General features: G+C 39.3%; 1 protein-coding gene across 1 annotated transcript; it reads left to right on the top strand.

The window, feature by feature from the left end:
- The first annotated feature begins 25,430 nt into the window (after positions 1–25,430).
- On the top strand, positions 25,431–54,339 carry RAB1A (RAB1A, member RAS oncogene family). Its single transcript, XM_005893555.3, has 6 exons — positions 25,431–25,670; positions 41,343–41,415; positions 47,558–47,653; positions 51,656–51,751; positions 53,053–53,184; positions 53,520–54,339. Exons 1-6 carry the CDS (start codon positions 25,648–25,650, stop codon positions 53,715–53,717), a joined length of 618 nt encoding a protein of 205 aa, XP_005893617.1. The 5' UTR covers positions 25,431–25,647; the 3' UTR covers positions 53,718–54,339.
- The last annotated feature ends 722 nt before the right edge of the window (positions 54,340–55,061 follow it).

The raw sequence follows: 55,061 nt of genomic DNA on the forward strand, positions 1-55,061 counted from the left end.
TGAAGGGCTTCCGCGGTGGCTCAGTGATAAAGAATCCACCTGCCAATGCAGGAAACGCAGGAGATGTGGTTTCGATCCCCAGGTTGGTAAGATCCCCTGGAGAAGGAAATGGCCACCCACTCCAGTATTCTTGCCTGGAAAATCCCATGGACAGAGGAGCCTGGCAGGTTACAGTCCATCGGTCACAAAAGAGTCAGACATGACTTAGTGACTAAACAACATTTATTGTGAAAACGGACAGTGGTAGATTTGCTGTCTAAGACAGAGCCTTGTAGGCCTGTGCTATTCAAGGTGGGATCCACTGACCAAGACCAGTTGGCTAACTGTTACTTGTCCATGACAACATAAGCATGGGAATTGAGAGTAAGCATCTAGGAAGTTTCACAGAAATCTAAGCATGTGATTGTTCTTTCTAGTACTTTATTTTCATTTCATTTGGCAAGGGTGTCAATAGATGTTGGATCGGAAATGAAAAAAAGCTGGTTCTTCAGTGAAGATAGTTTGAGAATGCCGCTGTAGGGATTCTTTCAGCAACTGGGCTATCTTCTCCAGAGATGATTGGATTCATCTATTTTTCTTAGGCTGCAGAATAATCCTGTTCTGTTCTTTTGAGCTGCTCTACTTGAAAATGTGAAGTTGCACATTTTCACCTGCAAAGACCAGCTCTTTGATGGAGAATGAGTTTCCATTCCTTCTGCTTTTCTAGCCCCCTTAATTGTTTCCCTGTAGGAGTCACTTCATTTCATATCTTATGCAATACAAAAAGGTGCCCTTTGTAAAATGTCTGTGATACGCTGGCTGGGTCCCTATGTTTAAGGGGTGTTGAGGAATATCTCCTCTCTCTGGTGCCTCCACATTCCTTCATCAAATTCCAGGAGGAGCTGTATGTTATTATCATTCTTGTATCAGAGATGAGTGAGCCTAGCTGAGATGTGCAGTAGTCTGTAATGAGAGATGAGATCACCCTCTCACATTCCGTCATGGATTGTAAAGGAGGCTGTGCTGATTTAGCCCTCCTCCTGGCCTCCTTGTTATCCTTTCAGCCCACACGCCCTTCCCCACCCTGAGAAGTCTTTCAAGGCTCCAGGGCTCCTCTGACTAGTGACACAGCATCTGATCAAAACTGATAGCTTTAGAGACCCTTTCGTAGACCTGTATCTACTTTTTTGGAGAGGTATATGTGTATTGGGGGTTAGGAGGAAAATGGATAATTTTTTAAATAAAAACTTTCAAACCTAGAATTAACAAATGATAATTATATCTTTCTTCAAGGTATTTTTTTATTTGTATTTAAAAGACTAACATTAATTTCTCTGCAGTCTAAATCTTCTTCCTTTCCTTCTGATATGTATTTATTATCATTAAGTTGGCAGGTTATCAGAAAAGCAGAGACACTTTCTGTCTCTGTTTTTCTAATTTTCTATTTTATTTATTTTAATAAGTACCTATATACACCTTATAGTTCTCTGTTGCTGCATTACAAGTCACCCCTAAACTTAGTGGACTAAAGTAACAACAATAATTGTATTATTATCTCTCACAGGTCTGAGGGTTGACTGGACTCTGCTGGGCAGTTCTCTCGTAAGGTTACAGTCAGATGGCAGCTGGGACTGGAGTCATATTGAAGGCTTTCTCACTTACAGATCTGGTGGCTGTGCTGACTGTTGGCTAAGACATCATCTAAGGCTATCAGCTAGAACGCCTACATGCAGCTTCTTCATGTAGCCTGGGCTTCTTCACAGCATGGTGGCTAGATTCCAAGAGGACCAAGTAGAAGTTGTATCACTTCTTTTGACCTGTGTTTGGAAGCACATGGCATTATTTCTGCCTATCCAGATTCAAGAAGAGAAAACACAGACACTCCCTTTTTTTGATGGGAAGAGTGTAAATGTCACAATGTAAGATGAGAAATCTTGCTGTGGCCATCTTGGAAAATACAACCCACTGCAAGTACTTATTATGTGCCAGGAACTATTCTAAGTGTATTACGAACAGTACCTATCCACAGTCAAGATGTGATACCATTTTGTATGCTTTTAATCCTTTTATAAGTGGCAGCATATGTTATACATCATTTTTGTAAACTTTTTGCTCAGCTTTATAGTTTTGAGCTCTATGTAGCTGATACATGAGGGCTAATTCATTTCTTTTCATTGTTATTTTGTATAGTATTGCAGGACTATATCACAATTTCTGCATTCCTCATGCCCATATATCTTCATTTTTTTAACTGAAATCATATAGTATGTATTACTTTGTGACATCTGTTTTTAATTTATCTTATTTGGCTGCACTGGGTCTTAGCTGCAGCATGTGGGATCTTGTTCCCTGACCAGGAATCGAACCCAGGCCCCCTCCATTGAGGGCACAGTCTTAGCCACTGGACGACCAGGGAAGTCCCTGTGACATCCTTCTTTAAAAAACTATAATAAGTGGTCAGCACTTTCCCAGGCCACCACATACTCCACTAACACAAAGATTTTAATGGCTACATTTTATCCATCTATCATGTGGATGGAACATAATCTTGGACTACACCATTAGAGTTAAACTTTTAGATTGTAATTTCTTCCCTGTTATAAAGCCACCAAAACCATCCATTTATATATTTGTGTACATTTTTATTGTTTCCCTAGGGAAATTTCTTATATGAGCAGATAAAGAGTATAAACAATTTTGAGGCTTTCAACACATATTGCCAATCTTGGATACACTTTTGTTTATTTTTACATTACAGTCAATACCAGAAACACCTATGTATTCCCTACTTAAGTAAAACTGTGCCAACAGTTGAAAACACTTGTATGTAGATCTCATTCCATCCTCCTCCTGTTTCCAGAGGGCCTCACTATGCCAAATTTGGTATTTGTTATTCACACATATTTTTATATTTATATAAAAAAATAAACTACATATATAAAGATGCTTTCCATGTTTTTATATTTTAATATAAACAAAATCATACCATATGTATCCTTCTGCCACTTTGCTCAACATTACATTTGTCAGATGTATCTGTATCAATACATGTAACTCAGGTTCCTTGACTTTTACTCCTGTGTAGTATTCCATTGAATGGATATATCCTTCAACTGATTTACCCAATAGCAATTTGCCACACTTAGCACTGTCAGATTTCCTAGTCGGATGGGTGTGAAGTAGAATTTCACTGAGCGTATCACATTTTAAAAAGCCTCTGAAAACTGGTCTTAAATCTGGTGAAAAGTGTGGAGGCTGATGAAAATTGTGAAACAATAATCATGTTAAGAAATAGCTGAAGACACTTCCCTGGTGGTCCAGTGGTTAAGAATCTCCCTTGCAATGCAGGGGATCTGGGTTCCATCCCTGGTCGGAGAACGACAATCCTACATGCCTTAGAGCAACTAAGCCCACGCACTACAATTAAGGAGTCCATGGGCCTCAATGAAAGATCCCACGTGTTGTAGAAAGATTATGTGCTGCGATTAAGACCTGACACAGCCAAATAAATAAATAAATATTTTTAAAAAAGAGTAACTGAAGACAATAAGGCTATTTAGACAAATCAGAAAACCAAAAGAGTTATGATGACAGTTCTCAAATATAGGAAAAGCAGTGGTATGGAAGAGATCTTGAGTTATTTGTCATTCCAGAGAACAGATTTACTTAAGGACTCCATTTCCCCAACATGGTCAAGCAGAGGTGAATGGCCAGCTTTCAGGGATGCAGGGAGCCCTGGGACTCTGGGAGGGAGTCCAGTGATGCCCCTAGAGATGTTGGCAAGCTGCTCATTTTGGGGAACAGAGTTCTTAGCTTTTAGTCTCAAAAAGGTATAACCTAGATGAGATAAGCTGGCTTAAGATCCACCCCAAGGACCATCTAACAAGTTTTGGGGTTTTGTCTTACTAGTGGTTTGCCTTGGAAATGGACAGAGATCGTTCTGTCGTTTTTGAGATTGCATCCAAGTACTGCATTTTGGACTCTTTTGTTGACCATCATGGCTACTCCATTTCTTCTAAGGGATTCCTGCCCACGGTAGTAGATATAATGGTCATCTGAGTTAAATTCACCCATTCCAGTCCATTTTAGTTCATTGATTCTTAAATGTCAATGTTCAATCTTGCCATCTCCTGTTTGACCACTTCCAATTTGCCTTGATTCATAGACCTAACATTCCAGGTTCCTATGCAATACTGCTCTTCACAGCATCAGACCTTGCTTCTATCACCAGTCACATCCACAACTGGGTATTGTTTTTGGTTTAGTTCCATCCTTTCATTCTTTCTGGAGTTATTTCTCCACTGATCTCCAGTAGCATATTGGGCACCTACCAACCTGGGGAGTTCCTCTTTCAGTATCCTATCATTTTGCCTTTTCATACCATTCATGGGGTTCTCAAGGCAAGAATACTGAAGTGGTTTGCCATTCCTTTCTCCAGTGGACCACATTCTGTCAGACCTTTCCACCATGACCCGCCCGTCTTGGGTGGCCCCACAGGGCATGGCTTAGTTTCATTGAGTTAGACCAGGCTGTGGTCTGTGTGATCAGATTGACTATTTTTCTGTGATTATGGTTTCAGTGTGTCTGCCCTCTGATGCCCTCTGGCAACACCTACCATCTTACTTGGATTTCTCTTACCTTGGACATGGGGTATCTCTTCATGGCTGCTCCAGCAAAGCGCAGCTGCTGCTCCTTACCTTGGGTGAGGGGTATCTCCTCATGGCCGCCCCTCCTGACCTTGAACGTGGAGTAGCTCCTCTCGCCCCTCCTGCGCCCATGCAGCCGTCGCTCCTTGGACGTGGGGTTGCTCCTCTAGGCCGCCGCCCTGACCTCGGGCGAGTGGTGGCTCTTCTCAATCATCGAAAAAGCAAGAGAGTTCCAGAAAAACATCTATTTCTGCTTTATTGACTATACCAAAGCCTTTGACTGTGTGCATCATAACAAACTGTGGAAAATTCTGAAAGAGATGGGAATACCAGAACACCTGACCTGCCTCTTGAGAAACCTATATGCAGGTCAGGAAGCAACAGTTAGAACTGGACATGGAAAAACAGACTGGTTCCAAATAAGAAAAGGAGTACATCAAGGCTGTATATTGTCATCTGCTTATTTAACTTCTATGCAGAGTACATCATGAGAAACACTGGGCTGGAAGAAACACAAGCTGGAATCAAGATTGCTGGGAGAAATATCAATAACCTCAGATATGCAGATGACACCACCCTTATGGCAGAAAGTGAAAAGAAGCTAAAGAGCCTCTTGATGAAAGTGAAAGAGGAGAATGAAAAGGTTGACTTAAAGCTCAACATTCGGAAAACAAAGATCAGGGCATCTGGTCCCATCACTTCATGGGAAATAGATGGGGAAACAGTGTCAGATTTGATTTTTCTGGGCTCCAAAATCACTGCAGATGGTGACTGCAGCCATGAAATTAAAAGATGCTTACTCCTTGGAAGGAAAGTTATTACCAACCTAGATAGCATATTCAAAAGCAGAGACAGTAGTTTGCCAACAAAGGTCCATCTAGTCAAGGCTATGGTTTATCCAGAAGTCATGTATGGATGTGAGAGTTGGACTGTGAAGAAAGCTGAGCGCCAAAGAATTGATGTTTTTGAACTGTGGTGTTGGAGAAGACTCTTGAGAGTCCCTTGGACTGCAAGGAGATCCAACCAGTCCATCCTAAAGGAGATCAGTCCTGGGTGTTCATTGGAAGGACTGATGCTGAAGCTGAAACTCCAGTACTTTGGCCACCTCATGCGAAGAGTTGACTTATTGGAAAAGACTCTGATGCTGGGAGGGATTGGGGGCAGGAGGAGAAGGGGACGACAGAGGATGAGATGGCTGGATGGCATCACTGACTCGATGGACGTGAGTCTGAGTGAACTCCGGGAGTTGGTGATGGACAGGGAGGCCTGGCGTGCTGCGATTCATGGGGTCGCAAAGAGTCGGACATGACTGAGCGACTGAACTGAACTTACTAGTGGAAGATGCTGAGTGGTTACTGATGGGGATAGTAGAGGGGATGGAGACCAGGGCAGGGGACGGATTGTTGAGGGAGATTAGGAATAGTCAGTGAGGTAGGAATGGTTTGGGAGAGAGAATAGACACATCTAATGGGAACTTTTTGTTGTTTTTCTCCATCTCTCCATGAAAATGTCAGTGAAATCTAAATGAATCAACAACGAATCAACAGTGCTTTGGGAGCAATTTTTTGGGGGTATATGGTCCAATCTACTTTATAGCAGCCTGCTGCTGCTAAGTCACTTCAGTTGTGTCCAACTCTGTGCAACCCCATAGACAGCACCCCACCAGGCTCCCTCGTCCCTGGGAGTCTCCAGGCAAGAACACTGGAGTGGGTTGCCATTTCCTTCTCCAATGCATGAAAGTGAAAAGTGAAAGAGAAGTCGCTCAGTTGTGTCCGACTCTTCACGACCCTATGGACTGCAGCCCACCAGGCTCCTCCATCCATGGGATATTCCAGGCAAGAGTACTGGAGTGGGGTGCCATGGCCTTCTCCTTATAGCAGCCTAGAAGCCATCATCGAACTTCCTCACCTTCCTACGAATCGACCTAGACATCTACCTGCCTCTCTCCATCCCTACCACTCCACCAAAAGAGGTGTTCCCCAAGACTGTGCCCTTCACCTGTACCCTGGATTTTCCTACTCCTGTCATTTCCAGGACCTCTTCTATCAATAAACCCCTTTCCAATTTTTCCCCCTCTACTGACATCTTTAAAAATAGTTTCTCTTCAATCTTTTTTTTTAATTTTATTTATTTTTTACTATGCTGGGTCTTCATTCCTGCACATGCTTTTCTGTAGTTGCAGCAAGCAGGGGCCACTCTCCATTGAGGTGCATGGGCTCTTCGTTGTGGTGGCTTCTCTTGTAGCAGAACACTGACTCTAGAGTGAGTGGGCTTCGTAGGTGCAGACTCAATAGTTGTGTTGCATGGACTTAGTTGCTCTGCGGCATGTGGGCTCTTCCTGGATCAGGGATCAACCCCATGTCTTCTGCACTGGCAGGAGGGTTTCTTTACCCTGAGCCACAAGGGAAGCCCTCCTCTTCAATCTTAAAAAAAAATATTTCCTCAATATTTCCTCCATCATAGACTTTCCCCTTCACAGCCAAACTTCCTGAAAAAGTCGTCTCTCTCTGCACCTCCCACTTTGCTATTCTTTTCCTTGTTGATTCCTTTGAGCATTAAACACTATGAACCGGACCATTCTTCTCTTTTTTTAAATTCAGATATAATTCATCCATTTAAAGTGTACAATTCAGTGGTTTTTAGTATGTACGTGCATGCTAAATTGCTTCAGTCATGTCCAGCTCTTTGCAACCCTGTGGACTGTAGCCCACTAGGCTTCTCTGTTCATGGGATTCTCCAGGCAAGAAGAGTGGAGTGGGTTTCCATGCCCTCCTCCAGGGGATTTGTAGTATACTCACAAATGTATCGGAGAAGGCAATGGCACCCCACTCCAGTACTTTTGCCTGGAAAATCCCATGGATGGAGGAGCCTGGTGGGCTGCAGTCCATGGGGTCACTAAGAGTCGCACACAACTGAGCAACTTCACTTTGACTTTTCACCTTCATGCATTGGAGAAGGAAACGGCAACCCACTCCAGTGTTCTTGCCTGGAGAATCCCAGGGACGGGGGAGCCTGGTGGGCTGCCGTCTAAGGGGTCGCACAGAGTCGGACACGACTGAGGTGACTTAGCAGCAGCACAAATGTATACAAATATGTATGATGAAAGTCAGGTTTTCATCACCTGACAAAGAAACCTAATACCCTTCATCTGTCACTCCCCTTTTTCTCGATCTTCCACCCCCATCCCTAGGCAATCATTAATCTACTTTCTATCTTTTTACTTTTCATATGAAAGGAATCACATAATATGTGGACTTGTGATTGGCTTCCTTCACTTAGCATGGTGGTTGCAAGATTCATCAAAGTTACAGCATGTATTAGTACTTCATTTCTTTTTATTAATGAATAATATTCCATTAAAAGAGAAGAGTGAAAAAGTTGGCTTAAATCTCAACATTCAGAAAACTAAGATCATGGCATCCGGTCCCATCACTTCATGGGAAATAGATGACGAAACAGTGGAAACAGTGTCAGACTTTATTTTTGGGGCTCCAAAATCACTGCAGATGGTGATTGCAGCCATGAAATTAAAAGACACTACTCCTTGGAAGGAAAGTTATGACCAACCTAGATAGCATATTCAAAAGCAGAGACATTACTTTGCCAACAAAGGTCCGTCTAGTCAAGGCTATGGTTTTTCCAGTGGTCATGTATGGATGTGAGAGTTGGACTGTGAAGAAGGCTGAGTGCTGAAGAATTGATGCTTTTGAACTGTGGTGTTGGAGAATACTCTTGAGAGTCCCTTGGACTACAAGGAGATCCAACCAGTTCATCCTAAAGGAGATCAGTCCTGGGTGTTCATTCGAAGGACTGATGCTGAAGCTGAAACTCCAATACTTTGGCCACCTCATGCGAAGAATTGACTCATTGGAAAAGACTCTGATGCTGGGAGGGATTGGGGGCAGCAGGAGAAGGGGACGACAGAGGATGAGATGGCTGGATGGCATCACTGACTCGATGGACTTGAGTCTGAGTGAACTCTGGGAGTTCGTGATGGACAGGGAGGCCTGGCGCGCTGAGATTCATGGGGTCGCAAAAAGTCAGACACGACTGAGCGACTGAACTGAACTGAACTGAACACATTTGTTTATCCATTCATGAATTGATGGGCATTTGGGTTGTGTACACCTTTTAGCTATTATGAATAATGCTGCTCTAAATGCCTGGCGTGCTGCGGTTCATGGGGTCGCAAAGTCAGATGAGACTGAGCGACTGAACTGAACTGAACTGAAATATTTATGTATGGTACAAGTTTTTGCGTGGGCATATGTTTTCATTTCTCTCAGGTATACATCTAGGAGTAGAACATTTGGACCATATAGTAACTGTATGCTTAATCATTTGAAGAACTGACATGCTGTTTTCCAAAGCAGCCACATCATTTTACATTCCCACCAACACTGTATGAGAGTTCTGATTTCTTGACATCCTGTCAATGCTTGTTATTATCTGACTTTTTCATCTAGCCATCCCAGTGGGTGTGAAGTGGTTTCCATTGTGACACACCATTATTTGTGAATATAACCGATTACCTTGGCTTCCACGAAGCTACACTCTTAGGATAAAAATATAAGTTTCAAAAAAGGTTAAAAACATGACTTACACAGATCTAAAATGAAAATATATAAAAAAGGAATCAATTCGTTAATTAATGAGGAAACCAGTAACGTGGAAGAGTTGGCACAAACAGCATTTTAAGAAAGCAGAGTCTATATAATCTTTTTTAAAAAAAAGAATTTTAGAATAACATTGCTAGGTTAAAGACAAAATTGGTTAATGTAAATGCCCTACAAAGTAATAAACCATAACTTTTGAGATTGCCAGGTGTTGTGCTGAAGTTGGGTCATATCAGCTGATTGTTAAATATTCAAGAATTTTGTAAGCCAATCCCTCTTCCCTCAGCCAGTTTACCAGTGTATCATTTCTACTGGAAAGAAATTATTCAAATCTCTACCAGAGATAATCAACATATTAGCAAGTAACTTAACAAAGTCTCAGTCATTCCTTAATTAATAATAAAGAGCAAAGCCAAACATAGGAGTAAAACCTCCTCAAAAATTGAGTAATTCTTGGGTAGATCTGTTAAATAGTGCTTCACCGTAACACTGATAGAACGTGTGAGGACTTCCCTGGCGGTCCCATGTTTACGACTTCAAGTTTCCAGTTCAGGGGATACAGGTTTGATCCAGGATTGGGGAACTAAGATCCCACATGCTGCGTGGCATGGCTGGGGTGGGGGTAGTATTAACACATTAAAAATAGAGAAAGAACACACAGTCACCCTCTTCACCTTACTTCCAAAGTCTTGGACAATTTTTTTAGGATATTAATTTTCCTCCAACGTGTTTAACTCCTCCTTTTCAATCTTCTCTGTGGGCATCTCTTCCTCTGGTGGTAGTTTAGTTGTCCGCTTGTGTCCGACTCTTTGCGACCGCATGGACTGTAGTCCACCAGGCTCCTCTGTTCATGGGAATCTCCAAGCAAGAATGCTGGAGTAGATTGCCATTCCCTTCTCCATTCTCTTCCTCTATTTTTCCTTAAATAATGGTGTTCTTTCAGGTTTTATCTTCAGGGATTGTCCTCAGCTCTCTTTTCACTCTTCTCAGTCTTCGTTGCCTAAGTAAGTGAAAGTGAAGTGAAGTTGCTCAGTTGTGTCCGACTCTTCGAGACCCCATGGACTGCAGCCTTCCAGGCTCCTCCGTCCATGGGATTTTCCAGGCAAGAGTACTGGAGTGGGGTGCCATTGCCTTCTCCAAGCCTAATTAAGTACCACTCATCTTTTAACCTGCTGCTCTGTGATAAACCTTCCCCAGCTCCCCAGGCAAGATTAGTTTTCTCTCTTTGACAGCACTTACCACAATTCTAATAAACAATTAATTGTGTAATTATTTGTTTAATGTCTGCCTCTTCCACTAGAACATAAGCTCCAATACAGCAGGGAACATTATCTTTTCTAGTTCCCAAACCCTCATAGCCTCAGTAATTATTTATTGAATAAATGAATGAGTGAGTTCAGGAATGTTTAGATGTAGGTGTTTAGATGATGTCACCATCCCCTTTCATGGCCTCAGCTTTCAGTGCATTGGTAACTGAAAAAGAATGTGTCTTTTCAATTCTATTTCTGATTTGAAACTGAATGAAAAAGTGACATTCAGGGAAAGTCTCCTGTCATATTCTAAGGCAAGTGAATTCCATATAGATATTTTGAAAATGTCAAATGTCAACGAAAGGGGCACACAATTCAGCGATTGATCTAGGAACTAGCATTTGATGGTGCACAAAATGCAAGGAGATAATTCTCCATGTGTTGCTCATATTTCTTCATGTCTTGTGAGCAAAGGCACCAACAGGCTTTTGTTCCACACTATATTTTCGAGCATAATATAGCCTGGGAAGCTGGAGATAGGAACAAAAGTTTTGTTTGCTGTGCAGTATGATAAAGACAATATCTTCCTCTGGGGCAAAGCTTGGGCAATGGGTTTGCTTGCTGTCCATTATCCAAAACTGGAGTTTCCTAAAGCTTGAGGCTCCTCTCCTGGAACGTGACTCACAGCATGTTGAGGCGTCACCTGGCCCTTGCTATGTCACCTGTAGGAACTGGAGTCAGAGAAACGATGTAAGAAAATGATAGTTCTCTGGCTACTGCTCTTGCTCTGAGGGATAAACTGGCCTTTGTCACTAACCCAGGAGATTTGTTTTTGGTCAGCCTCCACAAAACTGTGGCAAGACTAACTTGTTCACTTGCAAGTAGGATAGAATCTTAGTCACCGTTCTTAACACAAGCAGCTGCTTATAAACATTCATATTAATTGATGACCAAGAAGAAACGTTTTAAGCATTTTACATCCTAATATGATTGGTTGTCATTTATATATAGATATATTACAGTGGTTTTTTGTTTGGTTGGTTTTTTTGGCTGCACTGTACAGCCTGCAGGCTCTTAGTTCCCCAACCAGGGATTTAACTCATGCTCCCTGCAGTGGAAGCTCGGATTCTTAACCTTTGGGCCATCAGGGAGTCCCAGCAGTGTTTTAGTTTTGACTTAAAGATTGATCCCCTGGAGAAGGGAAAGGCTACCCACTCCAGTATTGTTGCCTGGAGAATCCCAGGGACAGAAGAGCCTGGTGGGCTGCAGTCCATGGGGTTGCAAAGAGTTGGACACGACTGAACAACTAACACTCACTTTCACTTTGGAAGATTGATCAGGAATTTGGGATTGATACATAACTGATTATACTTTTTCCCCCTTTAAATAGTCTAAATCAGGCTCCCAGTTGAGATTTTTACAAAGAGTTTATACTTTTTAGAAGAGTTTTTCTGTTATGAACTGGGAGCTGCCTGTGTGTTTCTCTGTACTGACAGGTATGTGGTTTTGGAAGTATCTTAATTCATTCTCTCAAGTGTTTAGCATTGCCAACAACCACCTCAGAGGCAAGAGCAATACATGTTATTCTTTTGCACCCTCTCCTCCTTCTTACAAGGCTTGGCGCAAGCTCCTGTCAGAATATCATCACTATTCCAATATGGTAGATTGACTTTCCAAAGATTGCTGCAGTGAGATCTCCCACCCCACCCTCTTGCTCTTGTGCAGTGGGACCTTGTCCCTCCCTCATCGAGAGATGCAGTCTGATGTCCACACTGCTATATTTAAAATGGGTAACCAACAAGGTCCTACAGTATAGCACAGGGAACTCTGTTCAATGTTATGGGGCAGGCTGGATGGAAGAGGAGCTTGGAGGAGAATGGTTATATGCATATATGTATACATATGCTGAGTCCCTTTGCTGTCCACCTGAAACGATCACAACATTGTTCATCAGCTATACTCCAATATAAAATAACAAGTTTTTAAAAAACAAACAGAAGAAAGAAATGGAACCTGTTTCTCCATCTCCTAGAATCTAGGAAGGCCCTGTTACTTCTCTGACCAGTAGAACATGGCAGAAGTAACGCTGGGGAAGTTTCACCCAATCTCCTTTCCTGGCCCAACAGTTCTGTTCCTGTCTCTTGGAACGTTGTTCCTGGTCTGCTTCCTCTCATAACTCAGCTTTCATTTTGTGAGAAGCCCAGACCATATGGAGAAGTCCCAAGTAGGTACTCCAGATGGCAGCCTCAGCTGTGCTGCTGACCAAAGTTCATCATTAACCACCAGCCAGGTAAATGAGCCATCTGAGTTGTCTAACCTAGCTGAGTCCTCAGATGACTGTGGTCCCAGTTGACCTACAGCTGCAACTGACTCAGAGATACCAAGCAAGAAGTGCTGATCTGAACTCAGTCAGCCCAGAAGACCACAAAAGATAATAATAAATTGTTTGGAGGTAGCTTGTTACACAGACAGAGAGAACTGGAACAAAGAGGCCCCTGAATAGAGAATGTCATTTGAGCACGTAGTTCTAGCGTTGCCATTGCTCTCATCCTCAATTGCTTAGAATCTTTAAAAACAGGAAGCAGGTTTTACTCAAGATCTAGCAGAGCAGCTGGTATCTAGCAGACATTATCAAAGTATTTTTAATACTGAATTAGTGGATAATTGGATATAAAGCAAAAACCACTGTAAAGGTCTTAATCCTGGATTTTTAAAAAAAGAAATGTTGATTTAACTCATTTACAAATCAAGCACTCAGGAATTACTCCTTAATTTAAATTTATTTGCCTTCCTGGGCATGGCCTGATCTCCAGACCAGCATCAAGACAACCTGTTTGATCACAAGTTTGAGTTCATGTAGGAGGATGTTCTAGAACTGGTTTTGCTATTGTTGGGCAACAATTTTAACCTGATGTTCTAGTAAGCTAGCATGAAGGCACATTCATTACCCCTTTTAAAGCTTTGAGAATCTTAGATTGAGGTTCTGGGGATGCTGTCTTTGGATCTAAAGGCATAAAGTGTTTTTTTCTTTAAGAAAAAAGAAATCACTCTGAAGTATAGCAGTGAGCAGCAATCTCCTCCCCACCCAACCCCCAGGCGAGTTAGCTTACCATGTGCCAATGTCCTCTTAACCTTGTGCTCCAGCCCTGCTGATCTCTCGACAACTCCTTAAATACACCATGTTCCTTCCTGTCACTGGACCTTTGCACATGCTATCTTAGCCGCCCACCCCTGCCTCTTCATTTCTTCCTGTAGCCAAACTCATCATTTTGCATCAGTTCAAACACAAGTTCCTCAAAGATGCTTTTGCTGACCTCTGCAGAGTAAGTGAGGAGCCTCAGTTACATGTTCCCCTAGCACCCTATGTTTGTCCAGCATGTTTTGTAATTATAATTATATAATTAATTTATAATTATTTGTGTAACCACTTTATTTCTCTGAAGATGCATATTTTTCACGTTTAAAAGGCCATCTACATAGTTTACTCTATACATTAACATGACTTTACTGTTCTACTGCTGTCATCAACATAATTTTACTATTCTAGGAAACTTTTGATCAAGAAGATAAAAGTTACAAATGACTTTATTGTTGAGTCCAGGGCCTTTTTGAAAGACCCATCATAAGCTCTTTGAAATAAAGCCTCAAATGACAATTTATGCTCCAAGACTCTTGGAGGCCATTGTCTCAATTTCTTTATTTATTTAGTTATTTTTGGCTGTGCTGGGTCTTTGTTGCTTCACATGGGTCTTCTCTAGTTGCAGTGGGCAGAGGCTACTCTCTAGTTGTGGTGTGTCAGTTGCTATTGCTTTTCTTGTGGAGCACGGGCTCTAGGTACTTGGACTCAGTAATTTTGGTTCCCAGGCACCAGAGCGTGGGTTCAGTAGTTGTGGTACAAGGGCTCAGCTGCTCCACGGCACGTGGAATCTTCCTAGATCAGGGATCAAACCCCTGTCCCCTGCATCGGCAGGTGGACTCTTTACCACTGGACCACCAGGAAAGTCCTATTGCCTCAATTTCTGTATATACCAATCCAGACTATTTTATCGTGATCCTTATCCAGTGCTAACCATGACTTCCCTTGCCCCTCAGTGAAAGACCCACCCTGAACCAGACTTTTAAAGCTCAATAGATAGCCCAATTTGCCCTTACTCCTCTTTGAGATGCTACAAAGTCTATCTAGATAGTGTCCTTTACTTTAGTAAGAAATAAACTGAGTTTTGTCATAGCAACTCGTTGCCTTGGTGACGTTGGCAGGGAGGTATTTTTGATGCTAACATCCAATCAATGTACATATTTAGCACTTTTTTTCCCCTTGAAAATCTGCTATTAAATCCATGATGGAAATCAATGATGCCTTAGCTTTGAGGAAATACAGTCGTTGACTTATAGATTTCTCATGAGAATTTACATTCTTTATAAGGGCATAGACCTGGTCAGTTTTGTTCTTTGGTTTATCTCTGTGTCAGAGCAGAATAGATATTTAAGTACACACTGCTATATTTAAAATGGATAACCAACAAGGACCTACTATATAGCACATGGAACTCTGCTCAATGTTATGTGGCAGCCTGGATGGACGGGGGTTGGGGGGAGGATGGATACATGTATTTGTATGGCTGAGTCCCTTCCCTGTTCACCTGAAACTATCACAACATTGTTTATTAATTGGCTATTCCCCAATATAGCTGATGGAGAAGAGTCATGAGAGTCCCTTGGACAGCAAGGAGATCAAACCAGTCAATCCTAAAGGAAATCAACCCTGAATATTCATTGGAAGGACTGATGCTGAAACTCCAGTACTTTGCCCGCCTGATGTGAGCCGAGTCATTGGTAAAGACTCTGATGCTGGGAAAGATTGAAGGCAAAAGGAGAAGAGGGTGGCAGAGGATGAGATGGTTGGATAGCATCACCAACTCAATAGACATGAACTTGGGCAAACTCTGAGAAATGGTGCGGAACAGGGAGGCCTGGCATGCTTCAGTCCATGGAGTCACAAAGAGTTGGACACAACTTAGGAACTGAACACCAATAATATCCCAATACAAAATAAAAGTTTACAAAATAGGTGCTTAACATGCAACTGTTGAATAAATGAGTGGATCAAAGAATAGATGAGAGACCAAGAGGGCAAAGGCAGCTCTTACTGATGAAACTTCCTGGCTAAGAGTCTTGTGGCAAAGTGACCCAGAAAAGATAACTCCACTTTCTCATCCTTCCTCTCTAACCCAATTCCAGACACCATCATGCAATTACACAGGACTTCGCCTGAAGTGCTGATGGTGACCTCATGGTGTCTTAACAGCTGCTTATCTGCTAGGTCATCATTTTTATTTGTTCAGCTACTTATGTAATAATGCCATTAGAGGAAACAGAAGTTGTCCACTCAGGGTGCCATTGTTTGAAAAGTAAGTTATAAAAATGAGTTCCTTGCACATAATAATGTCATGTGGCTTGGCTAATTGAAGAATGACTGGGAACAGAATATGGCATCCCAAAATATGCCACTTGGCATAAGGATATTTCTGAACTGAAGGCAATAGAAAAGAAGCAGATTAAAAAAAAACCAAAAACTTCTTTACCCTCTCATAGTTGCCTAAAAGCAGAACATAAATTTGTAAAGCTGTACCACTCTCTCCTCTCTACCTGGAATGATAGAAGTTAATCATCAGAGACAATTCTAGACCCTTATCAGCCCAGACATGGCACCAGAGGAGACTAAATAACAAACATTGCTAATTAGTGCTTTTCTTACACTATATGTATACTGCCCATATATACACCTTTCCACAATTTGCCACGGGTAGAAACTCAAAGTCCTTTCCCTTCCTCTTAAAACTTCTCTAAAAGTTTATTATTCTTTTGTTAAAATGCTAACGCTGTGTGAGTTACCATCTCTGAGTACGCCCATGTGTATGTACAATAAACATGTTAATAAACTTGTTTGTTTTTCTCTTGTTAATCTTTTATATGTCTAATTTATGGGGCACTGGCTAATGAACCTAAAAAGATATTTTTTGCTTTACAAGAGCATCAGCTGAAACTCGACTGATCCCGTGCAGAAGGTTATGCTGCTATGCCCAAAGGTGGTGCCATGGCAGCAGCACTGGGACACGTCCCATAAGATGAGCCATTGCTGAGATTTGTCATCCAGTGTTGTAGTTGATAAAAGCCCGACACTGTCATATTCACATTAGAGAGTAAGTGACCAGAAGACCATGATTTGCTTTTCTATAGATCTAGAAACTTCACTGTACATTTACTCAGCAATTAAACCATCTTGGGCTTCCCTTGTGGCACAGCTGGTAAAGAATCCACCTGCAATGCAGGAGACCTGGGTTTGGTCCCTGGGTTGGGACGATCCCCTGGAGAAGGGAAAGGCCACCCACTCCAGTATTCTGGCCTGGAGAATTCCATGGACTGTAGTCCATGGAGTCGAAAAGAGTTGGACATGACTGAGCGACTTTCACTTTAAAACATCTTAGGCACTGTGGAAAGTGCTTTGAGAGATATGAATATTTTTTGAAGGACACATTAAACACCTTTGTCCTGAATACATTCTTTTATGGAGAAAGATGAGCAATACCTGTGTTAAGTATAATTGACCATTTGTTAAAATATAGCTATTGATTTTACAAACAAGTCAAACACTAGGTATTTATAGAAAATATGTTACAGACTAAGCCCTGGAGATGCAAAGAAGTTTTACAGTCCTCAAGAAGCATACATGGAAGGGAAAGTAACAAAATACCCAGGCCAACAGAATTGTAAAGGGCTCAGTGCTGTTGGTAGTGGAAGCTCAGAGGACAGAGAGATCATTTCCCACTGGATGGTCAAGAGGGACTTCCTGGAGAGAAAGGGGACTTTAAATTGCATCATTAGAATGGGTATGACACAGAGGAATGGGGAAAGGAGGTGTACCTCTGGGCTAGATGCTAGAGAGGGAAACTTCCAGAGGGAGTTGACATTTTTGAGGTCTCCTCCATGGCAGGCACTTTCACAAACATTGCCTTCATTTAATCACCTCAAAAAACGTGGAGGACAGTGATGGCAATGAGGTCTCTGCTCTCAAAGGTACAAGTTTTATGCTTAAAACAATTAGAAAACAATAGAAGCTGTTAGAGAAGAAAATACTAGACTGAATATAATCAAGTGTAGTTCAGCTCTCAATTTGTTAATGGATTTCTGGGATAGATTGAGGCTTCCCTGATGGCTCAGATGGTGAAGAATCTGCCTGCAATGCAGGAGACCCGGGTTCGATCCCTGGATCAGGAAGATTCCCTGGAGAAGGGAATGGCTACCCACTCTGGTATTCTTGCCTGAAGAATTCCATGGACAGAGGAGCCTGGTGGACTACAGTCCACAGGGTCCCAAAGAGTTGGACATGAGTGACTAACACTAACACTTTTCTGGTTTTAGTAACTGAGTCCAGAAGCCGGCCTGATTGAGATCAGGTCAGTACCTGAGAACGGGGGAAGGTCAGGCTGTTGGAGGTATGCTCTATTGGAGGTCCAGGTTGACTAGCTGAGAGCCCTTTGTCATCCTGCACCTTGCATATCTGGTATTGTTCTGAGAACTATTTAGGGAACTTTCAATCTGATTTTCTTCAACACACCTCTGGCTTGCCCTACTGTTTGCTGAACACTGTGATGGCCTTGGCAGCACAGAAATATTGCAAATTGGAGACAACTTCACAGGAGGTAGAAGTCAAGGAACTAGGCATTCAGAGAGAGTTCTTTTGAGAGGGTCAAAGGCCTGGAGTTTGATATCCATGGCAGCCATAGTACACTGTAGCCAATCTCTTCCTTTGCCCTTTCTTCCTGCCGACCATGCCTGGGTAGAAAAGAGTTTCTTATCTGTTATGCTTCAGGGCATTGTACCTCTTTCTGGGAAGATGGACTGAACTTTATTTTCGGCTGAAGAAAAAAGCAAAAAAAGATTTAAGTAATCCTAGATGATTCTAAGGGCTTCCCTGATGGCTCAGTGGTAAAGAATCTGCCTGCCAAGCAGGAGACATGGGTTCTATCCCTGGGTCAGGAAGATCCCTTAGAAAAGAAAATAGCAACCGGCTCCAGCATTCTTGTCTAGAAAGTTCCATGGACAGAGGAGCCTGGCGGGCTACAGTTCATGGGGTTGCAAAGAGTCAAACATGGCTGAGCAACTAAACAGCCGCAGCAGCACTTACTAATAAGGCAATGCTTTCCTGAGGACCCAATCAATGAATATGTTGGATATTTATTAGGTATAAAGTACCATGCTACGTGCTGGTGGGAAGGGATAGAGTTTGACAAGGCGTGGTCCGTCCTCTCATGGAGCTCATAGTCTAGCTGGAAAAACAAAACATATACATGAAATATTATAACTAATGATATGTATTGCTGTGCAATAGAACTTTCCATGAGGATGGAAATGTTCTACAATGTCCATTGTCTAATAAAGTAGGCATTAGTCACATGCAGCTGTCGAGCATCTGAAATGTAGATAGGGCAACTGAAATGAATTTTTAACTTACTTAATCTTTTAAAATTAAATTAAATTAAATTATTTTTAGTTGCACCGGGTCTTCATTGCTGTATGCAGGCTTTCTCTAGTTGCAGTGAGAAGGCGCTTCTCATTGCAGTGACTTCTCTTTCCAAGCACAGACTCTAGGCGAGAGGACTCAGTAGTTGCTGCTCATGGGCTCTACAGCATGGGCTCAGTAGTTGTGATGCACAGGCTTAGTTGCTCTGTGGCATGTGGAATCTTCCTGAATCAGGGATTGAACCCATGTCCCCTGTATTGGCAGGCAAAGTCTCATCTACTGTGCCACCTGGGTGGTTCAGCTGGAAAAGAATCTGCCTTCCAGGCAGGAGACCCTGGTTTGATTCCTAGGCTGGGAAGTTCCCCTGGAGAAAGGATAGGCTACCCACTCCAGTATTCTTGGGCTTCCCTGTGTGGCTAAGATGGTAAAGAATCCGCCTGCAATGTGGGAGATCTGGGTTCGATCCCTGGGTTGGGAAGATCCCCTGGAGAAGGGCTTGGCACCCCACTCCAATATTCTTGGCTGGAAAATCCCCATAGACAGAGGGGCCTGGCAGGTTACAGTCTGTGGGGCTGGGCACAACTAAGCGACTAAGCACAACACAGCACAGTGCCACCAGGGAAGTCCTTACTTTTTTTTAAAGTATATTTATTTATTTATTTGGCTGTGCTGGGTCTTAGTGGCATGATCCTTGATCTTTGTCGGTGCGTACAAGATCTGTAGTTGTGGCATGTGGGATTTAGTTCCCCGAGCAGAGATTGAACCTGGGTCCTCCTGCATCAGGAGCACACAGTCTTAGATACTCGATCAACAAGGAAGTTCCAACTTACTTTTAATTATTTTAAATAACCATATGTGGATCATGGCTTCTGAATTGGACAGCTTTGTAGGAGGCATTATGAAAGCACTAAAAAAAGGAGCTGAGGTAAACAAGAGGGCAAAGGTTAACCCCCTTTAGGTTGATGTGGACAGGAAAGGCTGCCAGGAAGGGGTGTGGTTATAGTTGGGACCTAGGAATGTATAGAATTCCAATACGAGAATAAGAAGTTATTAGGTTGGTGCAAAAGTGATTGTGATTTTTGCATTGTTGAAATTAGCTATTTGATATTGGGTTACATTCTTAAATAAATGTGGTTACATCATTTTAACATGCATTTTTTACTTTATGTTTTTTGCTAATGATGTATTCCTTTCTGTTTATTGTATATGTCTTTTTACACTGTGGAAATGCTAGACAAAAACCAAATACGAGTGATTTTTTTATTTGAGTTCAAAATGGGTTGTAAAGCAGTGGAGATAACTTGCAACATCAACAACGCATTTGGCCCAGGAACTGCTAATGAACATTCAGTGCAGTGGTGGCTCAAGAAGTTTTGCAAAGGAGACAAGAATCTTGAAGATGAGAAGCAAAGTAGCCGGCCATCGGAAGGCGACAACAACCAATTGAGAGTAATCACTGAAGCTGATCCTCTTACAACTACAGGAGAAGCTGCTGAAGAACTCAAGTTCGACTATTCTGTGGCCATTTGGCATTTGAAGCAAATTGGAAAGGTGAAAAAACTCATTAAGTAGATGCCTCATGAACTGACCGCAAATTAAGAAAAAAAATCATCATTTTGAAGTGTCATCTTCTTTTATTCTACACAATAACAATGAACCATTTCTTGATTGGATTGTGACATGCAATGAAAAGTGGATTTTCCACAACAGCCAGTGATGACCAGCTAAGTGGCTGGACTGAAAAAAAAGCTTCAGAGCACTTTTCAAAGCCAAACTTACACCAAAAAGTTTGGTGGTCTGCTGCCCATCAGACAAGGATACTAGAGTGGGTAGCCAGTCCCTTCTTCAGGGAATCTTCCTGATCCAGGGCTCGAACCTGTGTCTCCTGCATTGCCGGCAGATTCTTTCCCATCTGCTGTGTGTGTGTGTGCGGTTTTCAGAAGGGGGACAATTCCTGGTAGTTCTAGTACTTCCACACCAGGGCAACTTTAACCCTGACCTGCCTGTCTTCCTCCTTCTCAACACTACTCCAAGCCCCTCTTCCCCTGTTCTCTGACTTGGTTGGGACCTTGTTCCCAAGCTGGCAGTTAAACTGGATATCTCTGGGCCACTTTAAGCCCCTCATGTCCCTTCACACCTTCAGATTCTATCTTCTCCTCTCTGAAATTGCCCCTCCCTTCTGTTTTATAGAACATACCATCACTCTCTTTTAAAAATTTATTTTATTGAAATATAGTTGATTTACAATGCTGTGTTAATTTCTGCTGCATAGCAAAATTCAGATATACAATGATTCAGATATATATACATATGTATCTTTCATATTATTTTCCATGGTGGTTTGTTACAGGATAGTGAATATAGTTCCCTGTGCTATATGGTAGGACAATTCTATATAGAATAGTTTGCATCTGCTAATCCCAAGTCCCCAAATCCATCCTCCCCTACTCCCGACCCCTGTTGGCAACCACAAGTCTGTATGTCTGAGTCTGTTTCTATTGTAAAGAACACAACATCTCTTGCCTAAATGAATCTACCTTTTAACTAATCTTCCTACCTTTAGTCTCCATGGAACTCCAGAATGCTCCCTTTAGAATACTGAGGTAGTCTCCTTACTTTCCTTCTTGGACACTTTCTTGGTTCTCCATTGCCTAGTGAAGAAGATTGAAACTCTTTAGCAGGTATTTGGAGCTCCCCACCATCTCACTTTAATCTAAATATCGCCTATCTCATCTCCCATGGAATCTGTGACTACCATTCCCTAAACACATGGGTGTTTTCACGTTTCCAGGCTTGTGCTCACTTTCTTTTGTCATTCTCCCTCTCCCCCATCTCTGCCAATAATTAAAATTTTATTCTTTTTCAAGACTTAATTCAAATATCACCTCCTTCATGAAAGCATTCCCAATAGTTTGAGTTGAAATTATTTCCCTCCTCTGTACTTCCATCCCATATCATTTTTGAAGGTCAGGTTTGTAATCTGGGTATAATTTATACACTATCAAATTTACCCCTTTTAGGTGTATAGTTCTACAAGTTTTGACACGGCATATATAGTTGAGTAACTAACCGTCCCCACAATGAAGCAATAGAGTCTTTCCATCAAAGCCCAAAGTTCCCTTGTGTCTCCTTGTGAACAATTCCCTCATCCCATTCCCAGTTTTTGGCAGTCACTGTTCTGATTTCTGTCCCTATACACATTGTATCATTTAAATTTATTTTTGTATTTCCCTCTCTAAGCCTTGTTTGTATACACATCTTTCTCTCAATAGGTTGTTATCTCACAGACAGAGAACTGTAATCATTCACTTTTGTATTCCTTATAGTTCCAAGCATATTTATTACAAGGCAGGTCATAAATATTTAATAAAAGAAAAAGGGAAGAATAGGAAAAGAAAGGAAGGGAAAAAGGAAGAAAGAACAGAACGAGCCAAATAGCAAATGGATATACAGCCCTAGGAGAGTTAACAATAGGGGCAATCAACAGGGCTCATGCTAGTTTAATGAATTATTGAGCTATTAATCTGAACTATAAAAGTAACTACTCTTAAGCACCTCATATAAAATATATCGGGACTCCCTTGGTGGTCCAATGGCTAAGAATCAGCCTTGCAATGCAGGGGACGTGGGTTCAACACCCAGTCAGGGAACTAAGATCCCATGTGCCACAAGGTAACTAAGCTCAGTGCTGCCACTACTGAGTGCACATGCTCTGGAGCCTACGTGCCACAGCTAGAGAAGCCTGCATGCCGCGGATAAGAACCGATGCATCCAAAAATAAACCAATCAACTACTAAAATAAAATATATTAAGGTTTGAATCAGCAAAACTGACACTTTTGGGGGAAGGAAGTCAATGTAAATGACATACAAGGTGTAGTATGGGTTTGCCTTGTAGCTCAGTTGGTAAAGAACCTGCCTACAATGAAGGAGATCCAGGTTTGATTCCTGGTTCTTCCTCTGGAAGATCCCCTGGAGGAGGAAATGGCAACCCACTTCAGTATTCTTGCCTGGAGAATCCCATGGACAGAGGAGCCTGGCAGGCTATAGTCCATGGGGTTGCAAGAGTCAGACTCGACTTAGCAAGTAAACCACCATCGTGGGCTGGGAAACGTCTAGGCACCACTGCCTCTAAGCTCCTTGCATTCTATTAATACATCACAACTAGGATATAAAGCATTCTGTCTTTGGTATACAGCTGCTAAGTTGCTTCAGTCGTGTCCAACTCTGTGCGACCCCAGAGACGGCAGCCCACCAGGCTCCCCCGTCCCTGGGATTCTCCAGGCAGGAACACTGGAGTGGGTTGCCATTTCCTTCTTCAATGCATGAAAGTGAAAAGTGAAAGTGAAGTCGCTCAGTCGTTCCCGACTTTTAGCGACCCCATGGACTGCAGCCTACCAGGTTCCTCTGTCCATGGATTTTCCAGGCAAGAGTACTAGAGTGGGGTGCCATTGCCTTCTCCGTGGTATACAGCAGGTACATTTAAAACTTTCGGGGAGAAAGGTCGTTACTATTTACCAAGTATCCTCAAAGTCACTGTACTATATACTTTATAATGTTTTAATTCTCACAACTACTCTCTCACTTAGGTTAAAGGTGATTGGTTATTTGTTAGGAAAGGACATAAATAATTAAAGAAAGTATAGCCAGGTGGCTCAGTGGTAAAGAATCAGGAGATGTGGGTTTGATCCCTGGGTCTGGAAGATCGCCTGGAACAGAAATCCGCAACCCACTTCAGTATTCTTGCCTGTGAAATCCTATGGACAGAGGAGCTTGGTGGGTTCCACAGGGTCTAAATAACAACAATATTATGGGTATACCTTCAAGGACAGGAACAGGTTAAATTTTTTATCCTTGGCTCAAGATGAATTCTTCAGAGGTTTTCTGAGTTTTTCTTCTGTGCAATCACAATAAGCAGGAAGAGATGAGAGTCTAGGATAAAATACACTTTTTGATGACTATCATTGATCCATTCAGGGTATTTTCCTGATGTGTTGATCACATTCGTTTCAGAAGCCAACATGATAAAGAGGAATTCTAGCCTACAGTTTGATGAGGTGGTCAACTAAAGCACATGTGTTGTATTTGTGTGCTAACGGGGTACAGTGGGTAAATAGAAACAAAAACTGCTTTCCTTCCATATTTTGATGTTATGGGAATTTAAAGTGATCTTGCAAAGTCTTTGAAGATAATTTTCTTGGTTCTAAGAACAAGTTGGAAGATAAACTTTGACCAGTGTATTATACCATGCCCTTTGTAATTAACTCAAGATAAAATGTTAAAGTTCAGTGGAGATTTAAATTCCTGAGCTGATTAAAAAGAGCTGTTAATATGTTTTTTTTGAAGTGTGTTCATGTTACTTCTGGAGTTTCCAGGCATTATACAGTAATGATCTGCACTATCGCTTATTACTTTCCAATCTTGTAGAATGGCTCAGAATTAAATAGCAACTAAAAATAAGTACATTTCAACTCGAAGGCTGGAACCAGGGCAGGAAGATTACTAATTTTTGTTTGGCTCAGGCTTGTGTCCTGTCCACGCAATGGGGAGGCACTGAAAGGTGTGGGGTTAGAGATGGAAATGTTTCAGGAAGATAAATCTGGATGTGACTGCAAATGGCTTGGGGCGGAGTAGAGGCAGAAGCAGATAGTCCACTCGTAGACTGCTGCAATATCCAGGCTGAGGTGATCAGAGCAGGGCTGGAAAGGGAATAGTAAGAAATAAAAAAATAAAATGGTCGTGCCAACACTGGTCGATGACCAGACCTAATGGCGTTCGTGTTTTCCAGAGACCCAAAGTTTTCCGCAGAGGCCCCTCGATCTTCTTCCATCTTTAGAGCGGACATCCTGGGACCAGCGGGGAAGCTCAAGCCTGAAGCAGGTCAGACCAGCAAAAGGCACACAAGAGCCGAGATCCCCTAGTTCCCCTTCCCTCCGCCTAGGCTCTCAGGGTCCCTCGGGCTCCGACCCCTCTCTCCCCAGCCCGCAGGGTCCCGGGATCCCCACCCCCTTCTTCCGCCAGCAGCCGGCACCGCCCTCTGTCCCTCCCCTCCCCCTCCCCCGTGGGGCGCTGACTCGCCCGGCTGCCACGTCTCACTGATGACATCACCAGGGCCGCTCGGCCTTAGCCAATCCGCTAGGGGGAGTCCGAGCGAAGTCCTAGCCAGCGAGTCAGCGGGGAGGGGAGCAGGGAGGGGCGGAGCGCGGGGGGGTTGAGAGAGGGGGGAATGGGCCGAGCGACAGCCCCTCAAGTACGCGTGCGCCAGAAGCGCGGGGCTTGGTGGGAAGCTGAGTCCAGGTCTTGGCCCTGTACCGTGGTTCCCCAGGGCCCGCAGCCGCGCTCGCAACTCTCTTTCCCGGCATGCCATGCGGTGCGGCCGCCCTTTGGGCTGTGTAAAGGCCCCTCGGTCTAAGGCTTTCCTATTTCCTGGTTCGCCGGCGGCCATTTTGGGTGGAAGCAATAGCTGAGTGGTGGCGGCTGCTGATTGTGTTCTAAGGGGACGGAGTGGGGTAAAGACGTTTGCTCTCCTGGAACAGCCTATCTCATTCCTCTCCTTCGACTACCCGTGGCGCGGAGAGTCAGGGCGGCGGCTGCAGCAGCAAGGGCGGCGGTGGCGGCGGCGGCAGCTGCAGTGACATGTCCAGCATGAATCCCGAATAGTGAGTGCAGGGGAGCACCGGTCGGCTGGGTCCCTGGGCCACCTTGGGAAGGCTTAGAGGGGGCGAGGAGGGCGGAGGAATGGGCCTCGGCCTCGGCGAGGTAAGGGTGACGGGTCAGGAGAGGTTGGCGGCTGGGAGTCGGGCCCCATTGTCTGACGGAGGAGGGGCGGTCGAGGGGAGGGGTCGGGCCGGAGGGGTGAGCCGCCTGGGCCTGGACCCGGTTTGTTTTGTAGTACTGGCCCGACTGCCGGGCCGGTGTGTAGGGGCAGTCCGCGAAGAGGGTTGGGGCGTCCGGGAGTCGGTGGTGGGGCCGTGGGAAGGGGTAGCTTTTCTTGGAAGCAGTGACTTTTCAAGGAGGGCCAGTTTTTTAAGGAGTGGGGATGAGGTGAGACAACTCTCTTAGAGGGCATTGTCAGACCCTACGCCCGCGCTCTGCGGAGCTGTCAGAACCCTCGGGGTGGAAACCAGCTTTACTTGTAAATCTTGAGCTTGTTGGCTATTTCTTCCACCCTCCTCTCCAGGTTGCAGGTAATATGGATGCTTTTCAGGGCTGCATGAGATTGCGGGGAATAAATAGATGGTGAGAATCGATTTAAAAATTTTAGTTCTGTTTTTTAGTTATTTCCTGGAGTTCTTTACGAACTCAGCGGGCCCATTGCCTTCCTGAAAAACCTGGGCGTTCGTGAGAATTTTTTTAGAGGACACCGAAGTCCTTTTGCCTTGTGTAGGTCAAGGGAAAAACAAAACACTAGCACCAAACCTAGGGACATCTTTGTGATATTACCAAATAAAAGCAAGGCTTTGCCGTAAAGTTGCAAGAAAAACGAATGGGCCCTTTGATAGATCTGTATGTTTTGAATTACCTACTTGAAGGCTTGCAGATAGGGAATGAGGTTCTGTGACGTGTCATGAAAAGTTAATGCATTTCTTTTTCTTGCTTCCTCAAGAAGTCACCACAGCAGATGTGACACACCTGTCACCTTTCATGGGAACCGGTGTTTCTTTCCTTAGGAAGACTTTGTTGGGCTCTCCTTAATGGCCCTTAAAAACATCCTTCTACAGTTTGCATTTTGAAATTAGTGAATAATTGAAGGAGATTTAATTGGTATTCCTCCTCTGTGTCAGAAGGATTTGGGGGGAGATGGGGAATTTTTTAAAGCAGAGATCAGTCTTTGACCTAAATGTTGAGTTTATTTGCTGTTTTGGTCAATTACTGCTAAATATTTCCCCTAAAAGGTACACCCATGGGTTTAGCTGACTGTCATGTGTGTGTCACATGGCTCTTGCAAAATGCATTCTGACTTCAACTTTTGTAATACTGTGGTTTGACGCCGAAATGTCCCTTTCTGTTATAAACAGAAGCTGTAGTACTTTATTAAAATTTTATATACTTTAAGAAGTTGAAGATAGTGTTCTAATAGTGTCCTGTTTGCTATGCTGGCAGTTTTTTATCAAGGGCTGCAAGGACAAAGTTGGTTTTGCATAGTTGGACAGAGTTGAACTTGAGGCCTCTAATTTAGAAGTTGTCCTGGCAACAGTAAAGTACATGGATTTTCCATTTTATAGAGGTTTGTCTTATGTTTAGGGAGTTTCTTAAATTTGCTACATGTATAGAGTCTGAATTTATTTCTCCTTTTGTGAAATAGGACAACTGTTTATTCCTATCGGGGTTATGTATATGTAAAAGGATTTGGTAAACTTGTAAGAGCAGGGTACATCATTGTGTAAGGCTTTCCAGTCACAGTAAAATTTAGGAATATAACCTTTATCTTCAAGGAATTTATAATGGAATACAAAAAAAATAGATATTATATATGTTAAATACCAGTAGATACGGCAAGTTCCAGATGTGTGACATGGATTGGAGCCACAAGATTTTAAAAGTAGTTATGGGGTTGTGGTTGCCTGGTATGGTTCAGAAAGACCTTATAGAGAATAAACCAGTAAGGGAATTATTAGCATTTGATTTGGAGAAGCAGAGGGAGTGAGAACGATTGTTCAGGAGGGAAGAAGAAAGAAGAATGGTTAATAAATGACAGGGATAGTAATTCTTAAGTAGAGTGTCAAACCATCCTTTATTTTGAGGGTTCTAGATTAATGACCTCAACAGAATCAATCCCAGAAATCATTTTTATATTTTTATGGCATGGAGTGTGCCAGTACCTGGGCTACTGTATTTATATTCTAGGCTGTCTCTTAAGTAAAATGACCTAGTAGCTTGGGAAAACCTTTGGAAAAGCACTAGTGAAAAGTACTTAAGGTGAGAAGAGGTGGTATTTTATTATGAATGGTCACAAGGACAACCAGCAAGCAGATTTTTAGAATCTGACTTCAGCAATTTCTTCTTGTCTTTAATCAAGTTTATTAGCATCATTAAAGTAATTAGAGAAAAATTGGGAACTAGAGAAAAGAAGGAAATTCTTAGAGTTTAATCACCCAGACACAAGCCCAATTGCTTTAAAACCGTGTTCTAAACTTTAAAATCAAAGGTTTTTTTTTTTTATTAAGTTAAAATTTTTTTTTTTATTAAGCTAAAACTTGTAATGGATGAGTGCCTTTTATGATTCCACAGTGTTACCCTAATAGCTAACATTTATGGCCACTTATTATATGCCAGCTACAATATAGTGCATTATATAATACACATGTATTATAGTGTACACTTTATATGCTAATTTGAAACAATAGAATACAAGGGAATATTTACAGGTGCACCCCAGATGTTCCTTGCTTTGGTTTGTCATATTCTTCTTACCCCTTATAGAAACTTTTAAAATCTGTTGTATGGGTGCTGCTGAATTTGGTAATGAAAATGCGTTCTTGACAAAAGTTTGGTTCTCTCAGAATGAACAAGATTTTAGATTTGTGTAGGTTGACACGATTACCTGTTGGTAGCTTTATTACTAAATGCTTTTATTTTATTATCTTTAAGTTGTAAGTTTTTGGTTTGGGAGTGAAGAGAATAAGAAATATGTCCATTAATGATTAAATCTGAAGCTTTTTCTTTGACTACTTTCCATGTTATTTGGCTGATTTGGGAGAAATGGTCCTGGGTTATCTTTATTAGCAGAAATTAAGGGTAATGACTGACTCATTTGAACTTCAAATACTACAAACAAAACCAAAATGCAACCAGAGTGGAGTCTGAGCAGTGGAAAAAGTAGATGGAAAGCATCAAAGCTCTTTTTTTTTTCTTCTGGAGATTTGAAGAAAGATTTTAATTTTCCTGAGCTAGGAGGTGAAGCAGGCAGTGATTATTTCAGCACACTGGTTAAGAAATGCTTAACATTATTCTCATACCAGAGGCATTTTTCCTAATCCACTAGCTTCTGTTGGATTTTTTTTTTAGCGTCAAAATCATTTTGGCTGCTTCATCTATAAGGAGTATGTTAAGAATTGAAATACGTGTACCTCTCTCAACCAGTTAACTCCAGTCAGAAGACCTATATGTAGTAGTGTCTTTGGATTGGCTAGTTTTTTTTGTTTTAAGATCACATTTTTTTTTGACAAGTATATACCACTTTATATATTTTTGGCTGCTCTTAGTCTTTGTTGTTGCACGAGGGCTTTCTCTAGTTGCTGCGAGTGGCGGCTACTCTAGTTTGGGTGCTCTTGCTTCTCATTGTGGTGGCTTCTCTTGTTGCAGAGTTGTGGCACAGGGACTCATTCGTTGTGGCTCATGGGCCCTAGAGCGTGCAGGCCTCAGTCCAGAGGGCTCGGTTGCTCCACCATATGTGGAATCTTCCTGGAGCAGGGATGGAACCCATGTTTTCTGCATTGGCAGGTGGATTCTTATCCACTGCGCCACCAGGATAGTCCCTAGATCAACTAGTTCATTGCAGAAAAATTTATAAAAGAAAAAAAATTTTTTAAACCTTGTTTTTTTACATTTTAACATAATTATGGCATACGTTTTAATCAGTCTCCTAAACTTTGTTTTCTGTCATGGTAGATTCAAGGAACATTTGACTTTTTTTTTTTTTTTTTTGCCAGTGCTATGCTTTGAATAAGTCTATCTTTTAATTTAAGGATTTGAAAGTAAAAACAAGTTAAATCAGTTCTATTATCTGGCTAACAGTGTAATTTCATTAATAAATACATCATTATTGCCTTTTACATAATTTTTAGTTAGAATTTTTTTATTAGAAGAGAAGCAGAAACCAACTAAAAATAGGTTTTATTTTTGTTGGTTGCTTTGATGACTTTTTGATGGTGTTAGTAGTGATTTGGGAAATTCAAAGAAGTTTAAAGTATTCTCACTGTCCAGAATATGACTATTTAATGTCTGTAGAGAATCAGTGTATGTAATTTCTCTGCATAGTGTTAAGTTGCCAGTACCTATGTAGACTTTCCACAAAATACATCTTACGAGTTTGGTGTGAGTGGATGATCTTGTAGGATCATTTAAAGAAACTGAAATTTTACATTTAAAATTTCTTCTCCTTTTCATCACGAATAGGTTAAAGTATAGGATGTTGACAGTGTCTTATATATTCAAAGTTTTTTTTTTTTTTTTTTAAGATAGAAGAGCTTTAGAATCCGGTGTTCTCTTGCCAACTGTTTAGTTGACTTTTAAAGAGAATTTTGCTTTGTGAGTAGTTTTATTTCTTTAGTATTTCAATTTTTGTTCTAGAATAAGTGATTATTCTATAGAAAATAGAATAATAGAAAAATAAGTGATTTTTCTAAGTGATGTAAAAAGTGCTTAACCTCTTGTTACATTCATATCCCATCAGCAGTCCTTTGGCTGTGTATGTGTTTTTTGCTCTCCTTGGCAACTTCTGACTACATATATGATGGTTCTACCACTTGTAGTTGTAATAGTTAAGTTTCATTTTTGATAGTTAAGAGCTTCCTTTTGCTGTCACCTACTCTTGTCTCTTTCCTAATGTATGAAATGGGGTTAAATAAAATGCCTTTTAAGATTCTGAGATTTTTTTTTTAAATTTGCAAAATAAAAAGATGAAGAGAAACTAAAAATGGGTGTAGGATGCCAGTGCCTGAGATATCTTAGATGTGTTGACTTTGCTGCTTTTTACCACTGTTCGTCTGAACTGCATTTTGAAGTTTTAGTAAGAGTTAGACAAAATGACGACCTCCCCGCCCTGCTCTCGGAGAGCAGAACAGTCAGACTTTTCCACTGTTTTCTTGTAGAAGGTGGGGCTGAGGAGAGATTGCTTCTTTGATATCAGGAATAGAATTCAGGGAAGAAAACCGAAGACTTGGCTTTTCCTTGGACCCACCCTGTGATGTTTCAAATTATAAAAGGGTAGTGGTGTAATGATACTTAAAGGGAAAATAATCCTGAGGCTTTAGGGAGCCAGAGAATAAATGTTTATTGGTTTGTTTATTTACTTAAATATGTGAAGAAATAGGGTACAAAGGAGAAGTAGGAAGTGTCCTTGGTACTTTTGTGACTGATGGGTCAGTTTATTAAATCCAAGGTTGGTGATAGGTTCCAATTAAGTTTGCTCTGTTCCATGTTTATAGATTTTGACAGGTAGTATTACTTTTGCTCATAAGAATGACTCTTTGGAAACATTATTTTTAATAATAATAGCTACTAATTGACAAGTACTTACTCTCTGTGCCAGCTACTTGGCTAGGGTCTTCACATAGGGCATTTTATGCACTCTGTACCTCAGACTAGTGAGCTTTACAAATGAGATTGAGTGAATTATATAATTGAAGTTTTCCAGGACAGTGATGAATTTAACTTGTCTGACTGTATTTTCTTTGAATAACAATAGTACTTAAATGGAATTACTACTTGTACTTGCTGCTCTGCCCATTTAGGGCAGTTATTCTTAACCCATTTATGGTCATGTACCCTTGGGAATATTTGATAAACACTATGGATCTGTCCTGTGTATATACATACTCATAGTATTCTGCATAAAGTTGCAAGTTGTTCACATTCCCTGAGCGTACTCATGAACCTCATGTTATAAATGCCTGATGTAGAAGATTGAAAACAGAAAAGAGAATTTTCACTACCATTCTTTTGAAATGTAGAAACCCAAGGGGGACAGATTTTAGTTTTAAATCTGGGATCTTGAACTAATTTCAAAATGTGAGATTTGTTTGGGTATGGCTTATTTTGATGACCTAGTCTGTGCTTTTATTTTCTTCTTCTTTTATTAAAACGTTTACCTGTTTGTTTCTCATTAAGTTACTGATAGATGAAGTGTTTCCAAGATTCTTGAAACAAAGACACTAAGTTCAAACAGCATTAGTGTTCAGATAAACAACAATGTCATCTCTGCAGTATCTTTATTGCCCTAAAATTCATATGGATGTCATTAGGGTAAATGCCTAGATCAGAGTAATATGTAATATATTCTTAATTGAATTATATGGGATTTATAAAAATAGTTAAATTTATAAAAGGATAATTTAAGCAACTTTGTCAAATTATTAATTATTTAGTGCTTAATTTATAGGTTGGTGGGTGGCATTTGTCCTCATAAAGAGCAATTGGGTTCATCACTTACTGAAGCTAATGAAGTCAGAACTCCAAAATTTACCATGCTGTTTTGAGCTGAGCTTACTCTCTACTAAAACAAATGTTCTAAGTTAATTTAAGCAGTAAGTTACACTTTATATTTGTTCAGGTTCTGTGTGCTAGTTCATAGATGGCTTGATTCATTCTGATAGGTTATATATAAAGTAGGACTTGTATACTGACTTTATTATCATCTAAGAGTGTAAAATATATCGAGGGACTTGGTGAGAAATGGGAGGGAAAGAAAACTAAGCATTTCTAGTTGAAAACCATAGGTTTAAGTTCAGACTACCACTTACTTCATACAGTCCGTTTATGCCTTTTGAGCTTGTTAAAGTTTTTCTAACACATTTAATCATCAAACATGGATCACTGACCTGTCTATTTGAAAAATGTTTTCAATACAGATATTTAAAATCTTTCAGTCAGCATACACACGCAAAAATCTAATTTCCTTGGAGAAAAAGCTTGATAAAGAAAACAGCCAGCCAGTTTTGTCATCACACTATGCTAGGAGTTGAGGGGTTTTTATTTTTGATTATACAACATAGACTTTGCTCCCAGATGCTTACCAGTTAGTTAAGATGACTCAAACTTAAGCAAGTATAATCAATTTAACAGTATTAGCGCAAATTAAATCTTGTGATTTTTTGGTAGAGAATATGATGGCATAATAGTGCAAAAAATTGGAGAAGGGGCCTAGGATTTCAATTATTGACAGAAAGTTTCAGTTATGTTGATTTAGCTGGAGAAGAACAGAGCACTGAGGAGGACTCTGCAGAAGCCCTGGTGCTAGTCTTGAGTTAAGATCAATAGGGACAACTTTGAGTTCCCACCTCTAGTCAGAAATTTTATGTATGTCCATTATTTCCCCTAATCCAATGAAGAAATAGGGTCCTAATTTTACAGGAGTCGGAGGTAGAGAAGAGTTAAATGCAGTAGAATTGGGATTTTAACTCAAGGGCCTGTGATTTTACAGTCCAAGTATGCTGTTTCCAGTTTACTGTGTGTGGTTAACTTCTAGGAATTCGAAATTAAGCCAGTTGATTAGGCAACTAGCATTTCTGTGGCCAACTATGTCTAAAATTCTTGACTGGAGAGGTCTTTTTAAAATGTTAAGAAAGTATACATATATCCTCTCCCTTCTATGGCTGATTCATGTTGAGGTTTGACAGAAAACAAAATTCTGTAAACCAGTTATCCTTCGATAAAAAAATTAAAAAAAAATGTTAAGGGTTTGTGAGGTACATATTGTTAATAGGCCTTTGACTTTCTTCACATCTTGTGTTAGGTTGATCTTTAGAGCTTCTCTCGACTTGAAGTTAATTATTGTATCCATTTTCAGTTTTTCTACTCTCATGACTATTTTTTTTTCCTCATGACTCCTCTTGACTACTTGGTGCCTTAAAGTCATGCAAGCCTTTTCTGTGAGAAAAGCAGATAAAGCAAAATGCCTTTCTTTTACTGGAGAGGTAGGCTTATTTGCTGCAGACCATTTTACGGTTATATGTGTTGCTGGTTGTGATCGTTGTACTTATAACTGTTACCTGGTTATTTTTGTACTTTATATTATAAATTAAACTGGTAAACTTCTGTGATAATTTGTCACACATCATCTGTACAAAAACTTTGGATAAACAGCTTCAACATTTTTGTCCGTAGTGCTTGAATTTTTTCATCAGGTTACATCCTGGATTGGAGGGAGGAAGGGACAATAATAATTGCCACTTATTGTGTTCCTGTAATGTACCAGACACTGCTAAGTATTTTAGAGGCGGTATTTATAATCTTGACCAGAGCCTAATCAGGTGGTTCAAGTGTGTGCCTGTGTGCTCAGTGGTGTCTGACTCTTTGCAACCCCATATACTGTAGCCCTCAGTCCATGGAATTTTCCAGGCAAGAATATTGGAGTAGGTTGCTATTTCCTTGCTCCAGGGGATCCTCCCAACCCAGGGATCGAACCCTCATCTTTAGCGTCTCCTGCATTGGCAGGTGGATTCTTTATCACTGAGCCACCTGGGAAGCCCTCTAATTGGGTGGTAGTGTGCTAATTGAATCTTTTTACAGATGAAGAAATAGAGCCTCATAGTGATAGGTGAGTACCTTGCCTTAAGATTTTGTAGCTAGTATATGATGGAGCCTGAATTCAAATACAGGTCTTTCCAGCTCTAAAACCCATGCAAGCTTTGAAAGGTAAGGAGGTAGTGCACACTTGGTGTGTTTTTCAGCAAATGTTTGCCGTTAAATGCGTTTTAAGACCGTTTACTCTTCTGTCCTCTTGTATGGCTTATCACTTCCAATCAACCAAGTTTTCTCTCATTTTCAGAATTCCATCTTTGGGTTTTTGGAACACTTTTAAACAGAGCCTAAAATGGAACCTCGAAAATTAATCTATTGTCTCTAAATATATTTTATTTAGTTGTGGTTTTAGTGGTCAATTGTGGGGAGAGTTTTTTTTTTTTTAATTGCTTGGCTATTTTTTTAAATATGAAGGAAAGACTGTTGCCCTCTCAGATTCTTAATTGTTTATTTTGACTAACAGGTTGCTTTTGGCCATTACTGAAGGTTTATTTAGTTTTTATTAATTTAACCAGAAAAGTAATATGTGCTCTATAAAATTCAAACAATACAATTGAAGCATATGAAAAATTTCTTATCTCTCTTACCTCTTTTCTCTAGCCTAATGATCAATTTTGAATTGTGTTCTGTGGAGCATACTTAAAGTGAGTAAAGAAGAAGAGTTGATGTCATGCACAATTGTTGCAGCGCCAAGGTTTTATTAATTGTTTTAAACTCCAAAGGCTAATAGGCTAGTGTGTAGTTTAAAGATGAATTAAAATTTGTTGGGCCCACTGTATCATAATCTCATAATCATGACTTTTGTTTTAAATTTGTTATATGAGCTTAGTTTTAGGCTGTTTTCAAGTATGATTTTATAAAAAGATAAAACTACATGTTTCATGTCATCCAAGTGAACTTGTTCTAGGTGAAAGAGAAGAAATTACAGGTTCCATTTAACTTTTTAAAATAGCTGGTCTGTTCTAAGGTATACTTATAACTGACATTGTGAAATTTGTGTTTTGGGGGTACCATTTGGATAAAAACAATTATATAATTCTCCACTGTTCACTTTTGTCTTGTCTTCCTTGGTGTGTTTCCAAAGTGTATGTTGGAAGTTGTGTTAATGTCAGTCAACCTTCTTTTGTAATGTTTTCATTGACAGGTGAACTGTATGTGATAATCCAAATTTTATTTCATAAAAGAAGATAAAAAATGTTTATTTTTATTTAATCCAAAAAGTTGATTCATATCTTTGTTGCTTATATTGGGAGTGTGCCAGTGCTACCGCTTCCAGCCTTGACCTACTCTGCCTACCTAGGTGTCATTTGTGTTACGGCAGGTATGCTGAAAGAACTCATTAGGTTGTTTAGTCACTGAATAAGCCATTGATTAAAATTTTTTCCTCTTCTCAAATAGCATTTTTTTTTTCTGCTTAGAAAAGTAGTAACTGTGATTGTAGACATTTTAAAAATAGAAAGAAAAGACAAGTATAATCATACAGTTTAGAAGTGTCTACTTCTTTCCCCAAATCTTTGATGTGTGTACAAATTGTTTTTTAACAATAATGGGTTATACTGGACAAAGATGTTCTATAATCTTTTTACATAGTAGTATATCATGTAATAGTCTCTTGATATAATGGAATTCTGAGTAGTATTTTAGATTGAGCAACAAGCAGATTCATCTCCTACTTCCTATTTTATGTATGCAGTTTGGTAACTTCATAAAAAGGAAAACATTTTATCTAAATAGAATTTTTAATAGAAATGGGTTTTAAGTAACTTTTTCAAAATACTGTTTTCATGCTCTCACAATAGTGATTTTTTTTTAAGGTATGGAACGTATTAATGCTTACATGCAAAAATGGCATGGGTATTAAGATTATGTTCAGATCATAAATAATGGAAATAAAGGGTCTGCAGTATTGAAAAAGTAGACCATGAGTTGACCTAAGGAGAAACTGATGACAAAAATAATTTTTCACTTGCTGTTGCCTTTGGCATCCCACCATCCAGTTGTTAAAAGGCTGAATCTGCCCCCCTTCCATGCAGTCTTAATCTTTGTCAGTCTTAACGGTCTTACTTTCTCACTGAATTATGTCCACTTTCCAGTAATTTTCTGAAAAAATACTTGTGCCTCAAAACCAAAGTTTTTATTTTACAGATTCCACCATGATTTATGATTGTTGATTTAACTCAAGAAAACACAAAATGTATCTCTCACATTTAAAAAACATCAGGAGCTAGCTTTTTTCAATTAGATTATACTTATTTCATTAATGTCCTCATAGTTTGTTTTTCTAAAATCTTTTTATTTTGAAGTAAATTTAGATTCACGGAAGAATTGTAAAAGTAGTACAGAAAATTCCTGTATGCCTTTGTCCAACTTCCCCTAATGTTAGCATCTTATATACCATGGTACATTTATCAGAATTAAGACGTTAACATGGGTAAACTGAACTAAACTATAGAGTTTTATTTCAGTTTCTCCAGTTTTTGCACTAATGTCGTTTTCTGTTCCAGAATGTAAACCAAGAGACCATGTTGTATTTAATTATTATATCATATTAGCCTCCTTCCGGAGAAGGCAGTGGCACCCCACTCTAGTACTCTTGCCTGGAAAATCCCATGGACGGAGAGCCTGGTAGGCTCCAGTCCCTGGGGTTGCTAAGAGTCGGGAACAACTAAGTGACTTCACTTTGACTTTTCACTTTCATGCGTTGGAGAAGGAAATGGCAACCCGCTCCAGTGTTCTTGCCTGGAGAATCCCAGGGACGGTGGAGCCTGATGGGCTGCCGTCTATGGGGTCGCACAGGGTTGGACACGACTGAAGCGACTTAGCAGCAGCAGCTTCCTTCAATCTGAGTTTATTAGTGTAGTTTTTCATTATCTTGGCAGTTTTGAAGAGCTTAGGTATTTTGTAAATTTTCCTCAATTTGCATTTGTCTGATGTTTTCTTTTGATTAGATGAGGTTATAGATTTGGGAAGAGATACCATAGAGGTGAGACTTCCCTGTAGCTCAAACGGTAAAGAATCTGCCTGCCATGCAGAAGGCCAGGGTTCGATTCCTGGGTTGGGAAGTTACTCTGGAGAAGGGAATGGCAATCCTCTCCAGTAGTCTTGCCTGGAGAATTCCATGGACAGAGAAGCCTGGTGGGCTACAGTCTGTGGAGTCGCAAAAAGTCGGACATGACTGAGTGACTAACACACACACACACACACACCCCATAGAGGTGAAGCACTCTACTCATTACATCATATCAGAAGGTCCGTGATACCAGTGTGACATTGCTGGTGATGTTCACCTTGATCGCTTTGTAAAGGTGGCATCTGTCAGGTTTCTCCATTGTAAAATAACTATTTTTCCCTTGTCATACAGTGTTAGAAACCAGTCATTAAGAACCAACCCACCCTCAGGGGAAGGGAGCTAAAGAGGCTCCATCTCCTGGAGGGAGGAGTGTGCAGAGGATTTGTGGGCCTGTGTTAAAACCACTGTGGTAATAAACATTTGAGGTGGGGGGCGTATTTTGAGGTCATGCAGATACCTTAACTCTCCTTGAAGTTTCACCCACTAATTTTAGCATTCATCAGTGGCTCTTGTCTGTAGCGTGACTCTGCTAGTGATTTTCTACTTCTCTTGTTCCTTCTACATGTATTATTTGGAATCCTCGCATAAGGAAGAGTTGTCCTTTCTCTATTTAGTTAATCATTGTACCCTTATGGACTCAGGGATATTTATTTTATTCTTTCGGTTATAATCCAGTACATGATTGTTTACTTTGTGGCTCAAATTGTTGCCTTGGCCTTTGAGGTTTGCTGTCCTTTTAACATGCCATGTCCTGTAGATTTTCTCCTCTGGCATTTTGCCCAAAATGTTACTCAAGAATGACTATTCCTTAGCTGTTACTCACAATGAGAGAGACCTGATTAAAAACACAAAATTAAAATGTTCTCTGAACTCTTGACACAGTGCTTTGTTAAAGGCACAATATTATATTTTGGATGAGTAAGTCAGTTTACCATCACACAGACAGATATGTTAAACATCAGAGTGAGGAAAAACAGACTCCAGACTACTATGGGGAGAAGGTATGAAGTATCATTGTCATTGTAAATTAGACATGAAAAAGACTAGAGGAAGTTTTGATTGAAAACAGTGGATAGAATTCACTGAAACAATCTAGTTTAGGGGAGCGGCGATTGTAGTTGTACTGTAGTCTGTAAAGATTTCTTTACTTGTACAAAAATTTCTCAACTGATAGAATTCAGTTTTTCACATAAGTCAAAATGGTATTGCAGACTGAAAACTTAATCCAAATTCTTGAGAATAAAAGATACATTTTGCTAAATTATTCTTGGCTCTGTACCAGAATTGATCTTGAGCTTTCTAACTTTAGATTTGCATATTTCCTATCAACATTATCACGTGTTCTGTTTTGTAAATTACAGTTACATAAATATCTTTAAGTGATCTCAAATCTGAAGTTACCCTGTATTAATACTTCCTGTATATTAATAGTTTGGAAATAAGCTACTACAGGAGTAGGTAATTTAAAACGTTCCAATGCAGGTAACTTGCTGTTGATCATAGTCTCTTGGTGTGTAAATTCAATAAGGCAAGAAATTTGTTGGTTGATTTTGTTTGCCGTTCTTTTCCATGTGTCTTGTCATGTTAGTGAAACTGATGGTTTGGGAGAGAACAAAACAGGCTTCTTTAGCAAGACTCATTGCGGAGCACAGTGCTCAACTCTTTGTATTATTTATAATGGCTCTGGGCTTTAAATTACCAGAAACACATAAATGATGTTTCAAAATAATGCTGTTTGTGAAATTTAAAAAGAATGTGATAATTGAAAAAGCTAGTTTTAAAAAATTGACTACTAATTTCTTTGAAACCATAATGTAACTTGTAACATAGTTAGGAAGCATTCATGTTTTTCTCCAGCCTTATGGTTATTCTGGAAGAGAGAAATTGATCTTTATGGCAATTAGTGACATCACAGGCAACATGTGTAGCCCATTGCTGTCCTTCACCAGTACCACTGATTCAGGGCATGTTTATTGAGTGTTTACTGGATACCTGGCACTGTGCTCAGGAAAGTTGGTAAATTCAGTGCATTTGTTGTGCCATAATTTCTGTTAAAAACAAAGTAACTGTAGTTGTATTGGTGCTGTGATTTTTCTTGCTAACTGAAATGTAAACTTGTAAGATACTCGTTGCTAATGTTCAGTGTTCATCACTCTTAAGAATTCATTTGGTCTAATTAAAGAGAAAGGTATCAATAGTACTGAAGCCAGTCAGCAAATGTACTGACTAATAGAAGTTGTTTGGTATTAGGTATCAATCATTTATTAAGGGTAAATTTTTATAATACCTATCCCTACTATCCCCTTATATTTAGGCTCTCAAATGGGAAAGGGTGTTAGCTATTAAGTTCATCCTGTGCTTCAATCAGCCCTTCTTAATCACTTGTTTTAAAAGCTTATTACCTTATGTGACCTTTATTTTGCCATTTACCAGGGCAGGATTTAAGAAATTTTTTTTTCTTTTTGGTATAATTAGGGATAATAAGTGTACTACAGTAACTTGGTAAAGCAGAAAGCTATGTGTTTTTTGTTTGTTTTGAATATTTTTTTAATTTAGTTGGCTGCATTGGGTCTTAGTTGGTGGCCTGTAGGACCATTCCTTGTGGCCCACAGTCTCTAGTTATGGTGTGTGCACTTTGGTAGTTGTGGCACTCTGGCTTCATTGCTTTGAAGTTTGTGGGATCTTAGTTCCCCAACCATGTCCCCCCATTGCAAGGTGGATTCTTAAATACTGGAGCACCAGAGAAGTCCCAGAAGGCTATGTTTTAATACTTACCACTGTATAAACCTCGGTGAAAGTGTTAGTCTCTCAGTCATGTCCCACTGTTTTGATCCCATGGACTGTAGCCCACCAGGTTCCTCTGGCAATGGAATTCTCCAGGCAAGAAGACTTGAGTGGGTTGCCATTCCCTTGTCCAGGGGATCTAACTAACCAGGGATTGAACTGAGGTCTCCTGCATTGCAGGCAGATTCTTTACTAGGAAAGCCCCCCTGGTGTTACAAATCTTGGTAAACAGTTGATTAATAATCCCAGAGATAATCGTGCCTAAACATCTTGCTTACATGTAAATACACTGGTAATCTACATTTCATTTGCAAGTGATAGTTGGATTTCATTTTAAGTGGATGGCATTTTATAAAAACTAAGTCACAGGGAAGAAATTTAAGAATCCTGTATGTCTTCTGAAAAAAATCTATAAATTCTGGATTTTTTGTCATTTTGAAATTGCTTTAAAAGAACTTATAGAACTGGTCAGAGTTGGAAAGAATAGAATCTATTAGTGGTTCCTTTGACCATGGGCTGACTATTGTCTTGAGATTTATGAAAGGCTCCCTTGAGAAAAATTTTGAGATAGTCTAAGTGATTGTAAATGTGCATAAACATAGCCTAGCTTTCAGTGGTTTTTTTTTTTTTCAGTGTTTTCTGAAGTATGATTTAATACAAGCTTAGAATGTTGGTAAAGTTGTACGTTTACACAAATAGTCCCCTTGATTTTATTGTATCTCTAGTTTAAAATAAAAGGGGAGAATTCCAGGTGGATACTAGGGAAGGATCATAAAAGCCCTTTGTTGGAGGATTGCTATGAAATAATGATTTGAGATTTGAAGTTGAAGGAGAGATTTGTTTCACTGGCAAAAACAAATGAAACTTTAACTCCCTGTATTCTAGTATTGCAGAACAGTGGGATTTTCTAGCGAAAGTCTGTTGGACTCTCCAAGAATGCATATCACTTACGTTTCCTTTTATTCATTGCTTGGACCTGGAAGTTCAGTGATGTTAGAGATACGGGTGGCATTGTCTATCTTATTTATACATAATTCTGTCATGTTCAGTGATTCATCAAAAGGGCCCCAAACTGCTGTTACTTGGAGTTTGGGCTTCTGTTAGGGCGTCCATGGGCTTTTCAGAAGCTGTAGTCTTCCTCAGTGAGCTATTATTCTTGGCTATATTTTTGTTGTTATAGAACTTATAATACAATATGCTTTTTATTAATGTGATTTTCTTTTTCTCTTCGCAGTGATTATTTATTCAAGTTACTTCTGATTGGCGACTCTGGGGTTGGAAAGTCTTGCCTTCTTCTTAGGTTTGCAGTAAGTTGAAATCAAAAATGATTTTAAAGGAATTAATGCTGTGTATATTTTCTGGGTAGACAAAAGATAAAACAGTTTTATTCTTCCGGAATTTTATATGTGAAGCCTCCAAATACACATTCCCAGTGATATCTAGACTCTTTAAATAGAGGAGATACTGTTGTTCCTAAAAGAAATTCAAGAAAACTGTGGTTATAAAGTCAAAGTGTCTGATACTCTCCTTGGAGGTCAAACAATGTTTCATTCCAACATAAATAATGAGTAAGGGAAAAAATGGTAGGTTTGTGTTGAAAATGACTTGGTGGAAGACAAATCTTCAAGTAAAACTTGAGTAGAATAAAAAGAAAAAGCAGGGCCTGGTACAGACTATTTGTTTTTTTGACAGTGGCATCGTTGTCATTTAAATTTACAAACTGATAAATAACTTAATAATAACTTCCAACTTAATGTATAAAATGCATGGTCTTGTTCATAGTGTTTATGAACTGCCTTCAAATTTAACATGTTTTCCTTCTCGCTATCTTGATCATTGCTTCTTAAGATGTGAACCAGTGGGGATTATCAAGACCCTCCTGGAGTCCATGAGATCAAAAACTGCTTGCTAATAACACTAAATCATTAGTATTTACTGAATAAATAATTACCTAGTAATTGTACTAAGACAAAAGATGTTTGCTTTTTTTCACTCTGTTGATCTTTGCCCTGATGGTGCAAAAGCAATGGTAGGTAAAACCGCAAGTGCCTTATTAGTCCTGTGCTGAAGTAACGCTAAGCCCCAGATTATGCTCATAGTCATGGTGTTTACCTCTGTTTGCTCACAGGAGAGGGAAGAAACACCATTATCACTTAAGTGTGTCTTTGATGAAACAGTAAAAATGATTAATTTTTTTCATACTTTTAAAAATTGAGGTGTAGTTGATGTTCTGTTATATAGCTGTTACATGTACAATGTAGTGATTCACAATTTTTAGAGGTTATATTCCACTTATTATTATAGGATGTTGGCTGTATTCCCTGTGTTGTACATGTCCTTGTAACTTTCTGTATTATACATAGTAGTTTGTACCTCTTAATCCCCTACCCCTATCTTGCTCCTCCTCCTTCCCCTCTCCCTGCCAAAAACCACTAGTTTGTTCTCAAATCTGTGAGTTTCTTTTTTTGTTAAAGTCATTAGCTTGTGTTTTGTTTTTTTTAGAATCCACATATAAGTGATACCATACAGTATTTGTCTTTCTTGCTCTGACTTAGTTATCATAATACTCTCAAGTCCATCCATGTTGTTGCAAATGTCAGATTTTCATTTTTTATGCTGGACTAGTATTCCATGATATGTATATATGTATATATACATCTCCTTTATCCATTCATCTGTTGATGGTCACTTACGTTACTTCTAAAAATGATTAATTTTTAAAGATTTTGATCCTTGTTGAGTGTTTCCTTTTTAAATACTCTGTGTGAAAAAATGAGTACACATAAAACAGTTTTACTGAAGACTGGAATGTGTTGGTTGTCTTAAGGGAGAGAAAAGCATTTGTATAGTTGTTTCCATTATGAGCTAAACTAGCTGATTTTTTCATTGAACTTTTTTTTAACTTGAAAGAACAGCTAACAGGCTATATTTATCTAGAACTGAGTATTGGGTATACATTTTATCAGATGAACAGACATTGTCACTTCAAGGGAAATATCTGATAGCATTTGTTGCCTATAATAACTTCAAGCTTTTCAAGGGAAAATTAGAATTTTAAAAAATTTAAAATCCACCACTGCAAGCTTGACAGCATCTCAAATACTTAGTATTACTTTTCTGATGAGGTATTAATGAGTCTCATATATATTCATTATATATAATAATTTGAAAATGAGACCATGTTAAGTACCAGAATAAAACCTAGGTGGCTCTTTAATCATATGTGAAAGTATTTTCTAACAGGAAAAAAATCAGGAAAGAAAGGACTGTTAAATGTGATTGCATTAAAATTAATGTTGACACATAATATTAGAAAACAAAAGGTCCTAGCAAAACGTATTTGGAGGAAGAGGTGATAGTCTCAATATATAAAGCACATTTATACACTAATAAGGAAAGGATATTTGTCCTAATGGAAATAAGAATGAATGCATGAGTGGGCAGTTTACAAAAGGAGAAATACAAATTGCCAGTAAATATGAAAAAGTGTTCAGTTTTATTTGTAATTAAAGGACTTAAAAAATTTTTTTTTGTTTAGTTGCTTAGCCGTGTCCAACTCTTTGTGACACCATGGACTGTAGCCCACCAGGCTCCTCTGTCCTTGGAATTCTCCAGTCCAGAATACTGGAGTGGGTTGCCATTCCCTTCTCCAGGGAATCTGACCAGGGATCGAGCCCAGGTCTCCTGCATTACAGGCTGATTCTTTACTGTCAAAATTAGATAATACTCAGTATTTATTAAAGTGACAAGTATTAAAATTAATTACTAGTATTAAATCAGTAATCTGGGTAGGTGGGAAGAAGCTAGCATTTCTTGAGGAAAATGGCTGTAGCCTGAGGTATTTGTGCTTCAAAGAAAATCCTTTCCGTTCCTACTGACCTAAGTCACCGGTTTTCAGTATTACCTACACAGAATCAGCCAGGAAGCATTTTAAAAATACTGATTCTCAGATCCCTAAAATAGATTCAAGCTGTAAAAAGTATGATTAAGAAATGTATAATAAGCTTTGAGAGCACAGAGGGAAGAATCTCTTTAGCTACTGGCCAAGGAATGGGGGAATGTTTGGACAATAACTGTTTCCTGAGCTCACATTTGAAAAATGGATAAAAGTTGCCAACTTGCCCACGGGCTGGGGAGTTAGGGGGGTAAAGCTTGGGAGTGGGGAGAAAGAGATACTGAGAATTTGGACAGTTGAAATGTCAAGTGCGGTGGCTCAGAGGCATGCAGGTAAGGGTCATTTAGGGGTATATTGGAGAAAGTGATGGCACCCCACTCCAATACTCTTGCCTGGAAAACCCCATGGACGGAGGAGCCTGGTAGGCTGCAGTCCACGGGGTCTCAAAGAGTCGGACACGACTAAGCGACTTCCCTTTCACTTTTCACTTTCATGCATTGGAGAAGGAAATGGCAACCCGCTCCAGTGTTCTTGCCTGGAGAATCCCAGGGACGGGGGAGCCTGGTGGGCTGCTGTCGATGGGGTCGCACAGAGTCGGACACGACTGAAGCGACTTAGCAGCAGCAGCAGGGATGTATAAGAATTCTATTAATAACAGCATTTATAAGTTTTTCTAACAAAGCACCTGGCATGTTCTAGTGCTGAATGCTGTTCTCTATCCGTTTTCTATAGTATGTGATACTTACTTGACAATTTAAATTTAAAAAATGAATGTCAAATAATGATGAGTATTTTGTCAAATTGCATTCAGTGCTTCAAAAATATCCTTTTACCCAGTGATTCTGTTTATGCCGAAATGTGAATATATGTGGAGGATAAGTCAACATAGCTATCTCTAGCTACTTGGAACTCTGATTACATTTTACAGTTGTCTTTAGCCGTCTTTATCTCAGTGTCATGTACACATCTGATTCAGCATTATCAAGACTTGGCCCACACTCATTTCATTTCCTTCTTTTTGTTGGAGTGCTACAAATAACAATCCCAAATGTGTCATTTCCCCTTGCATACTGTATTTAATATAGGGTTTCCCTGATCTCAGATGGTAAAGAATCTGCCTGCAGTGCAGGGGATCTGGGTTCGATCCCTAGGTTGGGATGATCCCCTGAAGAAGGAAATGTCAACCCATTCCAGTATTCTTGCCTGGAGAATCCCATGGACAGAGGAGTCTGGCAGGCTACAGTCCTTAGCATTGCAGAGTCAGACACAACTGAGTAACTAACACTCATACACTATCATAAAAAACATTTGTTGACTTACAAAATAAATTTTCCTGGTTATCTTAAGTGTGGTGTTAGTTTGAATCACAATTCAAAACATGGTTCACACAGACTTATCGACATAGGGAACAGACTTGTGGTTGCCAGTAGAGGGGAGGGGAGGATGGAGAGGGATGGGAGTGGGAGTTTGGGGTTAGCAAATGCAAACTTTTATATATAGAATGGAAAAACAAGGTCCTACTGTATAGCACAGGGAACTATATTGAGTTTCCTGTGATAAACCGTAATGGAAAAGAATATGAAAAAAAGGTCTATGTATGTACAACTGAATTACTTTTCTCTGTAGCAGAAATCAACAACATTGTAAAGCAACCATATTTCAATTTTTTAAAAAAACCCATGGTTCATACTTTCATTTCGTTCCTTTGCTGCTTAGTCTTTTAGAGTTTTTCCAACTTCCCACTTCCCACCTCCTCCTTTTTTATTTATGTATTTTTCATGTCATTTTCTTTTTGCAGAAACTGGGGCAGTTGTCCTATAAATTGTCCAACATTTTAGGTGTGTCAGTTAGCTTCTCTGTGGTGTCTTTAAACTTGTCGCTCCTGTTTCTGTAATTGGAAGTAAACCCCAGAGCAGTGCTTTATCTATCATTATGGTAGTTACTGGTCCCTTGTGATTATTTAAATTTAAGTAAAATTGAATGGAATTAAAAATTCAGTTCCTTGTTCTCACTAGCCACATGGAGCTACTGGCTACTGTATTGACAGTCACAGCCTATAGAACCTTTCTGTCATCAAAGAAAGTTCTTTTTAACAGTGCTACTCTTAATAGATATAGGCTTGATTGAGCCTAAATCCATCTTTGTTAGCAGAATACTTCCTGGGTGGTGCTTTAAGCCTGATGATTGTGCAGTGGGGTTACGTGGTGAAAGTGTGATCTTTCCATTCACATATATTTTCACTTAAATAAAAAAACTGAAATTTGTTTTCATTATGAGTAAAATAATTGTAATAGGTACTTGAGGGAAAAAACAGGTGTAATTTTAAAAGTTTAGCCTTTGGGTTAATATTGTTCACACAAAAACTTATACACAAATGTCCATAGCAGCACTATTGATAATGGCTAAAATGTAGAAACCACCCAAATGTCCATGAACTGATAAACAAAATGTAGGCTATCCATACAGTGTACTATTTTTCAGCCATAAAAAGGAATGAAGTACTGATTCATGCTGTAACATGGCTGGGGCTTCCCTGGTGGCTCAGTGGTAAAGAATCTGCCTGTCAGTGCAGGAGAGACAGGTTCGATCCCTGGTCCAGGAATATCCCACATGCTGTGGACCAACTAAACCCGTGCGCCACAAGTACTGAGCCTGTGCTCTGCAACAAGAGAAGCCTCTGCAAAGAGAATACCCCTATGCACTTCAATTAGAGAATAGCCTCCACTCACCACAACTAGAGAAAAACCAGACCCAGCACAGCCAAAAATAAATAAATAGTGTGTCTATGTGTGTGTGTATATATATAAAAAGAAAGGCTGAACCTTGAAAAGTTTATGCTGAGTGAAAGAAGCCAAACACAAAAGGTCATACTGTGTGATTCCATTCATGTGAGGTGACCAAAACAGACAAATCTGTGGAAACATAAAGTAGATTAGTAGTTTCCAGAGTCTAGGGGGAGAGGAAGAAATCTGACTGCTGCTGGGTATAGGGTTTTCTTTTGGAGTGAAGAAAATGTTTTGGAATTAAAATAGTTGTGATGGTTGCACAGCCTTCTGAATATACTAAAAACCACTGAGTTGTATATTTTGAAGGGGTGAATTTTATGTATATGAATTATCTCAATTTTAAAAGTCATAACTAAGAAATAAAATTGACTTCTGAAAGAATTTCAGGAGAGGGACATGATCATAGGTTTGTGTTGAGTAAACTGAATAACCAGTGGGTGTGGAGGAACAAGAATTCTGCTGATTAGCAGATTAGAAAAATCATTCGTAATCATTCAAAATACAAAACCTTCTCTGTATGATACATATAAAGAATTCGCCAAGATATGATTGGAAAACTAAAGAATAGCTATTGGAAAAAAAAATCTTAAACCATTTTTAAATAGCACTTTGTCTTCAGAATGTGAACTGAGTGCAGGAACAGGATGGAATGGCTGTTCTCAGATTGTTATGTCTTACAAATTTTATCAGCTTTCTAGATAAAAGTTAACATATTTCTTATTTACTCTATTGAACATTTATTTTAATTGTTAACTTTTTTCCCTTTAGGATGATACATATACAGAAAGCTACATCAGCACAATTGGTGTGGATTTCAAAATAAGAACTATAGAGTTAGATGGGAAAACAATCAAACTTCAAATAGTAAGTAATTTTTGGACTAGAAATTTTTTGGAAATTATTTTGGTAAATTTAGAATGTATTTGTTATTCATAATATGTTAAAATGAAAATATCTTAGGAATCATTCATCTGTGACAGAATGGTAGAGTAAGAATAGTTTAGATTGAAAGTGATTTAAGATTACCTCCTTCATTGAGTTTTTTGTTCAGAGAGTTGAGAAATACATGTTTTAAGTCAAACCTGGTCCTAGTTCTTTTTCTTGCGCTTTTATCAGTGAGGTCTAAGGGGTCTAAGTTGATGTTTGTTTACTTTGTCTTACAGAAGAAGTATATTGAGCAGTTTTCATGTCTTTTATTATGCTGAATACTCTGGATCCAGGAAAAACCTAGGAGAGGTTCTTCATATTTGTTTTAGTTGAGTATTTATTAGATAGTATGTTCCAACTCTCTAGAAATGTAGAATTTTATTGGAAGGGAATTTAGCTTTTCTTACGTATTTTACAGCTCAGAAAATGGATGCTGAGAGATTTAATGACTTGCCTACCGTTACTAGCAGAACCACGTGACCCATAGCTCTCTGTTTTCAGTATATTGTGTTCCTGTGCCATTCTCACTCCCTTACCCATCCTTAAAACCCCAACCCTGAATTAAAAATAGGGGGTTGTAGTAGAAACTTAATATAGGTCTGGGTACCAGGATGGACATACCTTTGGTCTTTAAAAAAAAATCTCGGGTATCTTTTAGAATTGGCTCTTAGTATGAAGTAACATAGAAAACAAGTGACTGCTCTTTCTTATGGAATTGATAACGCCCTGAACTGGAAGGAGTTCTGAATTTGGAGTCAGAAACTTGGATTTGTTGTGTTCATTCTGCTGTTTATTAGTTGGAGAGTCACGGGTTTAACTTCAGCCTTTTGCCTGAGACTCTGTTTCTTACCTCTAAAATGAGTGTGATGATATTTGACTTACTAATAGGTAGTTGTGAGAACCAAATCTATAGTTCTGTGTATGTATATATGTTAATCTGTGTAAAAACCCTTTGCGGTTGCCTAATCAAAATTAATTTCTGTTGGTAGCCTGCCATTTAGATTGGTCTTATCACAACCTATCATTCCTTTCTGGAAGCATGTTTTCAGAACCGTTTACAATCTGGGTTACTCCTGTATAAGTGCCATTTACTAAAATATGATTCCTAAATTCAAATACAAGATAGTATCTAGCCAGTGTGGACTACATAGGGTAAATTCTCTATTGATTTGGTCTCTGAATTTCTTTTTTTCCCTCTCAGACTTGAGGGACTCTTGCCATTTTCTCATCATTGGCCCATACAAGGACATAGAAAGAAAGCCTGAGTTTACTACATTTGCTATCTCAATAACTATTTTACCTACTAGTTTGGGTCTTAAGGTTTTGGTTTGTTTTTTAATTCTTATATTTTGTGACTAGGGCATTAAAAATCTAAATGTAAGATTTTACTTTTAACCCTGCTACATTTCACCTTGCCTGGCTTGAATTACCCTTTCAATGTTTTCCAGGTCTTTAAAAAAAATGATTGGGTTTATCTATATTTTAATTATTTTTTCTGCTTTTCCTGTTCAAGTGTGCCATCAGGGTCTTTATCACAGTTGGTGATTACAAAACATTCAGGACTGCAGGGCATGTATGGAGTCCAGTCCCATGAAAGGCCTCTTTCTGTGACTGTTGATTCATTCACAAAGCTTTATGGAAATGCTCACATTACACAAGATACATTCAAGGTTGCAGGGAGGGATGAAAAATAGCCCCATAGGAGATCCCATTTCAGTGGGAGAGACACAGCAGGGAAAATCAGTTTACCTCGTGATTATGAGGGGTAATGAGGATTATGTACATAAAGGGTGATCAGTTACAGAGGGAAGGTACTGTTAGGATGTAGTCAGGAGAGTTTTCAGAGTGGCAAGAAGATAGCAGAAATTTTACTCTTTGGATGCCATTGTATTCAGAAATAGTTTCTTCCTGTTCTTGTCCTATCCTTGTGAAAGGGGTTAGTGGTGGTGAAGAGAAGGGAACTAACATTTTATTGAGTAGCTACTATAATGAGGTATTATGCTAGGCATTTTATAAATATTCTTTCATTTAAACTTAGCAGTTTTATAAAGTAGTGATATCTGGAATTTATGGATGAAGAAACTGTCATAATCAGGAACCTAAATTTAATGTTTTGAAGTCAAATTGACTTTACTCCAGAGATCCTGCTTCTCCAAGGGTATCCTGAAAGACTGGAGGCTCCTTACTGATGATGGTTTTCTGACTCTAATAGGCTAGTACTTTGGATGAAAAAGGTAGCTTTTGCTTGTTTTAGATGAACAATTGTTAACATATTACTTTATTACTTCCCTTGGAGTATGTTAAAGTGGTTATTGACATGATATTTTACTGCAAAAATACTAATTATGCATCTGTTTTACTGTGTAACCACCGTTACCACTTCTAACAAAACTGACACTAATGCCTTTAAAAAAGTTTTTTTAAACTTTTTTTTTGGGGTATAGCCAATTAACAATGTTGTGGTAGTTTCAAGTGGACAGCAAAAGGAGTCAGCCATACATACATATGTATCCATTCTTGCCCAGACTCCCCTACCGTCCAGGCTGCTGCATAACACTGAGCAGAGTTCCATGTGCTGTACAGTAGGTCCTTATTGGTTATCCATTTTAAATATAGCAGTGATACCAACGCCTTAATGTTATCTAATATTCAGTCTGTATTTAAATTTCCCCAAAATTGCAGCTTATTTTTAACAGCTTTGTTGGCTGGGTCTTAGAAAAGGAAGTGATTTCACTCAGTGCTCCTGAATTTTTTTATTTTTGCCATTTAGGACACTAGTTGGGAGCAATGTCAAGTTCACATATATATTCCAGAACTTTACAGCTTCTTCCCATGAAAGGCTGTTTCATCATAATCTCCACTTGTATTAGGCTACAAGTCTATTTTTTGTTTTTTTAATTGTTAACCATTAAGTAACCGTTCAGTTATTTCCCCATCAGTCAAATATTAGTTTTAGTGGGGTGTGTGCTAAGTTGCTTCCATCTTGTCTGACTCTGTGTGACCCTATGGACTAGAACCTGCCAGGCTTCTTTGTCCATGGGATTCTCAGGCAAGAATACTGGAGTGGGTTGACATTTCCTCCTCCAGGGGACAGGACTGGGGGATCTAACCTGCGTCTCTTATATCCCTTTGCCACTGCTGGGAAGCCCGTTAGTGGGGTAGGTAGCTTTTCTAAAAAAACAATATTTTTTAAAAAAGGAAAGGTCATTATTTACGAGCAATTGAAACAAAATTCTCATTGCCCTTGTTAAAATCATGGTTTTTAAAAGGAGTTTACCTGATATTTTTTAATAGTTTTAACTGCAAACTTTAATGTGGCAGTGTATTTGTTTCCAGTGTTGGAGCCTAAATGGTTGAAGTGTGGTAAATTGCTCTTAAAATGAATTTTATAAAAGCATTTGAAATCATCTTCCTTACATTGTTTTCCCTAGGATTAAAATAATTGTTCCTTAGATAGCTAACGTGACTGGTAGTTATCTGAATTATTAGGTCCTTTCAGTGTTTTCCATGATGATAAAATGTGCTAGCAAGAGATTTTGTCTTATGTTTGATGAGAGTTGTAATGTGTTAACAGGGGCACTAGACCAGTAGATTTGCTAATATCAAGTCAGCCTATCTTTGCATTCATAGTGTAAGCTTGGCACAGTGCTAAAGGCTATTGAGTATATGAAAAGTATGACATAGTTGCTAATTGGCTTATAATTACAATATTGGTAGCATTAACTGCAAGCTAAATTAGACACTGCCTTCTTTTTTGAACCTTCAGATATTTGGCAGTTTCTTTGTGATTTAGTAGTGTGAGCACAGAGAGCTAATGTTCCCATAGCAAATCCTGGTTATCCACAACTCTGTAAACTAAACTGTTCTCCCTCCTTGCTGCCTTTTCCCCAACTCTTGTTTTAATGGAATTGTTTGGATTTCTTGATTGTTTTATGATAGTGGGACACAGCGGGCCAAGAAAGATTTCGAACAATCACCTCCAGTTATTACAGAGGAGCCCATGGCATCATAGTTGTGTATGATGTGACAGATCAGGTAAGTTCCAGGAGAAAATTGTGTTACACTAACAATGTAAGTTATTATTTGATTAAATATCACACTATTTTTACTTTGCATACAAGTGATGAGTATTATTTATATAGCAGACTTTGTCCACCCCAGATGAAGTGAATGATACAAAAACATTTATCTTAAACCAGTTATCTTTTAAGAACAGGTACAGTGTTATTTTTTCTCCCCTACTAATAAAACTGGTCAACCAAAAATTTCCTATTTTAGTAAACAGAAAATTTAGTAATTGGATTTACATTTGCTTTCAAGGGACCCAAATTATATTTATTATCAGTTAAATCATTTTGTCAAGGGTTTGTAGGGAACTGGGATTGTTTGACTCATATTGTGTCCTTGGTGATAGGTGTTAACAGAAATTTGCCTGGTAGTTAGACCTGTTGGACTTGGCAAAAGTAAGATTAGGGGTCTCTGCCTGTGGAGTGTGTGGTTCAGAAATAGGGATGAGCTTTGAGGAACATTTTAAGAGGACAGTGAAAATCTAAAGATAAGCTTGTTGAAAGAAGGTAGGGGGATGTGAAGAATAGTGTAAGAATGTGGTTCAGAGGCAGTAATTGTTCTTTTGATCAGAAAGTTAGAAAATTTCAGGGTCCTTTTGCCTGCCAAGGAGTGAAAGATGAACTTTGAAAATATAATGTATAACTCTTATAGCAAATGTTCAATCTCCAGTCAAATATGAAATCAGAGCTAATTAGGAGATGACTAAAATTATAGATTTAGATTCAGCACCATTAGGAGTACTGGGTGATAAAACATGAAGAAATCATTGCTAGTTAGTAAATCTCACGTCATTTCCTTGTAATATTTATATTACAATATTTTCCTCCCTTAAAAATGACTGTGGAAAACAAGTATCTTTACATTGGACCCATTTATTTAATAACATTTGACATCTCTAGTAGTTAACAGTTAGGCTACCTTATTCATAAGCCAGAATTTTGACAAATTTCAAAAACTACGTTTTGTGGTGCATATAAATAGCATATTCCAAGACAATGGGATTTGCCTGAGCTATAGTTTGAGCTGTATTTCCTTCTCAAATAAGGCATTGTCATCCTCAAGCTTTCAAATTCTGTATTCTTATTCATATAAGAATATATGTATCAAAATGTCAGTTCACGTCTTTCCCAGCATTAAGAGTTCTTTTTTAATAGCTATTATCGTCTCACTAGCTCTTCTTAGGTCAGGAGACACTTCTGTTTATCACTTGCTTCATTAGAATAGTTATGTTCAGAACTATATTATCACTCTTTAAATTGTCTTTTTAGGAGTCCTTCAATAATGTTAAACAGTGGCTGCAGGAAATAGATCGTTATGCCAGTGAAAATGTCAACAAGTTGTTGGTAGGGAACAAATGTGATCTGACCACAAAGAAAGTAGTAGACTACACAACAGCAAAGGTATGTTTAAAGTTTGACTTTCAGACTGAATTGGAAGGTGCTGAATTTGAATTATATATGGGTATGGAGTCACACAATGGCTGCAACCACCTTAGGTTTTATTGTTAGTTTCCCAACCAAGGGTTGAACCCGTGCCCCCACATATTGGAAGCACGGAGTCTTCACTGGACTGCCAGGGAAGTCCCCACCTTAACTTTTAAAATACATGCACTAGAAACTTTGACAGTGATCATTCGTGCAGTCATCTGAGTTCAGTAAACTTAGTCATTCATCATTCCTTATTTCAGATGGTGAAAAAGATTTTTCAATTAATTTTGCCTTACATATTCTCTTAGGAATTTGCTGATTCCCTTGGAATTCCATTTTTGGAAACCAGTGCTAAGAATGCAACGAATGTAGAACAGTCCTTCATGACGATGGCAGCTGAGATTAAAAAGCGAATGGGTCCTGGAGCAACAGCTGGTGGTGCCGAGAAGTCCAATGTTAAAATTCAGAGCACTCCGGTCAAGCAGTCAGGTGGAGGTTGCTGCTAAAATTTGCCTCCATCCTTTTCTCACAGCAATGAATTTGCAATCTGAACCCAAGTGAAAAAAACAAAATTGCCTGAATTGTACTGTATGTAGCTGCACTACAACAGATTCTTACCGTCTCCACAAAGGTCAGAGATTGTAAATGGTCAATACTGACTTTTTTTTTATTCCCTTGACTCAAGACAGCTAACTTCATTTTCAGAACTGTTTTAAACCTTTGTGTGCTGGTTTATAAAATAATGTGTGTAATCTTTGTTGCTTTCCTGATACCAGACTGTTTCCGTGGTTGGTTAGAATATATTTTGTTTTGATGTTTATATTGGCATGTTTAGATGTCAGGTTTAGTCTTCTGAAGATGAAGTTCAGCCATTTTGTATCAAACAGCACAACCAGTGTCTGTCACTTTCCATGCATAAAGTTTAGTGAGATGTTATATGTAAGATCTGATTTGCTAGTTCTTCCTTGTAGAGTTATAAACGGAAAGATTACACTATCTGATTAATAGTTTCTTCATACTCTGCATATAATTTGTGGCTGCAGAATATTGTAATTTGTTGCACACTATGTAACAAAACAACTGAAGATATGTTTAATAAATATTGTACTTATTGGAAGTAATATCAAACTGTATGGTGATAAGTATTGTTTTAATTCTTATGGCTAAAGGGAAATAGAGCCTTGCATTATACTCAAAACAGCCATTTGTGTGTGCAACCAGGGCATTGTAGACAACTATCTTAGAGCAGCATCCAATATACTTTCCAGATAATATACCCAGTAAATGACCTAGGGAGGCTTATGTGCTGCACAGGGATTTAACCAAGCTTAGTGGTTCAGGGAGATTAAATTTTATGAAAGTAAGTTTTAGAATGTATGCTACCTAGCCTATTATCTCTGATCTTTCTCTAGAACCATCTGAAATGGCTTCACTGATCAACATTTGCTTCTTCTGTGGTAGAGGTGGAAACCACCACCTTTCCTTAATTGGCAGACTAACACGTGTGCTAACATTGTTTCTTCCATGTTTGGAGTCAGATGTCAGCTGTTTCATCCTCCACAATTGTATACCTTAGGTTGGAGGCGAGTTAAAGCATTAAAGTAGGAAGCAGGAAATGTACTATTTGCCCTAATTTTAGAAAATATGTCCCTTAAAATTAGCTGAAAACCTGAATGCTGGGTGGGAGTAATAAATAAGAGAAATATTTATTTCAGTTGAATTTTGCACATGTGAAAATTTTGTTAACTAGGACCTTAAAGATCCTAGGGTTTGTTTTTATTGTGGGGGAACAAAAATCTTTTGCTAACTCTGGCATTTTAAGGTGATAGAAGTCAAAGATAGTTTCCTTC

The sequence above is a fragment of the Bos mutus genome, chromosome 11, assembly GCF_027580195.1.
Source record: "Bos mutus isolate GX-2022 chromosome 11, NWIPB_WYAK_1.1, whole genome shotgun sequence".
Taxonomy (NCBI): domain Eukaryota; kingdom Metazoa; phylum Chordata; class Mammalia; order Artiodactyla; family Bovidae; genus Bos; species Bos mutus.

Coding starts and splice junctions, on each gene's coding strand:
- RAB1A (XM_005893555.3), top strand. CDS start 25,648: ATGTCCAGCATGAATCCCGAATA. Junction 41,416..47,557: donor GCCTTCTTCTTAGGTTTGCA/GTAAGTTGAAAT, acceptor TTTTCCCTTTAG/GATGATACATATACAGAAAG. Junction 53,185..53,519: donor TAGACTACACAACAGCAAAG/GTATGTTTAAAG, acceptor ATATTCTCTTAG/GAATTTGCTGATTCCCTTGG.